Genomic DNA, 72,089 nt, shown 5'->3' with positions numbered 1-72,089 from the left:
TGCACTCTTAAAATATGATGTCAATACCTCATAAATGAGTTGCTGTTATACCATCTACAGATTGTCTTACCTATTTCTTTCTCATTTTATTCAGCTGAGTCTGGCTAACCTTTTTAATTAATATTTATCTCAGTTTTGTTCATACTATTGCTATGTAGTTGGAAAGTTGTATATGTGTTTAAAGATTTCATATTTCCTGAATTTGCAAAGAGAGTGTCCATCTAAGTGAAGTAATTTACTTGAGTATTTTATTTCTGCCTCTCAAATATTCTGTTGCTCACTCATGAAAAGGCTATTTTTCTGAAACTTATATTAACAATAGACTTTGTGGAGATGGTCTGAAACCATCACCTAAAAACAACAAAGGGATACCTATCAATTCATAACAAATTATATCTTGAAATTAATGTTTTTCATATTATTAAATTCACAATTACATTCTTTGAGTGATTATGAGTGCTTTTAAAATTAATTCTTCAATCCTAAAGACAGAGTATTATATATGAAGAATGGGCATCAGGAGAATGGGATATTCTGAGTATCACACATGTATTACAATAAATGATATAATTGATTGTAAACTAGACACGCTTTCTCCAGAGTGTGCATCTTAATTGCTAAGCTATATGCACTCCAGAAACTCAGTTTCCATGTATTTATATCTGTGTAGTTTGTTGGAAATGTTAAAAAGTATTTGTACATAACTTTTAAGTGTTGAGAGTTGCTTGGACACTGAGTTGATGAAATAGAGTAAGATTCTCAACTTCATTACTGCACTAAGTATCAGAGTATTTGTTGTATCAAATTACTCTGTTTTTTACCCACATTAGTTACTTTGTTGACCCTGCAACAAAATACATTCTGAACAAATACAAAACAAAAAGAAATTGTTAGTGTGACCTATGATTTTGAGAGTGTCAATAAAACCGTGGAAGAGTAGTTCATCTTGTGGCAGTTGGATTATGTCATGGAGGCTGTTCACATCATAGTGGATGAGAAAACACAAACTATGACAGGAACTGGGACTAGACTAGGTTATCATGTTAGGATCAAATGGTAGAACCTACTTTGAAAAGAAGAAAGGGAAGATATAGATATGATAAGATAAAAAGGTAATTATTGAATCTACATTTAGAAAGCAACTACTAGTTTTAAATGTTTTACATTGAATTGAACTTTGTATGTTGCATAAAAGTTTTATATAGAGATACAAATTTGAGATTAGTTTTACTGAAACAAACTGTACATACATTCTAATCCTGTTGAAGGTATTGCACGTGTATAGTTCATTTAACAATGTAATGCAAATTTCTAGTCCTTGAAAGTTATTATTACCAACTGGTTATGATAATAAGGAAATGGCAGGTTAGTAATTAGTCACCTATTACAATCAAATTTGTAGTCACATTAGGTATTTTTTCAAGGTCAAATAGAGGTACATTTTAAATAAGCATGCCCTCTTCAGAAATCTACAGAATACAACATTAATAAGATGTTTTAATGACATAGGTTCATTTTTTTATGACAATGAAGCTTGTTTGCTTCTAACAGCATCAATCTGCTTCAAAGCAGCTGATAGGTATGGAAGAAATTCCACATGGAGTTTGCTTTCTTAGTGGATAAAATAAGCCACTGGACATGGGACAAGCAGGACACAAAAGAGAGTGACTGTCGAACCTTGACCAGACAAGGCATGACAGTTCTTCAAAAACCCTGCTTCATGGAAAAAATCTTTTAAAGATGGCTTTAGACCAAAGATGGATGCCCCAACACTGAAGAGAAACTTTGAATGACTGTCCAAGGCATCCAGTTGTTTCTGTCATTTCTCACAATATTCGGATGCCACTTGCTAATACTTCCTACTTACTCAGTTTATATTATTTCCTTCTTGGGTCTCTGAGGGAGTTGAAAACTATATAGCTACAGTTTTCCTTGTTTATCAGACACAGAAAGCAAGTTATGATAAAAAGTAAATTAGTTACAAGACTTTGGACTCACCAAGGTAGGATAGATATGGAGTATTTTCTCTGAATTTGTCAAATGAAAATGGATTAAACATTGTTGATATATTTATTGCCTGTGTATATGGTATATAATCATTTTCCTTACTGTATATAGTTTTTCTTATATTAACTATAGCCTTCTTTTTATTTTAGACCAAAAATGGGGAATATAGTGATATTTTATTTGTATTTTAATAAATAAAGCTTTCTTGAAGATCAGAAAGTAAAACAGTCACACTGGTCAGCCAAACAGACCAGGCAGTGATGGCACACATATTTAATCCTAGTAGCCACACTAGTTAGCTATAAAGGCCAGGTGGTGGTGGTATATACCTTTAATCCCAGCACTAGAGAAGAATATAAAACAGGAGGAGACAGGTCTCAGCTCAGTCTCATTCTGAGGATTCGTCATTTTAAATCTGAGGTAGAGGTAAGAGTCAGTGGCTGGCTGCTTTTCTGATCTTCAGGTTGAATCCCAATATCTGTCTCTGGGTTTTCATTTTTCGTGCTACGCATCATCTTCAAAGACCCACACCTCCTGACCCACTTCCACCAGCTGGGGCTCATCTAGGTTTCACAACTTCCCAATATAGTGCCACCGGCTGGGAAACAATTGTCCAAAACATTAACCAGTAAAGGACACTTCATTTTCAAGCCATAACACATGCCAAACACTAAATAGCTCATTTACTACCAAGGCATTAAAAATAACAATGACAACAACAAGCAGATGGAAAATAAAAATGGCTATATCTGTATTTTGTGGAACAGGTACAGTCTCTGATGTACCAATGCAGGGCTTGCCATTTACATGAAAAGCTAGTAACTGCAAACAAAACTTCAGTGATTCAAACCCATGGGAATTTTGACTCAGTGAGCAAATATAATATCCAATCGAAAGGAAATAATATTTCACTGATGTGGAAAAATCCACTTGCTTCTTGTGTTCTTTATGATGTGTGCCAGTCTGATGGGCTGAATATCAAATATCCAACTGCCACACCATTTGGGGATGAAGAAATGTGCATAAAAGAATTCAGGAGTGTTTGGTAGGTTTCTTAGTTTAGTATGAAAGGTTTCTCCCTAAACCATTACAACATTAATAGCACATGTATATTACTTTAAAGTTGCTGCTTCTGGGTCACCACCACTAGATTTTCATGAGAAAATAAGGGCAAAGATCACATTTTATCTTAACATGGCAACTCGCTAATGGCAAGTAACAACAGTGGTATGCAGTCACCTGCTAAGGTTTTGTATGCTGCTGACTGCATGAATTTTTCTGTCCCAAAGTATATTCATATTATAAATATGAATTATAAATTTAATTATAAATTATATTTATATATTTAATTATAAATTATAAATTTATTTATATCCCAAAGTATATTATACATGAAGTCATAATGATATTTTCTCAATGAACTTCCAAAAAAGTCCAACAGCCTGCAAAACCGATATTTTAAAAGTGAAATCCTTTCAGATTGACAGAAAACCACAGCACTTAAGAAAGCAAGAGTACTACCTGAACTGTTGCTAAAGCAACGGCATTTGCATGATCAGCTCAGGGAAAGTAAGGATGTTTATATTCTTAGTTGAAAACAAGTATTATTGGAAGAGGACACTGTGTTGTTCTACCCTGCAAACCATTAGTTCAGTCATTTTAAAGATGACACAGCCTCTGAGAGTCTAATAAACTTCCTTGTCATTTCCTTTAACGTCAGCTCAGCTTTTAAACTAAAGATCAGTTCCTTTACTGGCCTAGTTTTATTCTTTCTTGGTCCATCTTTAGTCCGTTGCTGTTTTGATTCCCACTGAAAATAACAAACGGCATTTGCGGTGGCATGGTGGAACTTTGAAAAATTCCTTTTATACTGATTAGCATATTTGGTGAACTTTTAAAATTAATGTGATGACATTCTCATATATGTATATAATTAATTTTTTTTTACCATAGTCACCCCTTTAGGTTTCCCCTGTCCCCTCTCACTCCTTCTGAGCCTCTACTAGTCCCCTTCTTATTTCCACATCTCTTCGTGTGTGTGATCCAATTAAGCTAATTAATTTAGTTAAGGCTGTGTATAGGAATATGGATAAGGGGTTGCGTAGAGGAGCATGCAAAACTTAACAGTAGCTACACTACTGAAGAAAATGTCTCTCATGCGCAGAAACTATTATCTGTCTCTAGATCCTCAGAGAAAGGTCTAGTCTAGTAAACCCTGTCCCCACTAGCAACCATTAACTTGACACATGTACTAATCAAAACGACTCTTGGTGTTAGAATTCTTACTATATTAAACACTAATCATCAAATTAATTTAGTGATAAGATGGTATGTCACAGACCCACGAGCTTGAACTGCAGAATCCACTACTCATTCATTCACCATCTAAACGTAACAGTACATTTTCCCCTCTGTGAATGTTTGCACTGAGGAACCCTTACAGTCAAACAGGTGCCTTCTTGGCGTATTCTCAGGATGCTATTTAGAACCAGAAAGAAGTTTAACCTACACTTCTTACCTATGAACTACATGGTCGTATCTAGCCGTTCTCAGTGTGGAGCGGCATCAGCGTCCTGTGGGAACTTGTAAGAAATGCAGAGTCATAGGCCCTGACCTGGTCATCCACAACTCTGGGGACAGAGGTCAGTGCAGCAACCCCAAGACTGTGGCACACACTGAAGTTAGGCGATCAGGTGTAGGACAGAGTACTGACACAGAGCTGTCTTTGGAAACCGGGTCCCTGACAATCAGGCCTCACAGCTCTCAGGTGGAGATGTGGTTAGAGAGAGAAATACAGCCAGCATGTTGGAAATGAAAACTTCTCCAGGGCATTAAGTTCATGGCAAGGATTAAATCTAAATAATTCTTTAAAATTGATTTTATTGTGTACAAGAACAGCAAGACAGTTACCTTTCTTGGATACAGTAGCCTTCTTAGCTTGGGACTGATTGGTAATGTCACTATGTATCTGGATTATCTATGGGCACACTGACTATATTCAAAGTGGTTAGTGTCTGCCATTGAAAAGGAGGCAAACGAAGCTCCTTGATGTGTGCCTTTGTTTTGTGTCCCCACATAGGCACTTTGGGTGGGTGGGGGAGGAAGCATGAGCTAGATATGACCCTTTCCTTTGTCACCTTTACCTCATGGGCTGTTCATGTGATTCTAGATTTTATATTCCAATACTTTGACTCCATAGGCTCATTTCAGTCTCATGGTTTGAATGGCCTGCAATTTATAAACCATAAGTTATATAAATAACTTAAAAGTCCCACTTTTACAAAAAAATTATAAATGTAAATTCAAAAACTCTTATCCAAAAGGGAGTTTAGTCTTGTTTTCCTCCAAACACATGGGAGCTTTATCTTATTTCCTTCTGCAAGCAGTCACTTTGCTTATCTACAACCTTCCTATGTCCAGTAGCAATAGTATTAATTTTATCAGTGTTTTTAGGGGCTATAATAAAACCATTTATCAATAAAATGGTAAAATCAATAATGTTGCTAGATGGAATCTAGAAGCACATGCACACCATAAATAAAAAGCTAATTCATGCTTCTGATTCTTCCTTCTTTTTTCCTTTGGGCTCATCTTGCCACATCGACAAAGGCGAGAACAGTTGTTAAATGCCCGCCATGCATCAGGTTTTGTGCTGAGTCTTAAGGATTATGTTTTGTCATTTATGGGGTCCCTTTGGTGGGCGGTGTTCTATAGCATGAGCTGAGGGGTGGTGAGCTGAATCAACTGACTGCCTATGCTTTGTTGTAGAACTGAGTTGTGTCTACTTTTGGTAATAGTTTTTGATGACCAGAAATAAGAGCAGTTTGTATTTATGCTCTGGTTCTTCAAGTTGTCCCTCCTTGCCATGGCATTGTGTTATTTATTTCTGCACTACTCTAAAGTGATATTTTTGACTTAGGAAAGACAGTGTCCAAATTACTGAAGTGTAAAACGACAGGGTGTTCGTGACTTTGGGAATTCACAACCCTAGGGCATACCATGCAGTAAGTTTAACTTACTTGAAACGAGGGAAAATATTTAGCCATAAACTGGACTCTAACTGCATGTAACAATTCTTTTAAATCTCTGTTTACCAAATCTATGTGTAGATAAAGAGATGGCCGTTTATTACCCCAATATTTATACAGAACACACAGCTCTGAATGTTTTGAAATCTGCAAGTACATTGTACTCAAGACAAAGAAAGAATATGATACCACCGACATGTTAACCCTAGAAACACCTGTTCCTGCCTGTCCCTCTTGGTCTAGTACTAAATTCTGCCCTGGCGCTTTAATGAAAGAGATCGTGAGAGGGACAGGAGTAGAATCCACATCTGCCTGGCCTCCTCTGCCTGGTTCACTGTACCCAAGGAATGCAACTTCCTCCTTTGGAGCATTTAGTCTTCAGACTCTACTCAGAACTTAATCATTTACTTATCTTCCTGTCAAAGTATCTGTGCTGCTGGAACAGGGCAGGCAATCTGGTAAGAACCTGTTTGTTGCTGCTTCTGTCCAAAGGGTACTTGGAGAAAGGCTGATGGTAGTGATTTCATGACTGAATGGGGAAATTGTTCTGAGTTGTTGTTTTTCCCTTTAAAGAAAATTCTACAGGCCTGAAAGCTCTAAGATAAGGAGAAAGTCCACCACTTTTTTTTTTCTCTCAAAGGCCTTCAGTGACTAGGAAAATAGAAATAGATTGTCCTTATTTGGCTGGATACAATTGTACACAAATACTTGAGGAACTAAGGTCAAAAAAATGCTTAGACTTAAATTTTCTCAGGTACTTTTTTTTAATGGTCTGAATTCTGCTTTATAGCCCTATGTACCAACAGTACAGTGTATGCGGTAATTTCAACTCAACTAAAAATTTTTAAATAATTTGTCCTTATTCTTGAGATATGCAAGCCACTCCCAATTTTGCCTCTTCCCCCATATGTCTTTTTGTTTTCTTATTTATTCAGTCACGGCCTCACTACATAGCTCTGGCTGGCCTGGAACATGCTTTGGAGACCATCATGACCTGACAGAGATCTACTTGCCTCTGTCTGCCTAGTGCTAGGATTAAAAGTTTATCCCAAACCTGACCTCACATTTTGTTATTGCTTTTAATAAACCAGCAGTTGCTGCTATACATAGATGTGGGCCAGACTACTGGAACATGTAGAATGGTAAACAAATAAACTCTTCCTCACCTATGTCTGATTTTAGTTTTAGTCAAGGTGTTTTATCACAGCGAGAGCTTTGAAACTAGAACAGGCTTCCACCCGTGAACTTGAGTCAAGGACTGGACTGCCTTCTTACAGAACATCAGTCATGGCAAACTAAAACCCAGTCTGATGAACACATCTTAACCTGAGACCCGAGAACATGCGCAGACTCTCCTAGATCGGGTCATATCAGGCTCAGTTAAAAGCAATTACAACACTTGTAGAGGACCCAGGTTCAGCTCCCAGAGCCCAGATCTTAATCTAACTTCAGTTCATGGGATTCCCACCCTTTCTTCTGGCCTCCAAGGGCACTGCATGAATGTGGTCCACATACATCACATGTGGGCATAACACCTATAAGAACAAATTTTTTTAAAAAAAAATAAATAAATCATGAATAAAGTCATGTTCACAGAAGTAAAGTCTACTGTATAGAAGGTAATTGTAGGTGAGAACACTTCCTCTCCTACTTCTGGCTTTATTTGTTGTTGTTCTCCTCCTCCTCCTCCTCCTCCTCCTCCTCCTCCTCCTCCTCCTCCTTTTTCTTTTTAGAAGGATGGTACTTCTGATTAGGCGTTAATAAGCTGTCTTCATCCTGGTGATAAACAAAATGGAAGGACATGTTCCACAGGGGAAAAGACGAAATAAAAATAGAAAATAAAAGGAACAATTGACCATGTATATAGGGGACATGAAGCTTTCTTATAAATAGTTATCCTCCAAACAGGGATAACATAGTGATTTGGATGTTGATGCAGGAACCCATGACTCAGATTTTCTTCTCAAACTTCCCACGGGTCCCCACAGCCAGCATTATTTAGCTTCCTCAATATTTTCCATCTGCAGCTTAAAGAGAAAAAAACAATAGCAACATTTGCATTTGCTTAATGTTACCCTTCAGAGTGAGCCTCCAGGAGCACTGCATGGAACATCTGACTCAAGCAAGTCTTTTGGACAAGGCTGCTTTCAGGTCCTTGTTTTCACGCAAGCAAAAGCAGGCAGTAAGGGAGTTAGCAGAGATGAGAATATCAACAATATTTCTGTGAGAGATAACATCCACATGGATAACTCTGTAAATCAGAGCAAATTACAGAAGTTGAGAGAACTTGAACTTATAGTCAAAAGTTTATATGGTTTCCCTCACTGATGGGAAAAAAGTGCTGCAAAAGATGAAAATGATCGCTTCCATCCATTGTACAGATTTAGTAGCAAAAAAAAAAAAATGAGCTGGACCAACAGCCATCAGAAATTTGGAAATGGTAAAATAGATTTTCCTGACTTTAGTGATTATAATTCTTCAGTTGAGAGATTTGATGAAGCATGAGTTTGTCATGCCATGCCCATCCACAGGTTTAAAACAATTTGGGGCTCTTGAAAAGCATCATTCTTGAAAGTAACGAAAAACTAGGCAGATTATGTTTTCAATAACAAGGCATGTTGACATGGGAGTGTTTATAGTCCTGAAAAATGGCAGGAACCACTGCTTTCCAAAGACTGCATGGAGGAGCCATAGAAATTGTCCTCAAAATGTCAGAGTCATTGAGCATTGTTGTAATAGATTTCTTAAGATAAGAAAATTGGACTGGAGAGATACCTCGGTGACTAATGTGCTCGCTGCACAAGAACCAAGATCCTCAGGCCAGATCACTAGCATTCATGTAAAAAAAAACAATTCTGTAAGCTCGTGTCTATAACCCGTGAACTGAATGGGCATGATGTGGGATTCCCCTCTGTATGCTGTGAATACCATTGGTTAATAAAGAAACTGTCTTGGGCCTGCACAGGGAATAGAGGTAGGCAGGGAAAACTAAACTGAATGCTGAGAAAAAGAAGGGCAGAGTCAGAGAGAAGCTCAAACCTACACACACACACACACACACACACACACACACACAATGTGAGGAGGGAAAAAAAATCCAGAATCCAGAAGATGTAAATACAATGAAATCCATCAAGCTTCAGTATGTTGGCTAATAGATATTTATATTTCTAAGCAAAAGTTACCTTAAAATAACTGAGTAATTAAATATATTTTTGATTCATATTGCCATGGATGTTTCTGAATAATTAATTCTCTGGTGTTACATGAGTGGAGAGGGCCATTTTAGGGAGAGTGTTTTGTTTAATTAGTGCCCCATTCATTTCATACTTTATTGTTTCATTACTTTGAAAGGATGAGTGTACAAATGGACAGCAGCCAGGTCACACATAGCAATGCAGCTCAAACCCACCCATAACAAACAATCTAAGAAAGTCCAAGGCAGTCTTCCTAGCAATGGTCGATATATGGTTAGACTTAGAACAATGACTCCAAGACCCCCTGTTTTTCACCCAGAACACAGCAGAAACAGAGGTGATGCTCTTAAACTAAGCTCATGGATGTCTGCTCTGCTTCTGATTGGCTTAGATCCAGCTTCTGTGGCCAACAGCCATTGATTAGAAGATACCTGAAGAACTCTCTTTACCCCCTACCATAACGTTTCCCCATACCTCTGTATACCTTTGCATCTTTGCCCAATAAAAGTGATAACTGATTTGGGACAGAGCTGCAGACAAATGTCTCCTACTTGTGATTGGCATGATCTTTGCCTATTTTCACAGTCTTTCATGCTTTCTGCACAGAAATAAATAAATGGAAGATTAACTCTGGCTAAGTAAGAAGATAATTTAGGTCCAACTAGGCAGCAAATGTGGCGTCAATAATTTTAAAGGGCAGATACATGGTTGGAGCTGCTTGACCTTTAGAACAAGATTCTCTTGAACTAGCTGAGATGCATGGTTATTTGGTCAGTTCACTTCCTAGATATCTCAGCAAAACTGCACCTTAGTTTCCTATATATATTATTCTTTGAGAGGCTATTCATTTGTGGAACTACTTAGAAATTATCAAGTCACCTGCAAATAACTTAACTTGACTCTATTTCTATTTTTAATATTTTAATATTTCTACTCTTTGAGAACTTCATACAACCTATCTTGACCATATTCACCCTCTACTCCTTCCTCCAACTCCTCTCAGCTCCACCCTTTCCTCCCTAAGGCTCACCCTCTATTTCATGTCTTTTATTTTATTGTTTTTATTTAGAAGACTATCTTGAAGCAGATATCCTGCTTCTTCCATGTCTTTGGTAAAGGGATTGTGTTGTAAATGTATTGATAGAGGGAGGGCATCCCACGGTCAGTTCATCTCTGCATTTTGACCAGTTGTGGTTTTCTGTAATAATCTCCAACTGCTCAAGAGAAGCCTCTCTGTTGTGGGATGGGTAAGGGATACACTCATCTGTGGACACAGGAATAGATAGTTAGCACGCAATTAGAGTGTACTCTGGTTTGGAATCATGGCAGTATTATCTAGGTTTCATGGCCTTGCCAGTCATGGGTATTTGATGATGTTTACAGTGCCAGGTATTAATTAAGCCCAGTTAGATGGCATTTGTTTACCACCTGGATATAAGGTCCAGTATTGCACATTTTTGTAGTAGGAAGCTGCGGGCTGCTTCTTGCCACCTGGCTCCCGGCTGCCTGGCTAACTTATGCCCCGAAATAATTACATGGAAACTGTATTCTTTTAAACATTGCTTGGTCCATTAGTTCTAGCCTCTTAATAGCTAATTCTCACATCTTGCCTAACCCATATTTAGTAATCTGTGTAGCACCAGTCTTACCGGGAAAGATTCAGCATGTCTGACCTGGCAGCTTGCTTCATCGTGTCTGCCCTGGAGAGGGGCAGCATGGCGTCTGTCTCACTTCCTCTTCCTCCCAGCATTCTGTTCTGTTTATTCCACCCACCTATGTTCTAACCTATCAGGCCAAGCAGTTTCTTTATTAAATAACCAATGAAATCAACAGATTGATATATGACACTCCCACATCACATTTTAGTATCGTACCATGCTGGTCACTGTTGTGGCTCATAGGTGTCACATTTAGGTAGCATTATTGATTTATTTTATCCCTTGATAGTTTGCAGATAACTCCTTACAACACTGAGAAGTCTAGACTTCAGGGAGGAGGAGACCTCACATCTAGAGCAGTCACTCCAAGGTCTGTGTGTGAAGTGTGTGGTACCCTTAGCTGTAAGGCTTGCTTTCTTTTACTCGAAGACATGAGGCAACACCAATGGTCTCTATGGTTTGGGGGTTCTCTTTAAGACTCCTTAATAGAACTCTAAAGGAGATTGGTTCTATTTCTTTAAGAATGTCTTTTTTTTTTCTGATTCTCTGAGAATTGTGTGCATGGCATCTATTGGATGATTTCAATTTAAATAAAAAATTTCTGTTCATTGTGTGGCATTAAAATAACGTATTAACCCACTGAAGCTGCATGTTGTTAATGTAAAAATTGCTATAGTGACCTTGGTACTGAGTGTATGAGGTTTCTTGAGATTTAAAACTTACGTTCTGTAAATCAGTGATCAAACTTCTAATACGCAGGCACTTATTCAAATAAATTATAGCTGTTCCTATTGTCATTACATCAGAATCCACGCTTACATTTCCAAACGACATCTTTTTGAAGTGAATCTTTCAGCATTCCGTGTTAAGACTTGCTAAGGCCTGAAAATTCCCATGAACTGGATAACCTGTCAGATTTTATAAGGCAACAGACAAGCACTGCTGCAAGAAAACCCAGGTATTGAATGCTGTGAAGAGTCACTATGCTGTGCTCACCACTTAGGAGAGGGAGACCCTCCGCTGTACTGTAAATGAAGCATTGGACCCAGCAAGGTTTGATGTTATGCAATTGGGGGTTTGTTTGACTTGTACATTCCCTGTGGTTTCTACTGTTTGAGCAGATCACAGGTAATGTCTTGGCCGAGGTATTTAGGTAGTAGTTTTACTTTTTGGAATGGAGACGAACTTACTTTTGAAATACTCTATTCTGGAAGAATAGACAAGCACAGAGAACCAGAGTCAAGCATGTCCTGATGTACAAAACATTATCTATTGTTTTGTTGAATTCTACAGCAATTTAACACATTATTATAGCACCATGAAATACCCATTTTAGAGTCATGCTGCGTGTGCATTTAAATTCTGAGTCAAACAAAGGAAGCATCTCTGGGCATTTTATTTGCATTTTCTGCAACTGTGATCCCAGATACAATTAGCTGTTCAATCTCAAAAGAGACATGACCTCACCTGGGTAGAGTGGGGGAAGCTTGCTGCTGCTTTACCGAATTACATTTTCTTCACAAAGGACAGCAGCAGTCACAGTGCTTTTGAGCTCACGCCTCTTCCCTGATAGCAGAGGCTTGTGCCTAGGGGTCTGTAGTAGTCATTTTTGGAGCAGATAGTTTGTGGTAACTTCATTGATCTTATCACAAAGGCTAGTTCATAACCAAGTTAGAAACTGAAAACGGAGTGAGTGACTTATTAAAATGTTTATTTAGTCTGGTGGGTTTCCAGAGAAGTGGCAAGGCCAGTGGTGATGGCGAAGGGAGCACCTGGAATAGTTTTTCCAGACTCTTGTATTCTTCCAGAGTCTAAGAAGCCTGACTAAACGCAGACCACCAAAGGAGACTCACAGGACAAACTTTCCAAATTTCCAGCCTTGTCTTCATCAAATATTTTCCATTCTCTTTAAATCTATTGCTCCTCTTGCCTCTACTCAGCACCCTTCCTACGAGAAAATAATGCCATGTATGTCCTTCATGCCACTCAGCCTGTGGCATTTTCTTCCTTTTGGACCATAGACAAACCTATGTTTGAAATATAATATTTCAGAAGTACAGCCAAGTGAAGACAAGGCTAGTTTGGATTTACTAAATGTTTTCTGTTCTCTTTTGAACCCCTCTACATTTCAAGACACTGACTTATGCCTTGAAATGTTGCTGTTGTAGACGTGACACTTCCATGATTAAATTCTCAACCAAGGTCCTTGGAATCATTGGGATTCTCATCACACTTTCTACTGCCTCTGCTCTTCCACTGTCTTTCCCTTCTGCCTCCTTTCCTCATGGACTTCTTATTGCTGTGGATTCCCTAGCTGACTTCTAAGCATTTCCAGAATGTATTCCCTTTCTTTCTTCTCTGGAATTATGTAATACTCTCCTTACGCATGTGTTCATCTCCTGTGTAATTGGTTTAACCACTCTCCTCAGCCCAGAAACTTCAGTGTAGCATCAACACGTTATCTTTGGGACTGGAGAGCTGGCAAACCAGTCTATCACCTGCTGTGAAATCATGAAGACTGGGGTAGGGATTCCTAGGACTTGCATAAAAGGCCAAGCAATGGAAAACAATTGAAGAAAATGCTTAATGTTGATCTCTGGCCTTCATAAACAAGTACACACAACCACAGGAATATATACATAATCCATACATTCCCACACCCTACCCTCCAGTGGATATACACACACATATATGCGCACACACACACACACACACACACACACACACACATATTTTGCTGATATTCTCTTTAGCTTGTCCTAGTCTCCTGATCAAAGGGTTTTCATTCTCCATGGGAATAATGAGAATAATCCCAGCAGTTTAGAATGATTGCCAGTGTCTGTTCACCACCTCAGCTCTTTATAATATTTCACCCATTAACTGATCTAGAGATGAAACCAAGTAAACATGCTCCTTTGACCTGCTGATTCCTATTCAGGGATCATCACACGGTTCATCTCCATCAGTTTCATTCAGTACGAACAGAGGAAGGGTGTGAATTGCACCCTTGGGAAACTGTGACTCAGCAAGTAGCTACTGGAGAGTGAATACACTCAACACCAAAAAAGCAAACACATTCACACTTATAAGAAAAGAGGAGCCTTTTCCAGAGTGGAAAAGACTGGATATAAAAATAAGCTTAGTCATAAGGAGACATCTAAGCTCAGTGTGTATGGATTTTCCTTAACTCCTGATAAGGGCTTGAGCATTAACTGAATTTCATGGAAACATTTTAAGATGTTACCATCAGTCATGACTTTTTGATTTTTTTGGTGGTATCATTTTTCACAAGACAAACTTCATGCAAGTACATGCAAGCACAGATCTTGCTAAATGCCATTTCTTTTTCCTTCCTCTTAAAACAACAACAACAACCAGTCTTTAGTTACAGCCACATGAGACTTGGTAGCCCAATAACTGATCTTCGTGCATATCCCTTTTGTTTGCCTTAGCATTTCCAGCTGCTGAGATTACTGGAATTTGCTGCTGTGCCCAGCTTACATTACACTTTAAGAGGTACCCCAAGAACACATGAAGAGAAACTAAACCCTCAGCTCATAGGCCCTAGTTTTTTCAGATATTTTATCAGCTCCTGCCCTATCCTGAGATCTCATATTTTTTAACTTGAAATCAGCTATGATTGGAATATATACAACACAAAAACTATAAAATTATTTGTGACTGGACATGAATGGAATATTTATACCCCAGAGCTTGGAAATCTTACAAATCAGTCCTTTATGTTTTCTGTAAGAGAGTTGTTAAAATATACCAGAACAAGGCTGGAGTTGTAGCTCAGTGGTAGAATGTAGAAGGAGGCCGCTTGTTCATTCCAGCTGCCAGGACCAAAATAACCACACATAAACTATATTATTTAAAAACATTGTTTGATCCATTAGCTCTACCTTCTTATTGGCTAACTCTTACATCTTAATTTAATCCATTTCTAGTAATCTGTGTAACACCACGTGGCTGTGGCTTACCGGCAAGATTCTAACCAGTGTCTGTCTCTGGCAGGGCTATATGGCTTCTCTCTGACTCTGCCCTTCTCTCTCCCAGCATTCAGTTTAGTTTTCCCTGTCTACCTCTATTAGTTTGCCCTATCAGGCCAAACCAGTTTTCTTTATTAATTAACCAATCATATTCAAAGCAAACAAAAGGGACTCCCACATCAATAGAATATTTGTTTGGTGTGACTAAGGTTTTGAGTTTTACTGCCAGTACTACATGGTCCCAACCACAGCTTATGAACGAATTGACAATATGACCAGCAGTTCTTGTTGGCACACACCTTTCTTTAATGACTTAGAGCTATAACATTTGCCCCATATAATCAAATGACAGGTTAAATGATTACTATGAACACTGGAAATAATGGAAAACTTGTGTATTTTTCATTCCTAGAAGAATTGAAGTCTGTGTTAGAAGGTAAGATGTGACCACAAGATTCTCTTTTTTATTTGACGAAAGAACTGAGAATTGGAAGTGCCGCAAGGCTTGTTTTGCAACAATTTGGGGACAGTGGGAATACAGAAAAGTTTGTGACATCTACAAGAAGGCACACTTCTTTCCGAGTCTGAGGAAGACTTCGTCTTTAATTGTGTAGAGTTGCCATAAAACAAACAGACCACATGGGCAAGACTGAAAATCCTGTCTGTGAGAACTATAGAGATAAGATGCTGAAAGCTATTTGAAAGGGACATTACAGAGGAGGCACAGATGATAGAGTCTTATTTTCATATTCCCATGACTGATGTGATATGCTGAATAATCTCAGGTCATCCCTTGATCAGTCAGTTTGTCCATTCTCAAAAGGTCTTTGCCTGATACTGTGTGAGTTTGGCAGGGAGGAACACCAACCGTTAAAAAAAAATCATCCAAATTCCTAAATAAAAGCTCCACCCAGAAGTGCATGGAGCACTTTGGTGTTCTGTTCTAAAATTAAATGTTTTCGCTCATCTAAGAGGAAGTAAACATTTCGCCGGTGTCTTATGCATGATTTCAGAGGCTAACATTTATCAGGATAATGTACTTCACTTCAGCATTTCCTGGTCACTGGAAGTGAAGTGTATCAGCAAAGTGCAACAGGCGTGAGGATCTTAAGCAGTGGGAAAGACGTTCAAGTGGGACACCCTGTTTACTGATGGGAACCGTAAGTACTTCCTCCACATCCTAGTGTAAACCCTGCAGATAGAATAACAGGAAGTTCTCAGGCCAGCAAAACATGGCACCTGCGCAGTCTGTTTCGGTCAATCAGCAGAGGCTGGGACTGGTGCAACAACTCCAGCATTTTCACTGAGTAATGAAAATCAGGCTAAAGTTAACATTTTGTCCATTATTCATATGGGCATGGTGCTGTGTAAAAATAGTCAGTTTTTCTTTTAAAAATTATCTTATTTAAAATTACTGAAACATGGGCTCGAGGTAGAAGTTGATTGGGAGAATTCATGCTGACTTGATGTGAATGAAGTCCTGTGTTCTATCTATTCCCAGGACTGCAGAAACCCAGAGTTGTGATGGTGGTGGCGGTGCCATGCTCCTGCCATCCTTGCACTAGGGGGGTGGAAGCAGGAGGGTCAGAAGCTCAAGGTCCTCCAAGGTCCCATAGCAAGTTTGAGTCCAGCCTACCATTCATGAGATCCTATCTCAAAGTCAACAGAAATTACTTTCCCTGTCTCAAAACACCAAAAAAAAAGTAGAATTACTATAACAAATTATATAGTTGTCATAGCATTACCAGAAGTATAACTGGCAGAGTTTTTTCATTTTTTCAAAATCAGTGATCAGTGTGTTTTATTTGCATAACTTTATTTATACCTGACACTTGTCTGCTCTATATGGTTTTTTGTTGTTCTTGTTGTTCTTTTTGCAGTTTCCCCATTTCCTGTCAATGCTTAGAGAAAAAAATTAATCCCAACCACTCACCCAGCCACTGGAAGGCATCCTTCTCCCTAGCCTTCCAATTAGAATAATTTCACATTGATCCTAACAGCATTTACTTTGTCTGCTACTGTTTCAACTATTTTTCGAATATTATTTATTTACTTCTACTAAAAGCTACATGAAATAGGTATATACGTACACAGACACACAAACGTGTATGCACATATGTGCACACAGACACACATATTGGTTTAAAATGGTAAACAAATTAAATGTGTAAATATTAAGCTCCTTTAAATTTTATTTTCAAATATAAAAGAACCAGACCACTCTCAAAGAAAATAATTGCAATTGTTGTTCTTTTAAGTGCTTTATTAATTCATGTAATTATTCTGACCTTTGAGAAATAAACATTAAGCAATGACTCTATGCTAATAGATGTTTTAAATGAACATATGGCTTAGTAGAAGGTAATGGTTAATTTGTACATGAATAACAGGATTATCTTAATGATTATGAAAATTGTGAGATTTATATTCTATAGTTCATCTTATTTTACATGTGTCAAAACAATCATTACTTAAGAAACAAAAATAGTATTTTCAGTAAATTGATTAAGATAAAATAGTAGATGAGATAATTCGCTTATTGCAAATCATTTAAACAAGTGGTTAGTAACATCAGATTCACGAGGCTCAATGATGGCTCTAATATTAGCATTGTCTTCACTATCTGTGATTTTTTAAATAAAACCATGGGAATAAAGACACCTTCTCCATATTTACCAAAAGAACCTGGTTTTAAAACAAATGATATACAAGAATCAAGACATCAACTTAATTAAGAAAATTAATCATTTGAAAACATTTTCAGTGACAAATGGTCACCTCTCTCATAGCCCAGGAGTCCCTACCCAACTCTAAGAAGCCATCGGCAGCCAGTGTCTCAGTAGGAAAGTGTTAGCACTGGGTACTTAGGCACACCATGCGCACGCAAACAATCCCAATTAAACTCTGGGTCACACACATGCTCTCAACATAAAATAAAGAGAGGTAATGTTGGAAGAAGAAAGGGCTTAGCTGGTGTGAAACTATAATAGAGAGTGTGCATGTTAAAACAAACTGATATAATTTGCAAAATTACCAAGGACTTAATTAAAGATAAACCAACAAATCTCTCTTTCCCAGAGAAACAAGCCTCTCTTCTTTCCCACATGGTTTTCTAACCATCCCAGTTTTCTACTCCGTTCAAGCGCGGAGCCCTGTGAAAAATTGGTGCCTCCTCTCTCTCTCTCTATAATCTCCCACACCGCTCCTACTTGCTTATCATCTAATGAGGGCTTTGTCTCCAAAATAATAACTTTTTTTTTCACCAGGTCACCTGGGGCATCTCACTGTGAAATACCACCGCTCAATACCAAGGTGTCATGTCATCTTTAGCTATCTTCCATACCTGACAATGATGGCATTCCCTAGCTTCTGCCAACCTTCCTTGGTGTACTATATCTTATTTGTTCTGTGTGGAACAATTCTCTAGTTCTCCTCTTGTGGATCCTCTTCCTCGTTCCAGCTTCACACTGGTGTATTTACCAAGTCTTAGTCATGGAACCCTTCTCTCCTCTAACTAAGTCTGAATTCTTCTGTGCCACTTCCCATGACTGCAGATGCCAAATATATAGCAATGCCTTCTGGTTTTAACTTCTAGTCTGGACTTCTGAACTGTTAGCTCTTGACTTGTCTATTTGGTTGATGAGCATATTCAATTTACTCCACCCAAAAATCACTACTAAACCGGGTCTCTCATATCAAAACTCCTCCTCTCCCTTTTCTGTGAATTGATCAGCGTTCACTTGTTTCTTTAAAACGCCAACATTTTCATGAGTAATTACTTAAAAGGGTAAACCTTCGTAATGAATGAGAGCTGGACAACGAGCAAGTGACTCAACTATATGAAATGAAAGCAGCTTCTCAGAAAACATCTGATGTCCTTGGAATTAATACCAAGGTTGTTGATAATTTTTCTAGGGTCACCTACTACCTTGGAGACCATGTGTAATGATTGGGCAAGAGGCTGTTTGCCTTTGGTATAGGGTTACATCGTCAGACAGGGTGTGTGCTTTCCCAGAAAACTTTACTGTCACAGTAACAGAGAGACTACACTTAAGAAGATCAGACTTGGATGAAGTTGTACCAGCCCAGGGATGTCAGCACGAGACGATTCAGCCTTCTGGGTCAATGTGATGTTTCTGGGGCAGCATGTGGCCACTTGGTAATTTGAGAGATTCTTGTGATCTAACAGGCTCCTAGAGTTGCAATCAAAAGACTGAGTTGTAAATGAGCAGAGAGAAAGGATATTTCCCCTGGCTTCTTGTTTTCTGTCAGTCCCCTTTGGCAAGCTTCTCTACCATGAGTAGGCATGGGAACCAGTTAAAGAAAGTGTCGATTCACTCGAGTAAACGCCGAGAACTCTGGCTTTTGTCTGCGCTGAATGTGTCCGGAAAGGCAAAAAAGAGCGAGATTCTGCTCTGGGGTTTCTCATCCCCATGGCGGTGTGGTAGGTGCTGACAGCCTCAGAGAGTGAACTAGAAGGGCACAGAGAAAAGAGCACGAGATGAGTCCGCTGCAGTCGTGGTGAAGATGAAAAGGTCCCAGGGTTTGGGTCTGTAACTAAGGTAAGAGCTTGCCGTCATATACAAAGTGATCTAAGCCTGAGTTACTCACTCACTCATCTGTTCCTTTAAGCTCATGCTTTCTGCGTTCAGGCTTTTAATGGGCACCTGCATCTTCCATGGTCTATGCAGTCATGTTTTATAATTACAAGGCCAATGACTGGGAATTCCTTTTTTCTTTCCTATCATCTCTAGGGAGTACCAAACCAAACAGACTAAGACTGTAACGTGCAGTTTATAGATATTATTTTTTTTTAAGAAGAGCAACATTCAGACAGAGGGGGACTAAAAGAGGAGTGGCTTCACCGGTGGGATGTTATTTTTGCTGCTTGATGTGGCTTCTGTGGAAGAAGTGAGTCTTTAATTTCCTGTACAAAGAGGCATTCATAAAACAAAGCTATGCTGTACATCTTTGTCACTCTTCCACTGCCTCCAAGTGACAACAAAAGAATAGGAAGAGCTTGAAACTGTGTGATAAGTTCTGCTTATGCAGTGGTTTTGTCACAGTTACTTCTTCACAACTAGAAATATGGGAACGGATTATGATTATTAGAATATGTGCAGAAAGCAACTACTGGTTGTGAAGAGTAACACACCCGACCCCTAAACACGGGAACCTGTTTAGGGACAAATGATCACCAGGCTTTCTAAAATTTAATGTTTACCTTCCATTAATTGCTTCTATTAATTACTTTATTTCAACTGATGCTATCGAGAAAATAATACTCAGGCTATCCCTTGTCTGCAAGCTTTCATTTCACCAGTAGAAAGAAACAGAATCAGAAAGAAAGCAGTTGGACTGTGTGGCGATTCTAAGGCTGTTGTAGGTACAGGATCATGGATTTGGCAGTAAACATCTTATTGGCCACATGAATCTTTGCCTTCCAAAAGCTCCCTTTGATTCCTGTGAGTCTTTGAATCATCCTAAGAACTCAGAGGAGGCTTAGACAGTGTTTGCAGTGCTCCCAAAAAGCTTACCGTCCAGTCAGAATGGACTGCTTAACAAGAGTGACCTTTCCAAGTTTTTCAGTTTCTCCCCACCTCCTTCAGAAAAACCTTTAACAGTATCGGTCCCCAGATAGTATATAATCTCTACTGATACCGTACCTGGCACATAAAGACCACAAACTACATGAAGATAATTTCCATTAGCTCCATTTTCAAGAAGAGGGAAACTCTAGTGCAAAGAGTGACTTAATTTAATAGCTGAACTCAGAGTGATATTCCAACAAATGACTCAGATCCAAGAATCAAGGACATACACTTTGTTCTCAGCTTTGAGAAAAATATCAACTAGTTGTGAATATGCAGTAGGGAAGGTAGACTTTTTCAAAAGGTACTTGTAGCAGCATTATCCACTGGGATGTGTTGCTGCCTTGGCTTTTGCTTCAGTAGCTGTGTTGCACCCCTGGGCCTCATTCTGCTGATGAGCAGTCTCTGTGGTTAGTGATGTAGCTGAGGTCAGAGATGGTATGTTGGGATGGGCTGGCATGAGGAAGAAGCATGATGATTTAGGGCCAGGCACATTCTCTTCTGGTAATGGTGTAATAAAGATTAACCATTTTATATTTTGATCTTTTAAGCTGGTTCATATCAAAGCATCCACTATTGAGGAAATCTGCCCAATAGCTTCATCTCTGATTGACATGTGATTGTTTCAGGTCAGCCCTTGTTTGACTCAACTACTTAACGTTAGTTTACAACTTCTAAACATTGATAGAACTTCTTGTTACTCCACAGGGCTCTCCAATTTAGTTTTTGTAATTACCTATTTTCAAGGAGTAAAGTAACTAGTCTGGGTTACATGAAGTAAGTGGTCATGATGAGGTTCAAATGCGAATCAGTCTGTCCATTACAATCAGTGCTTACTGGCAAAAGTGAAGACTATATTTGGTTTGAGAAATGATGTATCTGCTGTATTAGGTGATTAGAACATGAGAAACCCTTCATAGGACACAGACGGTGTTTGTGTGTGTGTGTGTGTGTGTGTACATTGGTACAGATACAGGTATAGATATAAAAAAAACACCATTTACAAGAGGAAGTACCTCTAGCCTCACAGGGGATCAGGACACCTGGAGCCCAAAAGCTACTGGCCCAGAATAATTTGTGGTTCTTGAGCATTTCCTGTAGCGTGTGTTTGTTTTCCTCTTTTTTAAAAGACAGAGTCTCTTTAAGTACCCGCATCTGAACTAGAACCCATGATGTAGATCACATTGGCCTTAAACTACTAGCAATTCCCCTGCCTCTGTTTCCCAAGCATTGTGTTAATTAGTATGTGCTACCACATATGACTTCCTGCGTTTTTCTTAATGGTTGCTCAGAAAATCCCAAATCACATGGGAACTGTTTCTCATCCTATTGTTGATTTGTTTTTAAGGTTTGAGCTACAGGCAGATTGCAAAATTAAAAAGAAAGAAAGAAAACAAGCCAACTAAACTATAACAGTCAACACTGATCAAAAGCAAAGATAGCAACCAGGCAAGAAAGGAAGTGACATTTCCTGTTGATATGACAGCAAAACTCACAATTCTCCTTTGACATCAGACGATTCCAGTGCTTGGATCCTAATGAGATGATGATGTCTTTGTGACACTTTTAATTTTAATCCTCTTAGACAGCGACTCACAACTGTTCATCTCCTAATACTGCAGTAAATAGTGTGTGCTTGTTGATGAAAACTTCGCCACATGAAACCCTTTAGCATCTTTTTGTTAAAAGAGAACTTCAGAGTTATCTAGCCCAACTCTTGAACAAATGCAGGAAATTCCTCCACAAACCCTTTGATTACACAAATTTGAAACAAATAGTCCCACGATGGTGTCTATTGTTAAAAATATTAGTGACAAAATATTCTTGTTGATAAGGGTATTAAATTTGTAGCTGTATACTTTCAGTAGGCAGTTCTTAGACTAACATCACAAAGCAGGACCTCTGTCTCATATCATGTGCACAAACACACACACACAAACTTATACATATGGTTTCTGCATGCAAGGGTGTCAGCTTCTCAGATCAGAGTCATGTTTTAAGTGTTTGGGAAAATCTACGTCACCAAATAGTTGATGTTTGTTGGGTGATTCTTTTTTCCTGAGAGATCATTACGAATGGACTAACACCCCTAGTTAGATCATCCACATACCAAAGAAATAATTCCATTCAAGTCTAGAAAAGTGAACTTATGAGGTTTCTGTAGTTACTTCTAGTAAGAGGGATGGCTCAAAGGGCAGCTACACCACTGGGAGGTAGCTTGAGCATCTTGATGACCCCACCAAGAAATCCCACCCCAATCAATTGCTTACATTATCAACAGTGATCATTGGAAGGAATCTGAAGGAGACCTGATGAAGGTCTCATGAGCTATGGCCCTTCAGTCTCCTTCTGTGGGGAATGTTAATAACACTGATCTTATGAGCTTCTCATATGGATGGTTACAGCCACTCAGTCCTAGGGCAGTAATAGGCATGTCCAGCCTAGAAAAAAAAACTGTTTCACTATGATAATTGATAAAGATTTTGAATATGTTTTTATATATTTTGAATGTATATCTTAGTTTCTCCTTCATTCATTTTTTTCTCTTGTTTCCAACTGTCATCGTTACCATTACAATGACTGCTTAAAAATGCTTTCAATAGACCCCCAGATCTAAAATATCTCTACACTTCAACAAATTTTATTATTTTCCCCAGAAATTCTTTATGAATTAAAATCTATTTTTTTAATAGTTGCCTTGAATTTTCTGGGAAAGATGTTTTTCATTCTGTTTGCCATTGTTTCTTATATCTCAGTTTGCTTGCTCCATAGCCTGGGCTGAACTCAGATGAGGTTTTAGGGTCCAGCTTCTTTAATATCCCTGCCTGTGACCTCCTCTAAGCCCTACAGTTAAGGTCAATTTATCTCATGTGTAGCCCTTTCAGCTCCAGGTTCTGAGCTGGAAATTTCCTAGGTTCTTGTTATTATAGCTCTGTAGCACATCTGTGGAGACAAAGATCAACAATCCTAGCAGTTAATTCTGTCCTGAACCTGGATCTAAACTATAAGAAGTAAGTGTCCCCTGACACGTCAATAATGATTCTGCTTCCAACCTTTTCTTTGCTCCTAACAGTGCAAAGCTGTCATGACATCCCAGAAGCATGCTTTCATAGAGACAGCATCTTTCCCACTTTGATATGAGGGTTTGATAGCGGTAAAATATCTTTCTAATAACTGGTTCCTTTACTTCTCTGATCTTTCAGAATTTACCTCAATATCTGACTCTGGGATTTTATTATTAAGACCAATTAGAATTTGTGCTACATCTGGTGCCCAATATGGGGCATGAACCCATAACCCTGAGATTAAGAATCTCATGCTCTACTGACTGAGGTAGCCGTGTGAGTGTCTCAGTGGCAAAGCACTTCCTAGCACAAAACCTTAGGGATAGAATGGGACAAGTTTTTCATATTCCTTTTCTCCCAATCGTTCCTGTTGATCCCAGAAAGTCTACCAAGCTAGTCAAACAGCATTGCTGTATCTGAGGGAGGGGATGATATTGATGCCTAGTTTCCAGGGCTGCTGGGAAAAGAATTAAGCATGTTCCTGGACATGAATTGCCTGACAGTTAAGAAGTTCTTCTCCGATTGAGGATTGTATCACATTTTTGTACTGTCTGTATGTGGCGATCCCTAGATTCAACTTTGTATCTGGGACCTGTGATTGGATAAAACTTGCTAACCTGAATCTACTACACATTAAGCATGATCAGTTCTTTAAATTCCTTAACTCTGTGTTCTCCTTTCCTTGTCTTTCCTCTTTTCTTAGCCATTACGCATATTAAAGCCCTGACAGTCTTTGCTCCACATACTGGTAAATAAACCCTGATGCTCTGGAAGAACAAGTGCTCTTAACTGCTGAGGCATCTCTCCAGACACACAAAATTATTTGTTTTTATTTTATGCATATGAGTGTTTTGTTCTGCATGTATGTGCCTGATGACCGAGGAGGTCATAAGAGGGCATCACTTCTCCTGGAACTAAAGGTGCAGATGCCTGCGAGCTGCCATGTAGGTGCTGGAAACCAAACCTGAAGCTGTGAAAAAGCATCTCTGCAGACCTTTCGTAATTTGTTTTGAAAGCAAGGTCTCACCAAATAGTTCAGGCTGGCATCAGACTCACAATTCTCCTTTTGCCTGCTATACCAGATGACAGGTGTGCATCACCACACCCAAGCTTGGGTCTTTGAGACTAGGACTAGTTCATCCACAAGAGCTGAGCATCTGCCTGCAGACAGAATCAGTGTAGAGATAATCCTGTATACTTTGGATGTCTACAAACAAAGCTTTTCCCTTGCTACACACCTCAGGATACTCTATGACATAATCCACGCGGAATTGTATTTCCCATTGTCTTTAAACATTTTGGTTTCATTCCAAAGGACTTTCAAAGACAAGAAGGCTTGTCTCTCATTCAGTCACTGGATGTGTAATCTTACACATGAGAACACTGAACACTGCCCATAAACAGGCATCACTGGATGAGCTGTCAGATCTAACCTCGGCCTCTTGCCATGGGAGACTCTAGATTCATTTTCTTTTCCTTCTTTCTTTCTTTCTTTCTTTCTTTCTCTCTCTCTTTCTTCCTTCCTTCCTTTCTTCCTTTTTCTTCCTTTTTCTTTCTTTCTCCTTCCTTCCTTCCTTCCTTCCTTCCTTCCTCCCTTCTTTTTGAAACAGGTTCTCTGTCTGTAGCCTTGGCTGTTCTGGAACTCCCTCTTTAGGCCAAGCTTGGCTTGTACTCACAGGGATCCTCCTGCCTCTGTTTCCCAAGTGCAGAGTCTTCAGATTCTTAATGCTTTGGTCTGGTCAGGTTTAGTAGGCTGATATTTACTCAATGTTTTGGCTTATCCAGACAAAGTAGATATAGTTCAGGTAAACTGAACTATCTTGCAGCAACCTGGTACAGGGAGACAGAAGATTAGAATTAGATCAGTTTAATTCTAGAAACCAGGCTCAGCATTACACACAAAAGACAGGCAATCCCAGTGTGTGACATTGATCTCTTCGCATTATTTTTGTCTAGTTATAGAGAACTGATTGAAATCCTAGATTTTGGAGCACTCTTTAGTAAATTGCTTCAGTTTCTCTTGTAGCTAGGGAATTGACAAACTATAAAATATATAAATGTAACATAAAATATACTTAGTAGGGTCTGGTTGCACAGACCTTTAACCCCAACACTTGGGAATCAGAGGTAGATGGATCTCTGTGAGTACAAAGCCAGCCTGGCATACACAGTGAGATCTTAAAACAAAAGCAAGAACAATAACAACAAAACATATAAGTGACAGGTGATAGAATCATAAGCAAGGGTCACTAGTGTTAGTCAAACCTCTGTGTAGAACTACAAAGATGGAGTTATAAATTCTGTGCCCACTTCTGGGTAGTCCTCTTAAAGTTGGTCTACAAGTTCTGGTACTGGCTTCACTAGTTGGGTTCTGTCCAATATCAGAGAAAAGAACAGAGAAATAGATAATTGCTGCAGGTGTGCACTATGGAATTTTTGTGGCCATAAAGAAGAGTCCTTTTTGTAGGAAAATGCATACAACTAGAAATATTGAGCAAATTAAGCTAGTCTCAGACTAATATAATGTTTTATATGTGGTTTCTAGATTTTATATAAATACATAAAATCATACACACACACACACACACACATATATACATATAGAGTAAGTGGGAATAAAATTGTCTAGGAGAACAAAAGAGAGTTTATGGGAAAAAGAAATGGGGAGGGAAGGGATGATGGGATAGAATGCCAGGGGATAAAATGGAATGCTCAGTGTATGCTGTAAATGTATAGGAAATTGCTCCTATGCAATACAATATATGGCCAACAAATATGTACAATGAAAAATTTAAATTGTATCATCAAAAACGTTTTTATTACAACCTGCATTATATGATCATCATTAGGAAGCAGGCATTAGTGGTCAGGTATTGCAACCCTGAGAGAAGAGATGAAGCAATGAGTGGGTGATGTCCGAAAAGCAGCCACAGGGAACACATAGATAAATGTTGATTGGCATCGCCAAAGACCTGAAGGTTGTACCACACTGATAAGTTATACACACACTGATCAGATGACTTCCTGGCCATCACTGCTTATGTAGTTGCTGTTTGATTAGTGCTATTATATGTGATTGAGAGTAAGATCTCTTCAGGGAAAGGAGCAGTGCAGCATGTCCACACATAAGCAAGACGAATGGTTCCAATGTGCTGTTTCCATACAGGGTATTCTTTGCCTCAAAACAGAAGAGGTCCGCTTCAGGGAAGGAGGTGGAGACCTGCTTTGCTTGATGGTTAGGCAGACCCAAGCTGTTGCCATGTTTTTGCAGCTCAGGGAAAGAGAGCTGTGATCCAAGTGGAAATCCCAGAGGGTCAGAGAGTCAGCCTTATAATTCTTGGCTTTCAAAAGTTTCTGGTGCCATTTAGCTAAATGTGAATGAATAAAAGCACAAATATTTTCTTAGCTTGATATGTGTCCTTTAAAAAAATGTTTGTGGATACAGGAGCTGGCATGGGAACACTCACAACTGGCTGGAAATCTGCCTCAGAGGGTTGGATTTTAATTGCATGTTTATATGGTCTCACACATGCAAGGCAAGTACCCTAACCTTGAGCTTGGCCTCACCATTACATTTTTCTTTCTTTCTTTCTTTCTTTCTTTCTTTCTTTCTTTCTCTCTCTCTCTCTCTCTCCCTCTCTCTCTCTCCCTCCCTCCCTCTTTTTCCTCCTTCCCTCCTTTTCCTCCCTCTCTTCCCTCCTTCCCTCCCTCCCCCTCTCTCTCCCTCCTTTCTTCATTTCTTCCTTTCTTTTTTTCTTTCTTTTTAAATTTCGGTACCCAGTTTGCCATTACAGAAAAGTTATAAGAGACTCAAGAATCCACGCTGGGAGGTGGTGGCGCACGCCTTTAATCCCAGCACTCGGGAGGCAGAGGCAGGCGAATCTTTGTGAGTTTGAGACCAGCCTGGTCTACAAGAGCTAGTTCCAGGACAGGCTCCATAGCTACAAAGAAACCCTGTCTCGAAAAACACCAAAAAAAAAAAAAACAACAACAAAAAAACCCCAACAACAACAAGAAAAGAATCCAAAATGCCAATGAAGTTTCACACTGTAGAAACAACACCCAAACAGCATTTCTGCCTCTGTTCCTAAGTTCTGTGAATGGAAATAACCACCAACATTCTTAGCATATTCTTCGATTGTATATTAAACCTCAAACAATTCCCAGTGGATGAATTTCTTGCCAATGATATTTATTGTATGGGCATGTTAATGGCATTTTGATGAAGTGATAGCAAAATCAAATTTTATTTCCAAAGAAAGCAATTGACTCATCTCTGTGTCCTTCTCCAGGCATTACAAACCAAAGGGAAGTGGGCACATGATTTATAGTAAAACTTGTTGTAAATAATCTTTATTTTTCTGCAGCATAATATTTTTATTAATTACTTGGGGATTTCATACAGTGCACCCCAATCACATTCGTTTCTGGTTTCAAAATATTTTAGAGTTTGTTCATTGTATTTCTATGTTGTGTAAATCCTTGGTGAATAAAAAGTTTTGATTGGCTTGTTGGAAATGCATTTGTTTGAGTTAAGCATCACTCAAATTTTCATAGGCATACTGCCTGCTGCATGAATTAGACTTAGGTATTAATATTTGAATTCCTAAATGGTTTTTTGCCTGTCAATTATTGTCTTTAACTGATCACATTGTCTTTGTGTTTCAGAGAACACAAAGCCAGAGAGAATAGCATCCCCAGGTACACAGATGGTTGTTCTTTACGAAGCAAGAGCTTATTCCGAGCTAAACACAATCTGATTTTTTATTACTTTACTTTTACAGTTTATCTGTGTATGGCTCTACCTTCCTTCATCAGCTGAGGAAGCAAAGTTAACCAGAGAAGCATATTGTCAGGGTGCCAGCTGGAGTCTTAAATGCTGAGAAGGTCTCAAGCAAAGCCAACTTTCTTTCTCATGAAGCCCTAGCCTCAATCACTCTGATACTACTTTCTCACAGAGGTGTGCTTTTTAAGAGGGCTCTTTGAGAGAACATCTCCGGTAGAACAAGGCTGGCTTTCTTTAACGACAATAAGAACCTTTCCAATCCTTAATCCAGGTCATCACAGACACAGTTGAATACTGATTAAATCGAATACATGAAACCATTTTCATGTTTTTAACATCATTGTAGGCATTAGTACATTTGGTTATGAAACAGAGTCACTTAAGAGAAAGTTTCATCGTTTTACAAGGAGATACAACTCAAAAAGTGCCTCTGCCTATGCTTAGCCTGACAGTCTAGGTCCTGCCAAAATAAATACTGTTGCTTGAGAAACACTGGGACCGAGATACATCTCACTTACCTTTCTGAGGAAAATATTGCTGATTTGGATTGTCACTTTGTGTAGACATTCATGAATAATGAAATTCAAACCTTTCAAGTCAGGTCAGGCTGGGTTAATCTACAGCACCATCACGGAAACAAAAGTATAATGAGAAGAGAAAGCACAGAAAATCAGATTCATGAAAATTCAAGGGTCTATCAAATGGACTTTAGTCTTACTATCTACCTAAATCATCCAAAAACTCACCGGTGGTCGTTCTTCCCATCTAAGGAGCCTTGGGAATGCACACAGAAATAGAAAGCTAATCCCACTTGCTAGCAGCGTGCAGCGTGTAGAATCCTTAAGAGGCTATTTGTCTGGATCTTCCTTAGAGGCTATCTTGTCTTGTATTTTAGGGCCTTCTCAATTTTCTGTATCCACCAGGGAAATGGGAATTGAGCCAACAAGCGATAACAGTTGCTTCATTTTCCTCCCCAATAAAGATGCCCTGAGTTTTCGGTTTGACAACTTAAAACAGATACTGAATCATTTAAAGGTCAGAGAAGTTGTAGACACTATCCAGGGAGTTCCTAGTCTACAAGCATAACACATCTGTGAGTTCACTGATTCCCAGCAGATGCAATAGACTAATAAATAGCCTTCATGTTGCCAGAGAGGACAGTTTGCAGGCCCTCATCCCAAATGAGAAAATCGTAACAGAGACACCGGAGTTAGGTTTCTGTCGGGATACCATTAATGCCGAACTGAGAAGGTCAAAAGTCTTGGCACATATGCTTTCCATAAGTTCCGTTTGTTTGGGAATGCACAGTTAGTTCTAATCAGAGCCACTTTCAAATGAAACTGTCTGGAATCTATTATAGGTCAGTCATAGGCAACCTGGCATGGAACCACAAGGAAGACTGTTTTGTTACCCAAAGTAAGTGCCAGGTATCTCACATGATTTCTATTCTCAGTGATGCTAGGGGTTCTTCTGGGCAGTTCTGTCACATCTTCCTCAAGTACCCTGAAGGTCAAGACAATTAGATGGAAAGCGAACTTTTAAACAAGTCTCGGAAGTTGTGCATCTTCCCTTTCACTGCAGGTATGCCCACACAAAGGTTGCTTAATGCCCTTGTCATAGAAACCTACCCTCAAAGACGGTGACATTCTGCAAAGGCAACCCTAATCCATACTATTTAATTCTCTTTAAGTAATCATAGCTATAAGTCCTGTTGTTAAACCCTCACTAAGAATAGGTTCTGGAACACAGTCTCATTTTATGCCCAGAGCTGTACTTTTCCCACAAATGCCGAGAAGCAGGTACCAGCTTATAAGGGCAACTTTCTCCTTCAAAAACACCAATCCAAATGAACAAACTTACTCAATCGTGGACATTGTAACCTCTTCCAAAAATGCCAACTTTTCCTAGTGAGCCACCAAACATTTGAACTCAAATTCTTATCTTTCCATAGCTAGTCTCAGTAAAATGTTAAAGAAGCAGATTCTGGGGTTGAGGATGTATAAAATCCATGTGGTACTATCGTAGTCCAATGACAGCGCTAAGAAAGTTCCAGAAATTGCTAGTGTCATTTCCTTCTCTGGGATTTTAAAGGCAAGTTGTTAGAGGACCACACATTCAAGCACACTGCAGTGCTGTCCTGAGTATGGGTTTGGACCTCAGTAGGTTGCATTAAGATACACTGTGTATGCAAATGCACATGCTAATAACTGCGTAGAACCTTCATCCACTTCCTATTTCTTTGGGGTTTCAAAATCTGTTCTTATAGACCACAATCCTGCACATAACGGCATGTGTTAATGGTTTCTTTCCAAAGATAAAAGAAAGATTCTGAAAACATATTAGGCTCTTTTGAGCCAAGAAATGGAGGTATTGACAGTTTAATATAGTCTGGAATGGGGAAGGTAGGAAAGGCAGTACTAAAAGGGGCATGTATACTCTGCCTCCTTTGAACCGCTGCTTTATGTAACCCTGATAGAGTACCCGTAGCTTTCACCGTTTTCCCAATTGTTCTCAGTGTCCAGATCTGATCAACTCCCTCTTCCCCCACCACCTCCGTGTTTCAAAGGAGATCTGGTTTTACTTAGAGGAATTAAATGTCACTATATTTGTTTCTGTGAATTGTTCCAGCAAAAATTACCGCATCAATGTCTGACTTTAGATGTCTGTAAGACTGTCTGCTTCTCCAGGCTATTTATAGCTGCCTTTTAAAAGGTCTAATAAATGCTTGTAGATTGCTGTTGGTTTGTTTTCTCTTTAGAGAGCCTCAGAATTGGCAGTTTTCAAATTTTGAACTGAAAATACCTGGATTTCTTTTTTTCAAAAGATGTGTTTACTGTAAAATTTCATTCTCATTCTCATCCTCTCTCTCTCTCTCTCTCTCTCTCTCTCTCTCTCTTGTGTTTGGGTGCAGTATGTGGTATATGTACATACGTGGTAGAGTGGGCCATTGAATGTCTTAATATCTCACTCTCTGCCTTTTTCTTTTGAGACAGCGTCTCTCCCTGAATCTGAATCTAGGCTGGTGGCCAGCAAGTCCCAACCATCCTCCAGTCTCTGATCCTTAACAATGGTGCTGGGGTCAAAGATGGAGTGGAATGTGCCAGTTTGTTTTCATGGGTTCTGGGATCTAAACTCAGATCATCACGCTTGCACAGCAAGCACCGCTACCCACTCAAGCATTTACACAGCCTCCCATTGTAAAATTCAAGATATATAAACATACAAATAATAAATAGAAAAAGGAGAATAAATAATCCTACTAAACTGATAGAATTACAAATTTGTTTTGCATACCTTCCTGCATTTAAGTATATTTAAGTTTTGAAGTTGCAGTGTTCAAACTGTTTGATAATTATGTTTCTATTTGTGCCAAATCATGTTACATGTTTTTCCTGTATCACTTTTAATATTTACAGAGTAAACCTGGCTATGCTAATTTCCTATATATATATATTGATATTTCGTTTATATTTTAATAAAAAGCTTGTCTGAAGTTCAGAGAGTACAACAGCTGCACTGATTAGTCACAGACCAGGTAGTGATGACACACACCTTTAATCCTAGTAGCCACACCAGTTGCCATAGAAAGTGGGCAGTAGGGGTACTCACCTTGATTCCCAACACAAGAGAGGAATATAAGACAGGAGAAAGCAGCTCTCAGACACAGTCTCATTCTGAGATTCCTGGAGGCAGGATCGCCATTTCAGACTAAGGTGGAGGTAAGAGCCAGTGGCTGTCTGTTTGGCTTTTCTGACCTTCAGGTTGAACCCCAGTATCTGTCTCTGGGTTTCTATTTATCTTGCAGCACCTACACAAACCCACGTTTATTAGATGGTCTGGCAAAACTCAAAAATCACCACAAACAGCTTTCTTTTCTCTTTTGGTAGGTTTTTGTGCCCATCCATGATAAAGTTTTAGAATGACATTTTTCAGTAAAAGTGCTATATTAGTTTAAATTTCTGTAATTTAGAATGTGTACTGATTTTTTTTTTAGCTTTTAAAAATCAAAATACAATTACATCATTTTCCTCTTTCCCTTTCTTCCCTCCAGTCTCTCCCACGTGGTTCCCTCCTGCTTGAAATCATGGCCTAATGTTTGTTTAACTCTTACTGTTATGTATAAATACATATATATGCATAATGTGTATGTAGATATGTGTATTTATATACATGAACACATATGTATGTATATATACACATATAAATGCCTAAATATATACATACAATCTGCTAAGCCCATTTGATGTTGCTTGTGTATATGTTTTCAGATCTGGACTCTTGTCATTGGATAGCCAATTAGGCAGGCAGCTTATTTCTGGGGAAGATTATTTCTCTCAGTCACTCACCACTGTGATGCTGAGGATTGAACCCAGGGCCTCTGGCATGCTAGACAAGTATTATCCCATCCGAGCTATGCCCCTAGTCCTAGGAAAATACTTTTTAGTACCAAGTTCAATGTTTTAAAGTTTCATATTTCTAGAGAATTCTGTAGTATGCTTGAACACAACTATTATAGTAAGGCTTATAGTTGTTCCAAAAGACTTTCAAACAGGAGGGTTTTTATTGTTGTTGTTTTGTTTTATTTTTGTTTTTGTTTTTAAATTTTGAATTGGAGGTTATGGAGACAAGAAACAGAATCATTGGGATTTGGAATTTGGAAGTGTGTCAGTATTGATAGGGCGTTGATGATCTTAGGACTATAGGTTCTTTGATAGGAAATATTGTCTTTCCAGTGTTTGCTAATCCATTCCATCAGGTTACAAGTAGTGAATTCCTGAATGCCACCTATTGCATTAGCTACAAGGGATGCAGAAGTGAAAAGATTAGTGTGGTCCTTTCCTTGTGTAGCGTGTAATCTTTTCATGATGCAATCCAGTCGATAATTTAGTCATGTATTAGAGCAGGTTTGGGATACTTCCATAAAGATCCAAAGATTGTGGGCTTTGCAGATCTCATGTCCCTGGTCACAACTACCCAACATTCCGTGATGTAAGGCAGAGAGATTTTCCTTCTCAGAGTGAACTAATAGAGTCTATGAAACACAACAGGCAAATTAACACTAGAAAAAACATGCATGTGTGTTATGTGTACTGGTCACAATGTTTGCTTCAAAAGTATGAGAAACTGAGTTCAGATCCTTGGCATTTAGAAGAGCCAGAGGGGGCCATGGGTACCTCCAACTCCACCACTGGGGAGGAATATACAGAGGTACAGAGAGTTTTCAGAGAGAAGCTCTCTGGCCAGTGTAGCTTAACATCTAAGATGCATGGAATAACTTACCTCAAAACATAAGTGGAGAAGTGTTTAGGAAGCAACCCCATTGTGAATATCTGGCCTCCACCTCCACCTGTACAGTTGAGCACACGTGCATTCACACACACACTCACACACACATACACACACACACACAATGTCACACGTGACACTAAACACACACACATAAAAATTAGAGAAAACTAAAGATGTGGTGAAGGGTTCTTTCTATGGCAGAATAGTCAGAGATGCATAGAGCTCAGATATCACCACTCTGTGTTTAGTAAAGATTATGAAAAACACTCCAATGACAATTGGAAGTCTTCCTTAAGTCAACAATGACCGCTTTGGTGGACAAAAGACAAAAGAAGAACCTGCTAAGGGGCTTTCACTATGGTTCTCTGAAAATATGATTCATTGAAGATATGATAACTTTGACAGGAGGAGAAAACAGCGGGGAAACTAATTCTACTACCTAGGACCTGCTGATAGTTGAAATGTAATCTAGAAAACTGATTAGAATATGTTCTTGCAAATAGAAGATATTTTCTCTTGGCATTAAGTTGATTTTTCCCAATGCTTTGTTGTTCAAACAATGAAAATTGTCACTGGTTGATATAAAGATGAAAAATGATGAAAAAATTCAGTTTGGAGGATAAAAGAATTTTTACAATGTAAAGGAACTCTGGGCAAAGGCAAGTAACAAGAAAAGTTGGAATATCTGAGGCTGTCTCCTAAGAAATGATACCTATGTTCTTCTTGGACATTCAGTATGCAGCCTCTCACCACTGACCTGAGGACCCCCTGGAGTGTCTTTAAATAACAGTACTGAAAAGCCTTTATGTAATTTGTACAGTTCAATTTTGACTGTGAAATTCTGATTGGTCGCCCTCTATATCATCAGATGGCCCTGCTCTAGAAACATAGGGAGAGGAAGCTTCCACTACATTTCCTGATTCTTCTCTCCCAAATCCCCCAAACACACACACACACACACACACACACACACACACACACACACACACAGAGAGAGAGAGAGAGAGAGAGAGAGAGAGAGAGAGAGAGAGAGAGATCATAGAATTTTCTGTGATGGGTTTTCCTTTTCCTGAGATGCAATTGTTTCTTCTTCCTTAGTTAATTCCAATTCATCGCCTGGACATTCATCCCTTTCAGACTAGACAAGTACTCAGTATGATGAGCTATTGGAGGATAGATAATTTTTCCGGTTAAGAAAGTACAATAAAGTTAAAGAACATCCATGGTGCTAGTGAGTTTTCCATTTGTTCCTCATGAAAACCTTTTGCAATACATCAAGTGCTACTCTCAAACTCCATATAAACAGAATCAGCTGAAAAACATTTGTGAAGTGCTGATATCATTTTGCTGACATGTGGCTGAAGCATAGATAGATACAAGTCTCTGATTTTCATTTTCCTGTCCTTTCCACTCTCCTTTGCAGGCTCGGGTTGCTGCTTTGGATAGTACCCACAGCAGCTGGTTTCATTTCATCTTAAAGGGTCCAGGGAAGAGAGAGGCGAGAGCTGTGTTAGGAGGCAGGTGTTATACAAGCTGGGTGAAGTCAGGTGAAAGAAAGCAGAAGCCGAGTTCAATGGTAAAATGCAGATGAGTTCCTGTAATGTTCGGTTCCTGTGAGAACCAGCTCTTAGAATTAGTACAGAACAATCAGCGAAATCACACCTATAAATAATGAGAGCCTTAACAACCAGATAGTGACTAGGTCATAGAAAAACAAAATAGAGTGGAGAGCCAGGTTGGCTTGGAAGCATTTTACCTGGGGCAAGAAGTAATGTGCACTGAACCTGAATGGCAGGTTCTGCGTCAAAGCCCTTCTGGTGGCCTGGGTCACATGGTACCTTCCCTCTTTGCTGTTCTTCCTTCTGCATGCTGACATATATTGTTCCTTTTCCCTAGAAGCTAGTAGCAATGTCGCTTTTTTTAAAACTCCACAAGAATAGGAGGCTGACCTCCAATGTTCAGAAGTGACTAGACCTAGTATATAATAGAAGTCAGCTGAACAGATTCTCAATATAAATTTAGAAATCATTGCTGACAGGTTTTTATAGCACAACAGAGATTGAAATGTGTCTTTTAAAGGGACATTTGATCTAATCCCAACTGGCTTCTGCACCCATCTCAATCCAGCTCAAGCTAAGGTATGAGCAACCCAGGCTAACCTCCAACCAAGGCAGAGGTGGGCTAGCATCCAACAATAGCAAGGGTGGGCTAGCATCCAATCAAGGCAGGGATGGGCAGGCTGGTGATCAAGATAAAAACAAACAAAAAATTATCAAAACTTGTTTTACCCAAGCGAGCACACCTCCTCTAGACAGTAAGCAAGTGTGGGATAACCTTGCGAATTTCTTAGGCTGTTGAATTTGCTAAGTTTGGGAGTTCTTGGTTCTTTTTGGTAGAGTCCTCAGAAAAAGTAACAATAAAATTCTCAAATCAAATTCAATAAGCATGTGTATGTGCATGTGCATATGTGTGTATGTATGGATGTGTGTATGTATGTACGTATGTAGAGAAAAAGAAACCTCCTATATGAGATAGTTCTTATAAAAAGAAATGTCATTTGCTGTCTTGGCTTTGAGAGGCTAGCAGAAGGACCAAGAAACAACTCTGGTGGCTTAGTCACAAGAATGCAAAGCTACCATGAACTGAAGGCTGTCTCAGCACTTAGGGTTTCTCTGTGATAACCCAATAACCCCCTCCCCCCCAAACACACTTTTGCACATTCATGTGGAAGTCATACAAAGATACTGCAGATGTGAGGCACGCTGCTCTACCATTCACTGTCTACATCAAACAAAATGTCTGGGACAACCTGCAGTACCCGTGATCCTCCCATATGTGTTCCATACAGTGCATCAGTGCATACAGTGATGATGTGGGTATAGACATAGGCATGCTCTAGCTTTTTTGTTTGTTTATTTCTTTTTTGTTTTTGAGACAGGATTTCTCTGTAGCTTTGGAGCCTGTCCTGGAACTCAATCTGTAGACCAGGTTGTCCTTGAACTCATAGAGATCTACCTGCCTTTGCCTCCGGAGTGCTGGGATGAAAGGCATGCGCCACCACTGCTGGGATTAAAGGTATGTGCCACCAATGCCCTGTGACATGTTCTACTTTTTATGTGAGTTCTGGCTCCCGAATTCAGGTCTTCATGCTTGAATAGTCAGGACTATTAACTCACTTAACCATCTCTTTAGCATCAAAAATACCTTCTAGACATTTCTTATTAACACAGTTAGATTTTAAAGTTAAATTATTTGCAATTATAAAACATTTGACTTTAATTTTTATTTTAAATACATGTTGTCATTATATAGGACAAACTGATACCTTAACACATGTACAGAATCTGTAAAAATCAAATTGTTTTTGCAGTAATGTTGACATCAAGGAAACTTGGAAACTTATCCTAGTCTCAGACTTTGTACTTGTTTGTAAAGCAGCAAGGCAGCTCTGTGAGTAAGTGAACTCACTGCGCAAGCCTAACAACCTGAGTTCCACCCATGGAACCCATGTCAAAAGAAAGGTGTGGAAACAGCAATGAGAATCCAACACTAAAATAGCAAAATGAAAAATGGAGACAAAAGAATCATGTGAAATTCATGTATCAACTAGCCAGGAGTCAGAAGCACAGTCAAAAGCCAAAGAGAGACCCTGCCTCAAAAAAAAATGGTGGGTAGAGTAGAAAAAGACAAGAACTCCTGAGTAAAGTGGGAGCATGGGGACCTTGGGAGGGGGTTGAAGGGTTTGGGAGAGGCAGGGAGGGGAGCAGAGAAAAATGTAGAGCTCGATAAAAATCAATAAAAAAGAAATAGAAGTAGTTTTCACATGAAAAATATGATCAATTGAAAGAAAATAAAGGCATTAAAGATAAAAATAAATAAAAGAAAAGAAAAGAAAAAGGTAGGTAGAGAGGACAAAGTCTGAAAGTTGTCCTTTGACCTCCAGACCCCATGGCATGTATGTGAATTTAAACTCAGCACACACACACACAAAATAAAGAAGTACATTTAAGAAAAAGTTTAAAAACACATGGCAACATTGGGGGTGAGAAAGGAATTAAATTAGGTTGTGGATATTACTGAAAGACAAACTGGGAAGAAACAGGATCTCAAGTGAATGTCCCCACTGGTCCTGTGATGCTGAGTTCTCCCTGCCCCCACATCCAGTTTACTTGCTTGTTCTTAACTCATTATAGTCCCTTTCTTGTTCTCTAGTTCTTATTGTACATGGTACTAGGTAACTTCAGGACATTTTCATGCAAAGGAAAGCTACAGGTATACTCCCCCAAACTCACACCTTCTCACTCCCACCCTCTCCCTTCCCCCATCCCCTCTCCCACTTCTACCTACTCCAGCCCCTGTAACCACCCTGAGTCTGAGATGAAAGTCTGAGTTGAGAGCCTACTGAGAAGGAAACAGGAGAACTAAACAGATGTATCGTCAAAGAGAAGCTATTTGAGCAAGAAGTTGGTGGGGTCTGGTGAGATAGGGAGAGAGTCTTTTAGGTGAAGCACACATTTAGCTGCTGAATGCGGAGCTCTGTGTGTCCACTCATGCCTTTTACTCTTAAGGAAAGATAAAGGGGAAGCATCATTGCAAAGCAAGGAGTGGAAGAACAGGTTTTGTAGAAAATGCAAACGACCTCATTTATTCTGGGGTCTAGTTCATCATTCCTCTCTGTCCTTCCTCCAACCAGAGCTCAGCCCACCCTCCCTACAACTGCCCCCACCACATCTCTAATTCACTACCCCATTTTCTCCACAAAAGAGGCTATTTTCAAAGCAATGACTTCGAGAGGAATGAAGCCATCCTTTCTCCTCTTTGCCCTAGCAGCTCTCAGATTTCCATCAAAACTTATCTCATTTAATAGCTGCCAGGAGAGTAATTTGATTACTGATGACTTAAGTGTCAACTGCCTCAGATCCTTTATGTGGGGAAAAAAAAAAAAAAAGAACTCGTTAACCTCCAAAGCCACTGGCTTCAATAATTGGATTTCACCAAAAATATTTTAGCTCATTTTTTTTTGTGGTGCATACTGAATTACGCAAGAGCAATAATGAATGTGTTTATGCTAAGTAGGTGGTAGAGGCAAGATTTCATTTTAACATCTATGAGAAATGAGGATGCAAAATCTTGGTCATTGTGCTGTACTCTTAACCTGCTGGGAGAAAGCTTATTTTTGAAGACCTAGTTGCAAGGGTGGTTCACTTGGTAAACAGTTAAATATGGGAGGATGCAGCTGAATGGAAGATAAATTGTTTCAGTTTTATGCATGAAAAAACGAGAACAAGTATGGGAGGGTGTTCATGTTTTTTTTTTTAAATGCCCCCTGTTGTGTCTATGGCCCATTCAAAAGGCACTGAATTAGTAAAAGGTGCACTCAGCTTGAATCCATGCAAAGAAATTATTAAAAGAGAGGTCTGATAGCAGAGCCCAGCAGTCATTTTAAAAGTGGACTTTATATTATTTTTTTAGTGTCTACTCTTAATATAATTAGCAAGATATTAGAAAAATGGCTCTCTGAGAAAGGCATACTTTCTCTAATTCTGTCTTCTTCCAAATGAAATAAGCTACCTCCTAGTAGCTTTCTAAATACCTGTAGATGGATTTATTTTATTTCATGTGTGTGAGTGTATTTCCTGCATATATGCCTGTACACCATATGCCTAGCTGGTAGACATGGAAGTCAGGCGGGGGCATAATCCCCTGGAACTGGAGTTGCAGAGGTTGAGATGTGCCCTGTGTTCCTGGCATTTGAGCCAGGCTCCTCAGAAAGATCAATCAGGGCTCCTTATCTCTGATCCATGTCTCCAGTCACAACGTTTGAAGGTTTTAATAATCGCTGATGATCAGAAGGTTTTATCCTCCAGATTGTGAAGGTTCCATTTGTTTTAACCCGTGTATAGAAAGCACTACCCCACAGCCAGGGAGTCAAAGTGCATCTGGTGCCTTTGCTAATTATCATCTAGCAAAATGGGCTTCTCTTGATTCAACATCTGCCTTTGACCTTTATATTCCATAATTTCATAATTATACCAGCTCTAGTTTTCTTTTTAGAGAGTGAAGTGTGAGATAAATCTTGAAGTTGGGAGTGCGCTTCAGATGCTTTTTTTTTTTTGATGGAATTTGTGATGGTGAAATGACTATGCAAATATCAAAGCATTTCCAAATTATTCACTACATTTATTTGTGTGTTTGTGTGAGTGATGTGGTATGTGGAGGTCAGAGGACAGCTTGCAGAAGTCATTTCTCTCCTTCCAGTGTGTGGATTCCCAGGATCTAGTGAAGTCGTCAGTCCTGGTGGCAAGCACCTTCACTTGCTAAGCTGTCCTCACTGATCAACATTATGGATGTTTTAAAAGCTAGACTTTCATCCGATGAAATGCAGAACCCCCATGAATCTACAAGAACATTTTTCTAATATCTCATAGCAAGCAATTGAAAAAATTCTCAAGTTAACACAACTCACTTACCAGATGAGTATATGTTTATTTTGTTTAAATAAACATATTTAACAAAAGGGTCTTCATGAGCCCTTCATTGATCACGTAGGTGAGGGGCACACTCGGCTATCGGTTATCACTTAGATTGAAGATATTTGTCTCAAAGTATGTCTCATTGACATGGTTGGAGAACCAAAGAATATATAAAGAAAGCATGGGGCTGGGTGGTGGGTGGCACACGCCTTTAATCCCAGCACTTGGGAGGTATAGATGGGGGGATGTCTGTGAGTTCCAGGCCAGTCTGGTCTACAGAGCAACTTCCAGGGCACATTCTAAAGCTACAGAGAAATCCTGTCTAGAAAAACAAAAACAAAATTGAAAAACAAAAGAAGAAAGGAAGGAGGGAAGGAAGGAGGGAGGGAGGGAGGGAGGAAGGGAGAGAGGGAGGGAGGGAGGGAGGGAGGGAGGGAAGAAAAGAAGGAAGGAAGGAAACATGGGATGCTACACAGGATTTGAATGCTTATCTCTGTATAAATTGAAGCAAACTGCATGGTTACAGTGACCAACCTGTTTAGTTGGAAGGCCAACTAGAGTCCATATATACTCCAAAAGACTAGAATGTTTGGAATCCCCAGCTCAGAGGCCCATTCCAGAGCCAGCCCTCTGCACCCCAAGCAGCATCTCCCCTGGAGTGGCCCTCTTCAAACTCTGCCCCTGAGAAAACCACCAAAAGTAACCCCTTCTTGGAGCTGCTCAAGACCACACCTATGGGCTACTTAACACTTGGTAGCCATATTAGCCATGGGATACCCTTTGTACCCTCCCGAGATCACCCAGGAGTGCTTTGTTCAGATTAAACCTGGTTCTATTAATTCGGTTTGTTTGGTGGCGACAGATTCCCTTTAACCAGGGATTCAAATCTCATCACAACCCGATCAGGGACCTGGGGAACTTGGGTCAGAATTCTCAGTCATAACTGCAAACCCTGAAATTATTAGCAGTACAACAATTTCCACATGCCCGAATTTGCTTGCTTATAACTTGTATTAATTGCAAATTAATCCACCGATTGTCCTGTTTTGGAAGGTGTTTCAAAAGTGGCTTGTTTATAATAGCTCCTAGCACCACGGGAATTCGAATAGGATGCCAACCAAAAGCCGTTTCAAATAAAACCCTCTTTCCCCTTTTGGCAGCTGACTAAAACAGACACATACACAGTAGCTCTCGATCTGTGATCTGTGTGTGTGTGTTTATTTCGTTGTTTAGCTCTCAGTCTCCCCTGGTTTGGGGTAGTTCTCCTTAAGGAACTTTCTTGGTTGGAAGCATTTAGCAAAAATACAATTTTACCTCCACATCTGTACTGCGGTTTGAAATTATCTCATTTTTTGTTTGTTTGTTTTTGTATGATTTATCATAGACTCTTGCCTGCTATGGTCAGTATAAAGAGTGAGCAAAACTGCAGTGGCTTCTGCCTCAGGGTAATTTACATTTAATTAAACAGGTGCCTCTGGTATTTAATCAACAGATATTACAGGTAATGTTTGCACCGTAAAACATAGAAGAGATATTTATATTTTATGTCCTGCAATCCTAGAAACATTTTGGTAAACCTAGGTCATTATTTTGCAATTATTCAAATATCTTTCCATATACAAGGACAAAGATTGCCCATTGAGAGGAAGAACTACTCTAGACAAACCTAAAGAATGGACTGTTAGAGAGAGAGAGAAAGACAGAGAGAGGGAGAGAGAGAGAGAGAGAGAGAGAGAGAGAGAGAGAGAAGCCCATGATGCTTTACAGGGATTTTGGCCATAAGCACAGTCTGTCCTTGTAAGTGGTCCCCTTGACAAAGAGTTCTTTGTAAAAAATGGGCCTGCTCCCTGGAGAGAGAGAAAATGATTCTTTCTGGCCAGAGAGCTGTTAACTCTTTCTTCTCTTCTGCAGTCAAGAGTGAGGTAGATCCATAGTGATTAATTCCCAATTGAGTTTTCGGGAGTAGCATTCAGTCATACTGTGTTTCCGTGTGACTGAGTGGATGGTGGGATCTTCTTGCCCATGTCTCTCTAGTCTCCTTTCTTCCATCTGTCCGGCACAGGTGGATCATGTCAAAGGCAGATTCCAATAACTACTGAACCATTAGTGTGCTGATGCTATTATTACACAGAAATAGCTGAAGACTGTTTGGATAATCACATTTTTTCAAGTTTACTTTCAGACTTTGGTGGTTTTAGACATGGATGCCCCCAAAATGAGAAGTATACACTTTCCTTGACAATTAGTTTTGCCTAGGGAATGCTGCACAAGCATCAGCGAAAACACCCAAGAGCTAAGAGAGGGGTCTGTCGAACGGTAGTATGCTCCCTTTAAGAGCAAAATGAGCTTTACAACTTTGGGAAATTTTCTGCTTCTATTCTGAGGGAGAGAGAAGAGCAGTTAGTGTCAAAAACCAGAGAGCTGTAAGGATGGTTACAGGCTGTGAGACAAAAGCAGAGGCAACTTTACACCTTCCCAACAGCTCACCTGGGAGTGGTTTGAACTCCTCTGGGGTTAAGAACGTTTTCTTTTCCAATCAAGGCTAAGGGTGGAGCTAGGAGAAAAAGAATTTAATCAGAAGTAGATGTCAGTATTCATTCTGTTCTGTTCTGGGAAGTAGACGAGAAGAAAAACCCAAGTGGGGCAGAGAAGAAGCCACCGCGAGGGGCTGCCTTCTCCAGGAACGGGAGCAGCCATTTCATTACAAAGTAAAGGTAGAAACTCTTCATTGCTCTGGCATTAGTGATTGGAAATCTTGAAACTGAATCTTACTTCATCTCTGTATATTATAGATTGCTTTCATGCAATAAAATGTGTTAGTATAAAATCACTGTTCTCTCATCAGGTGAGAAAGGGTTGTGAGGTATCATTTGGGGTCATCATAGTGTTTACTCGAACACTGTATACATAAAAAAAAATCTGATTTTCTCTAATTGCACACTTTGTTCCTATAATAACTGAGTTGCTTTCTATACCAGAATGTTGAATCAATACTGAATGTCTCCATAGTTCAGATGAAGTATTTGCTACTTTAGATGGAACAAAATTGCTCCCAATATGTCAAACTGCTGTCAAGATGGAAATTGGAATCTAAGGCTAATAAGATGTTTAATTTTTTGTTCTCTATTTTATTTTAGATTCTAACTGAAAATTAAGGAAAAAGGAAAACACAAAAATTAGCAATTCACCTGGAACTTTGAACTGATATAAAACTCCCTTGGATGTGCTAAAGGACGAAGAAAGAATGAGCTATTACGGAAGTAGTTACCGAATTGTAAATGTGAATTCCAAATATCCAGGCTATCCCCCAGAGCATGCTATGGCTGAGAAGAGAAGGGCAAGAAGGCGCCTGCTCCATAAAGATGGCAGTTGCAACGTGTACTTTAAACACATTTTTGGAGAATGGGGGAGCTACATGGTTGACATTTTTACCACTCTTGTGGATACCAAGTGGCGTCACATGTTCGTGATATTTTCTCTGTCTTATATTCTCTCCTGGTTGGTATTTGGCTCCATATTTTGGCTCATAGCCTTTCATCATGGAGACCTGTTAAATGATCCAGACATCACGCCTTGTGTTGACAACGTGCATTCGTTCACCGCAGCATTTCTTTTCTCGCTCGAGACCCAGACCACAATAGGGTACGGTTACCGGTGTGTCACAGAAGAATGCTCTGTGGCCGTGCTGACGGTCATCCTTCAGTCCATCTTAAGTTGCATCATAAACACCTTCATCATTGGAGCAGCCTTGGCAAAAATGGCCACCGCCCGGAAGAGAGCCCAGACCATCCGCTTCAGCTATTTTGCACTCATTGGTATGAGAGACGGGAAGCTTTGCCTCATGTGGCGCATAGGTGATTTCCGACCAAACCACGTGGTAGAGGGTACAGTGAGAGCCCAGCTTCTCCGATACTCAGAAGACAGTGAAGGGCGGATGACTATGACCTTTAAAGATCTCAAACTCGTCAATGACCAGATCATTCTGGTAACCCCAGTTACCATCGTCCATGAAATTGACCACGAGAGTCCTCTGTATGCCCTTGATCGCAAAGCAGTGGCCAAAGATAATTTCGAGATTTTAGTGACTTTTATCTATACTGGGGATTCCACTGGGACATCCCATCAGTCTAGAAGTTCCTACGTCCCCAGAGAAATTCTCTGGGGCCATCGGTTTAATGATGTATTGGAAGTGAAGAGAAAGTACTACAAAGTGAACTGCTTGCAGTTTGAAGGAAGTGTGGAAGTCTATGCCCCCTTTTGCAGTGCCAAACAACTGGACTGGAAAGATCAACAACTCACCAACTTGGAGAAAACATCCCCTGCCCGAGGATCCTGCACCTCTGATAGCAATGTCAGGAGGCGGTCCTTCAGTGCTGTTGCCATTGTGAGCAACTGCGAGAACCTTGAGGAGACCGGCACCTCCCCACCAGATGAGTGTAAGGAAGTCCCTTACCAAAAAGCTCTCCTGACTTTAAATAGAATCTCCATGGAATCCCAGATGTAGCCCTCCTCCTTCAGCCCCTTCCCCAAAGGCACAACATTGTTAGTGTGATTTTTAACAAAATGTTACACCTGTCCTTTGCAGCAGCAATAGAAAGCACAGCAGGTTAAACCTGGTAAGTGATCATCTAAAAATACCACAGCTTTCCAGCATTAAAATTTGGCACTGGTAGCAAATTTTGTATTGGGAAAACTATTAAGAAGCTTAATTGATTACACTTAATCTCATTATGGCACACCCTTGTATCCTCTCTTGAATGTGAAATATTTAGGAGTGGGAGAAAAGAGGCTGCTGGAATAGATAAAGATAGAGACAGGTGAGCTAAATATTTACATTGATAAAATAATTATGGAACGAGATCTTATAATAATATCTCATAACCTAAGCAAAACAAATAAGACATATCTCAGCACAGAAACGCGAGACATGGAAGTAAAATGAAGTGTGGTTTGAGGTCCCGTATTTGCCTGTCATGGTGTCTTGGTAGCAGCAGACAGATGTGGCTCTAAGAAATTGACAGTGACATCAAGTCACAGACTCCTTTTAGTGAGACTTGCCTAAAGTGTTATCAGTGAATGCTAGAAGCTAACCATGTGACAGAGGAAGCAGAGGCATCATTATTTGGAGAACTATTTCTCTCTTAAATACCTTGGTTCAACCAGACGAATGGGGAACAGAAGTGAGGGAGTGGCCCTTCCCTGTGCTCCCCAGAGAAGTCCTCTGTGTTCATACACCTACTGTTCTCAAGCATTTGGGTGGGATCCCAGAGATGGGTGCAGCAGTGAGAGGCAGCTGAGATCTGAGAATAAATGCTGTTCACTGCTGATCCTGAGAGGCTACATGTAGGCTGAGAGGAATTAAAAGAGCTAGAATCTTCTCTAAAGGCAGTGAGGTCTTGCGTATGGTGACTTGGCTACAAGCATGATCCATTTTGTGAAATAGAGCAATGAAGTTAATTTGAATGTGTATTAGAGGGATAAACTGAATAATTTAGGAAATGCTTAAATTTTAGGACAAAAATAAATGCACGTTCTGTTATCGTGTTAAAGGATTAAGTTAATTCCTGACTCCTTTTAGCATGAACCCAGTCTCAGATACTACTGTAAGCTTTATAAACTGAAGAATTATTAGCTATGGCTTGGCATGATTTGTGTATTTTTTCCACTGTTTCTGAGCTAGGAATGAGTATATGATACAGCTGCTGTTTAATTTAAACACACATACATTTTCCTTTTTTTCCAGCGATCTCTCTTTTTCTACACATACACACACACACACACACACACACACACACACACACACACACCACAGTTACTCAGATTTGATCTCATAAGTAGAATGAACTGAATCACACAGTCAAAGATTACCAACTGCAGCGAAACAAAGAGGTATTGAAGGACTCTCCTTTCTTTTGTAATTTTCCTTTTTTCTCCCTCTTCCATTTTTCTTTGCTTCTTCCTGTAATGTAGGATCAATACAGAATACCATGTACTTTGCAAATGCACATGTATAAGTAAATCTTTCAACCCTGATATCTTATAAGAAATCTGCTCAAGGGGCAAGTTAAAAACTGCCCTGAAACTTAATATCTGTGACCAAAGTCACGTTTAACCTGCGCTGCTTAGGAATGGAAAATCCATTAGCTAAATCAAACAATATACTCATGTGTTACACACACACACACACACACACAGACAGAGAGAGAGAGAGAGAGACAGAGAGAGAGACAGAGAGAGACAGAGAGAGAGAAAGAGAGAGAGAGACAGAGAGAGAGAGATACACACACTTGGAGACAGAGAGACAGACACAGAGAATTAGGCTTTTTAAAATAGCAATGGCTTCTCTAAATTAGAATATTTACCATTTCCAAGCCTAGAAATCATAACCACCATAACAATGCCTTCCCCACCAGTTTGAATTTGTTTCTCTAGAAGGCAGGTACATTCCATTGCACTGTATTTCCTTTGCTCTGTCTTCCCATGATGCCTGCCATTGAAACGGGGGTGGGGGGTGGGGATCATTGATGTTTGATTAAATCTATTCTGTTGCACTATGTGTTCACACACAGGATGGAATGAATGGTTGGCATTCCCACGTCCCGTGCATCTCTAATCGCCTGTGCAGATGTATAGCATGCTTAAACATCCCCCAATGGCTTACTTAACAATAAAGGTCTTAGAGTGATGCAAAACAATGTGTATTTCCCTCTGATTCCTGTAGCATCAACTGTATGGCTTGAAAACAAGAATCTTGTTTCATACAGTTCATGAAACACCGTTATGGGCTTTTACAAACTTGTGGAGCAGCTACGTCGGAAGTGACAGTTGCTTCTATACACATCACAGTTCGGCTCGGTTCAAAATGCATTTCCGGTTTTGAATGCACTGTTGTTGAAGATAAATGATTCAAGCTGAATATTTTCCTTATGCCGTATATCTCTCCCTAAACATGAAATTATGCATCAGAGTTTATTAGATAGAAAACAAATTGTGGTATCACGCCTCTGCCCATTGGGAACGGTGGTCTGTGTGCAAGCAGAACGAATGAACGAAAAAAGAGAGTTGGGGGGAGAGGAAGAGGGAGCAGGAGATGCCTCTACTTCACAACTTCATTAAGCTCTGTAGATAGCAACACACAGATGTTCGCAGTCTCCACGACCAAGTGGTGAGGTGGGTATTTAACAAATGCTCAGTTCTGTTTCTTCCTCACTAACCCATTTGTGGTCAGGGCAGCAGCATACTCAGGTGAGAACACACAGCAGTGCTTCTCAGTTTCCCTCTCCTCGGGGGCTGGAGTGTGGGGCAGGGATGGGATTAAGTAGCGTCATTCTGGGCCAGGCGTTATCAGTGCAGGTCTCTGGGGCGATTTCTATAAAAGCGCTTTTGTAGAGGCGGACTTGGCAGGCGTATATCCTTTCATTCTCCCTTGTCACCCTCTGTCTCATATGGACTTCAGACTTGATAGCTGCTGGGATTGTAGCCATGTTGGACAAAGACAAATGAAGCACAACTCCTGCAAGACAGGATGAAGGCGTAAGAGGGAATGTACCCTCCTATGCACATATGTCTCCAGCACATCCCTGCGAAGTTCATGCTCTCTCGGCTCTTTTAGCCATTGAGTCCAGGTACTCCTGCCTGTGTATGACTGGGTGTGTGGCCATTCAACGGAGAATGGGCACCCACCGGAGGCCTCAATGTCTGAAGAAAATGGGCTCTCCCTGTAGCCGCCAGCTATCAGAATTAGCTCCTCTGCTTTCTCTTTGCAAGAGCAGAAATAAACACTCTCTAACCATTACAGGGAGTACTACATCTCAAAGGAATTGCTTTGAAAACAAGGCTAGAAATAGGGGGAAAAAGACATACAGTTTAAGTCCAGTTTGTACTTGTACCTGACATTTGATGGAGCTGGTCAGTGTGGAAATTACATATTTTCTCGGGAACTGAGGAAATGCCGTTATTATTGTAAAGCAAACACAAAGGAATTGCTTCTGACCTAGAAATCCCTTTGGGCCACTGGTGGCTGAGTGATCTTGATAACAGGATTGACCAGGCCTCCTATGATGGCTGCCTTGATGGTCTCCCTTCCCCACAGCCCAATTGCCTGAGTTCTGTGACTTTGTGGGACTTTTGATGGTACTAATGACCCGAGAGAAATACAGGCTTAGCAAACCCTGTAGTGACAACAGCCAAACAAGACAAAATGACACTCCCCAGCCCTGCTTAAATGCTCAGCAGACCTTAACAACACCAAATGTTTAAGCTTAGAACATTCAAAGGTATTTTAAAGATACTCCAAGGAACAGTCCTAAACATTTTTACTTTCCGGGATTGGGGGTGGGGGCTGAGTATGTAGCTCAGTTGATGAAGTACTTGCTTGCTTAGCATGCACAAAGACAGCTCTATCTCCAGCAAACAAACAAAACAGGACATTGGGGTATACATGTGCAGTTGAGAGATAGAAGCATGAGGATCAGAAATTTAAATTCATATTTATCTATATATAGCCTGTTCCATGCCTGTTTGAACTATGTAGAAGGCTTTCTTATAGGAGAAAAGTAGTTGGTTGGGGAGGTGCCTCCTTGATTTAGAGCACTGGTTGCTCTGCCAGAGGACCCAAGTTTGATTCCACACACCAGCTCAGACCCATGTGTAATTATTTTTAGTGGAGTCAATGCCCTCTTCTGACCTGCACAGATATCAGGTAAGCACATAGCACACAGACTTACAGGCAAAACACCCATATGCATATGTTTAACATACTTACAAAAATTAATTTCTTATGTCTGAGTTGATCACAGACTACAGCAGGTTCTAAAATCTACCATTAAATCCCTGGGGAGCAAATTCTACTCAGTTGGAGATGTTCTCTGCCTTCTCTCTGACAAGCTGACCTGTTTACAGCTGTCCCAAAGGCCTTGTAGGGCCATCCCATTGCTCTGTGACTTTTAATATCAGCTTAGCTGACAATTTCTAGAAGTCATGTCTGCACACCCACCGTCACCTGGTCACCCCTCAGCCCTGCCACTATTCTAAAGCTAGTACATCTTCCTTCTCTCCCACTCCTGCTTTCAAGGAGCTACGTATACCCACCTTCACTCAGGAAACCATCTAGATACATGCACAAAATTCTAGTGGGATTCACACAGAGAACATGAACAGAGCACCCATCAAGGGGGAACATCAGCACATCCTCTGCTAAAAAGTCTCCTGGATGCTGGAAGATGGAAACTAGCAATTTCGACTTGGTTTGAATAAATCTGTGGGCAGAGAGGAAACAGGGTCCCCAGCATGGCCTTTTCCTGAAAAGACACAATCATCGCGTTGATCACCTCTCTATACTGCCATGGGGATTTTCATTCCAAATGCTTAATTCACTGTTTTTTGTATCACTAAAGTACTTTACTGGGGCTCTTTTAGGACTCTGTGATTGGTTTCTGAGGTTTCACTGGGGTGGAGATGCTTCTTGCTCTGTCATACCCTTGTGTACATCTTTCCTTGGGAAGGTTCAGGACTGTAGTTTGGGGTGCTTTATGCAGTATCAAACAATTGAGTGCAAAACTTCTAATGTTAATTTTATTTGAATACACCCTTTAAGGTTCAGCAGTTCTTTTGGTAGAAGAACACCTAACATGGAAAGCAAAGTAAAAAAAAAATAAAAAAATATGAATAAAATAACCCTTGTTCTTTCGATTTTAAGTCTTACTATTTTATTCTTTTATATAAATACTGTAGAGTTGGGGCTGGAGAGATAGTTCAGCAGTTTAAGAGCAGTTGGCTGTTCTTGAGGAGGACCTGGGTTCAATTCCAGTATCTACATGGTGACACACCATAGTCTGAAATTGCAGTTCTAAGGGCACTAGGCATGTAGGTGGTGCAACACACAAGCAAAACACTCACATATTTAAAATCAGAAATAAATACATCTTTAAAATAATATTGTAACGATATTTAAGCCAATGTTGGTACCTCATGTCTTTAATGCCAGCACTTGGGAAACAGAGGCAGGCAGATCTCTGTGAGTTCAAGGCCAGCCTGTTCCATGGAGTGAGTTCCAGGACAGCCAGTGGTATACAGAGAAAGCCTGTCTGGTAAAACAGATACAAAAGCAACAAGCAAATAAATAATACTGTAAAGAAGTGTCATAACTGGAGTGTGCCTCTTGTCTCAAGGAGAAACAGGTAGCTGTTGGAGAGATTGCACAGTTGGTAAGATATTTGCCTTTGCAAGCTCCAGGACCCAAGTTAGTCCCTCAGAACTCAATTACAAAGCTGTGGGCATAGTAAGGCGGCATCTGTAATTCCAGTGCTCATCAAGCTGAGATAGGCTGATCTCTGGGATTCACTGGCCACAAGTTCTAGGAGGATGGGAGATACTGTCTCTAGACACAACGTGGACAACACCAATGAGCATTTAGAACTCAAAGTAGTTCTTTGGCCTCCGTGTGGATCTATGCATGTGTGCATGCACAAACTATAGGTGTATGCCTACACGCCCACACCAAAAGGGGATGTGTGTGACGATAAAACAGGCAGGCAGAGGTTACCAGACTTTTTAATAAATCTGTGATGTTGATTTGTCTGATCTCAGATGGAAACTTAGAAAACTCCCCAGACTCCAGAGAAAATGGTTATTTCAAGCTTTTCAGTAATTCCAATGGGTGAAAACCAAACAGCTTCTCTTGCTGAATTACATAACCATGGAATGCTTTTGTTTCGACTGCAATTTTGACCCGAGGGAGCAAAGAAAACATTCTTAAACACTATCGAAGAAACTTGAACTTGATACAGAAAGAGATTCAACTCAAAGCTAGTCTCTGTGAAGTCGTCTTTAGAAAAAAATTTATCAGAAGTCTTCACATTTCCACATGAAAGACTTTGTCACATGTAATCCTCACTGTGACTACACATGCTTCATTTTAATCGGAAGCACATGTTGGAGATCGATTATTTATTATACTTCTGGTGGAGACTTCTGACATTAGTTTGCCTGGAGAAGAGAAGCTGGTCCTCAGAGTTTATGGCAGAGTTCAACCCTGCCAGCTGCTAATTCACACCCAAAGATGCTTATGATAGTGGCCCCTTTTATCAGATACCTTTGTATTATAGATAAGGGACTCTTCTCTGCAGAGACAGACAGAGAAGAGCAGAAGACGCTCGATACCCAATCATCAATTACCTGAGATGAGTCACCCCAGGAGACTTATGTGGCTTAAGGATGAAATGTTAGCACCTTTATAGGATAATTATTAAATGAAATATACGGTCATGTCAATATCCTTTGTGAACCTGAGGACATAATTTTCTTTTTTCTACTTATATTTATTTTATTTTATTGAGAAGTTCCTACACAAGAACCATAGATACATCATGTATAATGAGTTGCAGGGTTTTGTTTGTTTGTGGTCATATTTTGTTTCATGTTAAGTTTTGAACCCAGGGCTTTAAGCATGGAGAGGGCAAAAGATTGTTTGAATGATTGACTGAAGCATTTGCCAAAAGATGGCCTGCTAAAAAAGGAGTTGGAGATGTCTGATATTCTTTGGCTTAGTATTGATGAAAGGATTTTAAGACTCAGGTAAATTGCAATGCTACAGTGGGTATGCTGTGTAAAACCTAATCCTCCACAGTGAGAAATCCCAGAAGACATGCCCTTCACTAATTTTATAAGACAAGATGGAAAATGGTAAGAGAGGCACCAGTGTAATTGAAGAGCTTTGCTGGTGCCCTTTTTCTTGTGCTAGACCTTAGAGATGGAGATGCTACTGCTCAGTGAATGAATTAAATGCAATGGGTTTAACTGGACCCTGAAGTTGCAGGAGTCAAGGGCAGCATTGAATTATCAAAAACAAGGTGGCCATAGTTACTGAAATATGCAGTAAAGACAAATACATATAACAATACCCATATATATGTAGTGATAAGAACACCTAAGTCATACAGAACAGACTGGCCACAATTGCATATCTTAGTAAGAATGCAACTTGGAGCAATATAGCTAATGATGCTGATCTTCCTTCTTCATTTTAAGCTATTGTTGCTGTACGATGCTAAAACTGAGAGTGTGGAATTAAGCACCAATTGCCTAAGTCTGAATGCTATAATTTCAATTTTTTTTTAACTGAATAGCTTTGGGAAATTTATTCCACCTTTCTGTAAACAAATTTCCTCACTGTGAAAAAAAGAAAACTAATTTCACCTACTTCATAATGCTGTGAGACTAAGTGAGAAAATACTTCTAAAGGGTTAAAACATTGCTTTGGTGCATGATGGTGCTCAGAAAATGCAGACCACTAGTGGCATCGCCACTAGAAAACTCTTCATCGCTTTTAGTGTTTCAAGAACTTTTACTCATCAAATTTTAACAATGATCGGAGCCAAAACAACACAAAATGAAATTTAAAAACTTTAAGGAGGAAGTGACATGCAAACATATGTAGAAAATTCCAGTATTTGGTGCCATCCACAGGAAGTGATTCATGAACAGTGTGGCCAAGATCACTTTGGACATTCTATATTATGTGTCGTTCTTCCTTTTAGCATCAGGGAGCTGCAAACATGGTGTTTTGCTAGCAAAAAGTCTACTCTACTTGGATGCAAAACCAGAGAATTGTGTTAAACCAATTTTCATAAGACAACACTCCTGCATGAAACACCAAATGAACATTAGGTTAGAGCCATTGCCAGCTCAACTATTTTATATTTTACATGGGTTACTTTCAAACTGTCTAGTATTTTCCCATACATTTGAAAAGTGTTGCGAAAGCAAGGTTATGATCCCAAACTACCCATCACAACCCCAATACTTAATTCAGTTAGTCACTGAATTAAGTCCATCCTCATTGTCTGACATGTCCAGGTGATCTTCAAAGGTCTACCACTCACCCTGGGGTCTTTCAGTCACACCCACTGCACAAGGTAAGAAAAGAAGTGTGGGGTTCATGACAGGTAAAAACCAGTTTCATTTCAATGCTCAATATAGCCGTCAGTATCATATGTCTCCCCAAGGAGCTGCCCATCTTGTTTTTGTCATAGTCTCTTATTGTCCTGGTGCTCTCCAAACAAGGTAGGTTGGCTGGCCAGTGAGGCCGAGTGATTCCTCTGTTTTCACTTCCATAGCATTGGGGTTATAAGTACAGGTCACCAGTCCTCTTTCCTGCATTGTTTCTGGAAATCAAACTCAAGTCTAATGATTGTGTGGCAAGCACTTCATAGACTGAGCCCCTGTTTTAGGAATTTTCTTGCTGTGAAGAGACAACATGATTACAGCAACTCTTGTAAAGTAAACATTTAATTGAGGGGGCTTGCTTACAGTTTCAGAGGTTTGGTCTGTTTCCATGGCGGGGAGCATGGCAGTGTGCAGACAGACATGATGCTGGAGGAATAGCTGAGCATCCTACATCTTGAAGGCAAGAGGAAGTTGACTGACTGTCATGCTGAAGGAAGCTTGAGCAAAAGAGATCTCAAAGCCTGTCCCTATAGTGACACACTTCCTCCTACAAGGCCACACCTCCGAATTGTGCCACTTTCCCTTTGCGGGCATTTTTCTTTCAAACCACCATAGCTACCTTCCCAGCTTGTGGCTGATAAATTTGTAATGTTGGTTCTTAAAACGACGAAGACAGATCAAGGGGTTGCCATCTAGCAAAAGTTCCCTTTATTGTACCTTCCTGTGGCAGGAGAGTGAGAAAAGGGGAGACAAAGTGGGACAAAGTTACCCTTTGTAATTAATCACTTCCACATTAACAGCATGAATGAATTCATGAAGATCAAGACTCCATGGGATAATTTTGTGAAGAGTATATTGAAATATCTTCACATACACACCACACACGTGTGTGTGTATGTGTGTGTGTGTGTGTGTGTGTGTGTGTGTGTGTATGTGTGTGTGTGTGTGTGTGTGTGTGAGAGAGAGAGAGAGAGAGAGAGAGAGAGAGAGAGAGGGGTGTTCATTAAATCAGCTTTCTCTGTTACTCAAAAATATGTCATTAATAGTGTTGTATTTTACAGACATTTGAAAGCAAAAATTATGAGCTACTGAAGAATAATGTATTGGGTGGAGAAAGGGTTCACAAAATCTCACCCCTAGCAAAGACTTTATCCACAATAGATGCTACTGAGAGAGGAAGAGTCAATTTTCTTAAAGGATTAAGCCTCTGAGATGGTATTCATGCTCTAATTGATGGTCCTATGCTTATGTACATAAAAAACAGCACTAAATGGACTCAACAAATACACACACACACACACACACACAGGAGCACATGAAGATGGGAGGGAAAAGCATTCTGAGGACATACGGAAGGAACAAAAGGGCCCAGGTGATCAAAGCACATGACATATATGTATGAAAGGATCAAAAGATGAAAAGCCAACCTAAATTTAAAAATAGTAATATTTATCAGAAATTGTTAAATATTCATGATTTCCCCTTGATGCAGTGGTGGGTGTCTCAGGCCACTCTTCACCATGGATTTCAATAGTTTTGCTTCCAGTATGAATAGTTTAACATCTCAGTGCTACCAATGAGGAATTATCAATCTGAGAAAAATGGCCTAATTTCCCTGCCACGCTGTTTTGGAATATTCATAAAACAGTTTAAAAAATTTCTGGGCCCCCTGTAGCCATCAGTTGTCATGGTTTTTCTTCATTCTACTTCTGATTTTAACCCGTTGGTTTTTTTGGACTTCCTTCTTGACGTTATACTTGTTGTTGCTGGCATATCACTGTGGTTTAACAGGTCTATGTAGCCCTGAAATTCACATGGTTCACATGGTGAGATCTCAATGCCCAAATGGATAGCAATGATGAAAAGTAAGTCCTTGGAGCAAAGTTAAGTCAAGAAACTTTATCAGAGGCATTATGGAGAAGAGACCCGGGACTCCTCATCCTTCCCACTATGAGAAGTTCCAAGAGAAGGTATTTTTCTGTGGACCAGACTCACTCTGGCTTGATCTTGGATGTCTAGAGATGTAGAAAGATCTCTAGAAATAAATTTTTACTTTTGATTAGTCAAGTACTTTATAAGACAGTGTTAGAATAGGCCCCAAGGAGGACATATGTAGTTCAAACATTCATTGCTCAGGATTCTGGTACAATATGGATTTACCTGGAGATTTCCAGTGTCCAGTTCCTCTCTGTACCTTTGATAATCTTCCTTTAATGAGTAACTAATCATGATGTACTCTGTAATTTATATGTAAGAGTTTGACAATTTAATTAATGTAATGATTGTTGTCTTTGTTTTTGCAAATCTGCTTTTATTGTCCTTTTATATTACTGTACCTATTTTTAACAACAGAATGAAGAATATATAAGTAACGAAAGTCTGGTGGTGGAAAATCAGAATATTGCTTTTCCATTGCAAAGGTAGGGAAATGATGTAATGAAAAAAATGTAACTAAAACAGAGCACTAAAGATGTGATGAAGATGACTTATGTGCATGACATAAATCAAGGGAGGCCATTGTTCAGGCTACTGTTTGTGATGTTCCCCAATTTCATTTTTATTGTTTGAGAATTTCACCCATGCATGTAATATGCCTTGATCAAATCCACCCACCACCTGCTCTCTAATTTCTCCTCCATCACTTCTTATTTTTCCTTGCCAACTTCACGTGATTTTTTTTAAAAAAAAACGTGTTAAGTGCACTTAGTATTGCTTGTATTTGTATGAATGTATAACCATCTACTGGAGCATGGGTACTCTCTCAGGAACCTCATCCCTTAAGAAAACTGATTTTCCTTCTTGTAGTACCCACCAGTAGCTTCTCAGCTAGGGGTGGGACTTCATCAGCTGTTCCCACATCCATGGTGGCAAAATAGAAGTATTAATAATTATTATGGAAATGTCTCTGGTAATTGCTTTTCCATTAGAGGTTGAGCATTCTTGGTCCCTATTGTGCCACCTTGTGGTCGCAAGACAACACAAGTTTTCCCATGAAGTAAATCTGGTACGGTTATTGTTTCGCTTCATGCCTATGGGATATTTGGAGTATATGTTATCAGTAATTACTATAATCAAAATGCAACCATTCAACTCAGAAAGTAGTGTACACTAAAGGCAAGTGGCACTCATCTAAGTATGAATTTCTTGTACTTTATTTTTCCCTCTGCTATCTCAACCTAGATTACATATTTATTAAAAGAAAAATTGGAATTCACACAGGCTATTGTTCTGGATCTACAAATACAGCCATGGAAGTCTGGATAGTATCCATTGAGACTCCAGTAAATGATTCATCAATCTACTTATTTCAGGAAAAGTAGTCAGAATTTATGTCACCGATACAGAAAGATCATGCAAATACAAAGAAGGGGAAATAGCTTACAACACACATTTTTCATGACTGAGTGAATTTGCTTTGCAAGAGTGTGTGGGAATTACACTCTAGTGAATTTTATGGACCTCCAAAGTCTGTGATATTTGCATGCAGGATATTTTTTGCTTTGTTTTGTCTTGTAAATTCTCACTTTGTCCGTATCTGGATATTAAGACTAGAGAAAGATAGGACTGTTCATCCTGTACAGAGTGATATTTGCTAGGAACTAAATATTGTATTTTAAAATCCAGAAATAAAACAGTTATGTTCTTATATCATCAAAGCCTGTTTTCCTTGGCATACACAGTCAAGAATCAAAGTATTAGACAATAGTGAAGCTCAAAGTCTCTCTCACTTTTTGGAGGATAGAGAGAGAGATCCTAGGTGTATTACTCTGTTAATATTGGTTTTAAGTCTCATCCATCCATCCATCCATCCATCCATCCATCCATCCTTCAGTTTCTGATCCTCTACCTGTTTCTTTGACATTCTCTACTGAGATGGTACTAGCTATCAACTTAATAGAGTCTAGAATCACCTTGGAGACTGACTTCTTGGAATGCCTGTGGGAGATTATCTTTATAGAGTTAAATGAGATAGAGAAAATCCATTCACGGTGGATGATGACCACTCCCTGACTAGAATCCTAGAGCGTATAAATGAAAAAAAGGCATTGAGCACCAGGATGCACTTTTCTGTTTCCTGACTATGAATGCCATATGACCAGCTAATTCAAGTACCCAGCACCTTCAACCCTTAATACAGTACACTGTATCTTCAAATGGGAGCCAGAATAACCCTTTTCTCCCTTAAATTGCATTTGTTAAAGTTTTTTTTAAATCAGAGCTACAGATATAAGAAATGAATTGATGAATCTTCTTTATTTCCTATATACCATAGTTTCCCTGCATATTTTAGTTTCTCAGTCTCTTCCTCTCTTGTTCTTACCATCTATCTTCAAATAAAATCTATGATTATATCAGTAAACTTGATGTGAATTCAAACTCTTTGGATTCCTCCATGTGGCTTTAGGACTATAAACATAAACATTTAAGCCCTTTTCTTACCCACCGAATTGGGATTAAAGTGCTTCCCATACAAAATTATGACAATTAAAATGACATGTAAACTGTTAAAAATGGGAAATGATGCAATTCTATTTTACTTAAAAGTGTAAGAAAATAATTAATAGTAAAAATATAACAGAAAACTAAAAATAAAATAAAAATAAAATTTTGACGGTGGAAAAAAATCTTCTAAAAAGCAGGGAAATTGACCAATATATTGTACTATTTTTATTTTTTTCTATGAAAAAAGTGAAGCGTTTTTAATACTCCAACCATGATCTTAAGAGGCATTAACAGCCTTCTTTATAAGTCTAATGTAATCATAAACTAGAGCTGTTTCCAAAGAATTTTAATATAGACTCTTGCATGTACCTCTTTGTGCAGATGCCTTATTAACACAACACACTAAAGAAGGGTGTCCTGGCTAAACTCACAGGTTATTAAGTGGCAAAACTCATTAAAACATCCATGCTTTCTCTTTGTCTTATTAGGAGTGCAGGGCAATGAATACAAAGTGGAATCCTGAGCCAAAATTATTTCTCCTCCTCCACTCCTCTCCTTCTTTGCCTCCAGTCCCTTATCTCCTCCCCTTCTCCCTCCCTTCTTTCCATCTTTCCATTGCTCCTTTGTTACTCCCTTCATCTCTCCTAATTCACACCTTCTCTTTTTTAACCTTTGTGTTCTAAACTAGATCTAACATAGCTGATAAGAAATATTAGCTGTTACTAGTCAGTTAATGATTTTTAAAAACAATAAAAAGCTCGTGTTTCCTATTTTAAGAGACTATAATATGTTGAATCATTCACAGACATTATAAAACAATAATAAACTAAATAGGAACAAATCTTGTCATTATGCAGCCCAAAGTACATAAAGCAAAGGAACATTAAGCAAAGGAACAATATACATATTTATATCTGAGACATTTGCTTAAAGGAATTTGTTTGTTCTTGGTACAATGGGCTCAGACACCCAGGCAAGAGACAGTTAAGCATGCAGAGACCTGGAGGAAGAGTTCCAAATAGCTATCAGTGCCTGAAGCAGAATCTGAGAATCTGGAACAGGAGCAAAAGTTGTTTTGACTGGGATGTGTTTCAGTGTCTAGTTGATACCAAATGGGAGCTAAAAGTAGAAAGAGTATGTGTGAACTTGGGATTGTGGGAGATGGTCAGACCTGAAGTTATAAATTGAAAAGCTATTTGCATAAGTACTTGTTTAGTGATGCAAGTCTGGCTTGGATCTCCTAAGGATCAAAAAGCAAAAGAGAATTACAGAACACTAAAGAGCCAGTACCCATCAACACTGTGCCGTTTAGACACAAAATAATGTATTAAAGAACAAATTGAAAGAGGCACAGCAGAAAAGGAGTTGCCTAAAACCCAGATGAAGAATACAATCCAAAATAGAGACTAATGGGCTGCTGTGATACAACTACAATGCCTGTGAAATAAAATGTCTGAGGTGTCTGACTGAACAGTTCTGCTAGCAGAGTAGTGAAAATGTAGAGATAATGTTTGGAAAGTACGAACATCAAAACAGAAGTCATGCAGAGTAACAATGAGTTTGAGATAGAAGGGCAAAGGAAGCATACACTATCTTTTTTAAATTTGTAAATTTATTCTTTTGTTAGTTGGAGATAGTTTATAATAATGATAAACAGATGATGGCTTGCTAGTGCAATATAGGCAATATAGGAGAAAACTGATGTGGGATTCCCCTCTGTATACTGTAAGTACCATTGGTTAACAAAAAAAAAAAACTGCTTTGAGCCTATAGGAGAGCAGGGCAGAACTTAGCTATGCAGGAAAAACTAAACTGAATGCTGGGAGAAAGAGGGAGAAGTTGGAAAAGTTGTCTAGCCCCACTAGAGACAGACACTGGAACTTTACCTGGTAAGCCACAGCCTAGTGTCAATACACAGATTAATAGAGATGGGTTAAATTAAGATATGAGTTAGCCAGAAATATATTTAAGCTATTGGCCAAACAATATTGCAAATAATATGGTTTCTGAGTGATTTTTTTCAGGGCTGATTAGTCAGGAACAAACAAGAAGCCTCCTACAACAGAAAACCAAGGAAGAGATTAAAATTCTTGAACACAGGAGAAGGGGTGCTACCTACTTTAGGAGTAGCCCATGGTAGCATGTCACCTTAGCTACAGATACCACAAGGGAATAGCATCAGCAGGTAGATGCTTTCATTTCTTAAAAATTCAATGAATCATAGGAAAATGAAAAGTATTGTCAGAAATTTGAGGTGGGGAGGGAATATTCAAATACTCATTACTCATCCTAAAGGTTAGGAGATTGAGTGGGTTTTGGGGTAAAGTACAGATTTGGCTTGGAGTGAAAAGACAACTTTAATCCTAGTACTCTAAGTCTGGGATGGGAGGACTGGCCACTAAACAACTGACCAGATGAAGGGAAGGGTTGATGAGTGTGAGTCCTATCCACCAACCACCATGTTGATTGCCCAGCATGTGGTGAAGAAGTGCAGAGTCGAACTTGACTTCCCTGTCTATCAAACTCTGGTATAAAAGAGGAAAAAAGATCAAGAGACCCTAGTCTGGTCTCAGTCACCCTTCACATGTCTTGATCTCTCTGAGATTAAGATAGGACACTTTGAGGGTTTACTTGTATCCCCTCTAACAGCAGGAAGAATGCTGACCTAGTCATTCTCTGAACCACACTTCTCATTCTTTGTTAATAAATTACATTCATGTAATAGAAAAACAATAAATAAGGCAATTTCTTGGCATTGCTGGTAATCTCATCTCTTGCGAGGTTTGGGATCACTCCCCTCTTCTCAATTTTTTGTATTGCTGATGATTGAAACCAGGGCTTCCAAACACAATAGACAAATGCTATACCACTGAGGTACAGTCCATCTTGGGGGGATCAGTGTTTATTTTCTTTATGAATGAATTTAGTGCAATTTTGTTTGCTTGGAAGTATAGTTCCTAAGAGCTTATCATTTGATAAGTGGCAGGAACTGAACTTTCTATATGCTCGTGTTTCCTTTTCATAAGTGACATGTATTATGGCTTCAGTGGGTGAGAATTAATTATATCTGTGATCAAAAATCAATTGCAAGGATCTAGTAATAAGTGGCTAGGCCACCATGTGGCCTAAGACCACCATTCCATGACTTTAGTAGCTGAGTGAGCAAGAAGTTCTCCCTTTATTGGGTCAGTTATTATAATCCATCGTTGAAGGGAAATTTGCAAAATACGTTTGAATTCTATCAGAGATACTTACCTCAGGCCACAACTCTGTCTACCATTGCATAAGCTTTTATATATTATTTAAAAACAATAAAAAAGTCTCAATTGTGAATACAAGAACTGCATAAAAATGATTCAGTTTAAGTCAAACTGTAAATGAGTGGTAGGCAATGGGTAAAATGGATTGGTACTAGGGATAAACGGCAATGAACTGGTAAAGGAAACATCAATCAAATATTTGCATTTCTTCTTGATATTTTAACATATTTTCCATCTACGAATATGATTTTTTCTTACACATTGCTGTGTAAGTTCAACTTGATTCTTCAATTAAAATCTCATTCCTATTTTAAATCCTATTAATGATTACATTCTGATCAATTGATTCTTTCCCCTGCTGACTTGTGGAAGGCTGGAGAGGGGTTAATGGAACAGATATGATTGAATTTAGTGCAGTTTCCTTGGCTTCAAATCCCTTTAGTACAAAGCTCTTTTAAATTGGGCTTTTAAAATTCACTGCTACAGAACACTTAGTAATGTTAAAATCCTTCTCAGGGCATCTACCAGAATATGAGACAAAAGGGACTCCCTTTTCATTTGCAAAGCCATCAAAAGGGAGAGTGGTGGTTGCCAGTCTTATGGAAGCCTTTTCATGTTGGAGGAGGTGGGCTTGTTTGGTTACCACCGCCCAGCTAGATTATACCTGAAATAATCACACAGAAACTATATTATTTAAAACACTGCTTGGCCTATCTAACTTCTTATTGGCCAGCTCTTACATTTTAATTTAACCTATCTCCATTAATCTGTGTATTGCCATGTGGCAGAGGTTTACCAGCAAAGTTTTGTCATGTCTGGCTCTGGCAGTGGCTCCATGGCATCTCTTTGACTCCACCCTCTTTTTCCTAGCATACAGCCTAGCTTTTCCTACCTAGTTCTGTTCTGCCCTTGCCATAGGCTGAAGTTCTTTATTCATTAACCAATAAAAGCATAGACAATAAACACATAGAAGGACTTCCCACACCATTTTCATAACACAGAATTGCTTGAGTATATATATTAGGGTATGCACTGCAGCTATGTGATGGATGAATAAAGTTCCATGTGTGACTTAAACTAGTTATGATGTAAACAAAAACTAGAATGTTCTTGCTGTGCTTACCATATCACAATTCAATATTTGGTTTCCAACAAAGATACTATGGGGTAGCTATGACATATCCTTGATTTTTGTTAAATCCTTTGACAGCTAACCTTGATTGTTTTCATAATTTTTGTTAACTTGACACAAACCTAGACATATTTGGGAAGAGGGAATCCTAATTGAGGAGTTACTTTTCTCAGTAAATCCTGTGTGCTTGTCTGAGAGGGCATTTTTGTGACTGATGATTGATATGGCTGAGCCTAGTCCACTGTGGGTGCACCATCCCTAGATGAGTCGTCCAGGGATGAATAAGAAAAGGTATCTCAGTAATACAGAGAAAGGACAACAAGCAGCAACATTCCACTGTGGTCTCTGTGTCAGTTCCTGCTTTGAATTTCATCCATGAGTTGTTGAAATCTATAAGCCCAATAAACCATTTCCTGTCCTGATTGGTTTTGGTCAATGTTTATCACAGGAATGGAAAACAGGATAGCAAAGTAGTCAACTTGATCATACCTCGAATCAACTAAGAGACATACCTCTTGGAGGGTCTATAGAGCATTTCTGGATAGTATTAACTGAAGGAGGAAGACCCTTCCTGAGAATAGAAGACCATTCTGGACATAGTCTAGACATAAAGAGAGCAGAGGAAAAACAGTATTGCTTTTGAGTGTGACCATGCTATTGCTGCAGCTAATGCTGCTGCCATCTTACAGTGATATCACAACCCACTTTCTTGGGCTTTCCAATGAGTACTAAAGACCAGAAGCTCTCCAGCAATCCTACAAGTCTTCAGCACCAGATTGGGACTTCTGAAGCACCCAGCCTCATGGTCTGAACAGCTACTGAGTTCTAAGCCCTTCGGGTGTGCAGGTACCCTTAGCTAGACTATGCAGCCTGTTATCAGTTAAGCTAATTTAATAAATCCTTATGTACTTACTGTATATATTCATTCTACTTGTTCTGTTTATTTAGAACATCTTAATATGAGCCATTACATGAAAATGATAGAGCCTTACAGACAATTGTTCTTATGCTTATTGATAAATATTTACAGTGGGTCATTCTCAAAAGTGCCAAGCTCATTGTATCATTGATTGTTAATTACTGTCAATCATATCCAATAACCGCTTTTCCCCAGGTTTCTACATGTGTGTTGAAAAGACAAAACACAAATGCCTTTGAATTCTTACACAATTTGGAGTCATGAAAAAAGATGATCTTTAGTATAGCATAATTTGTTCTCAATATTACAGTGTCAATAATGTTGGTAACAGTAGCTATGATGGTGTCTTCAGATCCAAGTGAAGAAAAAACAGAGTTGAACATCCCATGGATGAAACCTCCAGATCATATAGAACAAAAAGAATGACTATTAACTAGCTTCATATAATCCTTACTTAAAGAATATGATCTCAGAAATATTGTATTCAGTTAGAACTTTTTTTGAACTGAGTCAAACAATTTTGTTTCTAGTAGATAAAATTCTTCAGAGGATTGAATCGCATCTGCGAAAATTTCTGAACTTTTGGTTGTGCCAAAGAGATCATAGAACAAATAACTCTGAAGTGAGCCATAAGGAGATCCTTGATCCACACACTCTGCCCTGCTCACAGGATGGAAAAAGTATAAGATAAACAAACAAATTTGTTCAGGGATTTTTTGAGGTACATTTAATGAAAACAAAAACAACAAACAAACAAAAACTAACCTCACTAATTTTTGGGAGCTTGAAAAATGACCCAGTAGTTAAGAACTCCTGCTACTCTTGCCGAAGACTTTGGCTCAGTCTCCTGTGTCTACATAGCAATTCATAACTGCCTATAACTTTATTTTGAAGGGATTCAATGCCATCTTCTAGAAGCTACAGGCTCCTGCTTGCAGTTGGTGCACATATATTCATACAGGGTCGTACACACACACACACACACACACACACACACACACACACATATTCTTATTTCTTTTTAAAAAAAAATATTTATTTATTATGTATACAATATTCTGTGTGTATGCTTGCAGGACAGAAGAGGGCACCAGACCCCTCTACAAATGGTTGTGAGCCACCATGTGGTTGCTGGGAATTGAACACAGGACCTTTGGAAGAGCAGGCAATGCTCTTAACCTCTGAGCCATCTCTCCAGCCCCTATTCTTATTTCTTAAACAAAATGTTTAATACTAAATGCAGAGTTTAGAGGGATCCTATATTGTTTAAAGAAATTAGCATTTTGTTTACTTAAAACTTGTGTGTGTGTGTGTGTGTGTGTATGTGTGTGTGTATGTATGAGTCTCTCTCTCTCTGTGTGTGTGTATGATGTATCCATATGTGTGGAGAGTAGGGTATTAGCCTTTTCATGAGTGTGTGGAGATCAGATGTTAATATTGGGTGTCTTCATCTATTGCCATTCACTGTATTTTAATGAAAGACTGGGTCTCTCACTAAATCTGTACCAGCCACTGTGGGTAGATTGACTGAGTGTCCACCAATACCTTTGGATTGATTTGATATGAGGTTGCTCCATACTGGGCTTTTACATGGGTTGTATTTGTCTGATCAAAGGGTCTCAGACTTTCTTATAAAGTATTTTACCAATTTATCCATCTCCACAGTCCCTCTTTTGATTTTACTGGAGTATTTTTTGAAACTCAAGATTCCATCAACATTATTGAGTGGGTGTTAATTTCTACTGTGATGAATATTCCTTCAAAATTTTCTCATGGATTTCCATAATTCATTGTCTTTTAAAAGTCCATTTTATTTTTATCCTCTCGTTTGTGTTTCTCATAAAAGCAGTTGTAAATTTTTACATGCTGCATGATTTGTTTGGCTAATTATTCTCTGTGGAAGCAGACTAATCATGCTATCTAATTGTTCTTGAAAGCCTTTTTCTTTTTTTAAAGATCACTTTTGGGTATATGGTCTGACCTAAATCAATATTTTTCTGAAGATATTTTACATATATCAGTATTCATCTGTGATAAGCAAAACTAGTTCAGGAGAGTTACTAATAGGATGTACCCTTAACTCACTTTCTTCTCAAAAAATATGTTAATGAGAGTTTGAAAATGCCTCATGCATTTGATACTGGTGTTTGTTCATTATATATAATATTAATTTACATAAAGTTTAATACAACTATGCAATATCCTTTGACTATATTTTCACCCATACCCCTTGTATTAGTTACTTTTATGTTGCTCCAAGAAAATAACATGACCAAAAGGAGAGTCTAGTTTGTATTACAGTTCCAGAGGTAGAGTAGTGGAGCGAGGTTGTATCAAAGGCCACCCTATTAATATTCTGCTTACAGTAAAACTGTACCTTCTAAGGGTTCCATAATTCTCTCTAAACAGAGCCACCTAACTGATGTGAGAGTCCCCTCTGTATGCTGTGATTACTATTAATGAATAAAGAAACTGCTTTGGGGGCTGGAGAGATGGCTCAGTTGTTAAGAGCATTGGACCTGAGTTCAATTTCCAGCAACCACATGGTGGCTCCCAACCATATGTAATGAGATCAGGCACCCTCTTCTGGCCTGCAGACATACGTGGAGGCAGAATGTTGTATACGTAATAAATAAATAAATAAAATCTTTTTAAAAATTTAATGCAAATATTTGTAAAGTCCAAATTCCAAATGGAGTAAAAGACTCCCAAACTAATAGATATTATAAAAAAGAAAAAAAAAAGAAACTGCTTTGGACCTATAGCAGGGCAGAACTTTGCTAGGTGGGAAAAACTAAACTGAATGTTGGGAGAAAGAAAGGCAGAGTTAGAGAGATGCCATGGAGCTGCCACCAGAGACAGACACTGGGAACTTTACCCAGTAAGCCACTGCCACGTGACAATACACAGATTGATGGAAATGGGTTAAATTAAGATGTAAGTGTTAGTCAATAAAAAGTTAGAGTCATGGGCCAAGCAGTGTTTTAAATAATGTAGTTTCTATGTGATTATTTTGGGGCTGAGCAACCAGGAACTAACTAGTGGTCTCCTTACAGCACCCAGTGGGGAGGGGGGGCAAAGTATTTCAATATGTGAGCCTATGTGGACATTCCTCTTCAAACTACAATGTACAATGTTCCTTATTCTCCTCTCTACTCCATTCCTGTTGGTCCTCTTTATTCTTTCTACTTTCACAACACATGGTTTTATATATCTATAAATAAGAGAAATGTGATATTTGTCTTTCTGAGTCTTCCCTTACTTACTTCATATTATAATCTCCAGTTGTATCCATTTTCTCCAAATGGCCTCTTTTCATTCTTTCTGTTTGTTTAATGATTTTGCTTCTTTGAGAACTTCTCAGGTGAGCATTGAATCTACAACACTCCTGCCACTCCCCTCCCCAACTCCTGTCATTTCCCCGCCTCTCAAGATCATAATTCTCATTTAACTGTTATTGCTACATGTGCATACATATGTACAAATAACTCACTGAATCCATTTAGCTTTGGTTGTATGTGCACATGTGAAGACAAGTCTTATAGTCTACTGAGTAAAATCCTGGATTTCAAGTCCTCCCTGAAAGGCTTGGAATTTCACTTGTTACAAGTCCAGTAATATAATCATCAAGTTACATTTTTTTTTACATTTACATCTTTTGTAAGTCACACATCTCTGCTCTTTTTCTTTTTCTTGGCAAAGATACAGTTATCCCATCCCCGGTGCTCACTCTTGTATTGTTTGTCATAAACAAAGAAAAGAGCATGCTAGTGGTGAACTTTAAAAGTTCTTCCAATGATCCTCTTGCTCCACCTTTCATTATGATTTTCTGTCTTGGCAACTACTTCTATTTTAATTCAACCCTACACTAGCATCTCTAATAGAATCAACAGTCTTCAAACATTCAAAAACACAGCTCTTCTGAATAGCCACTGTTCTGGAAACTTGAACCTTGGAAGTAGTCTTGGGAGAGTTTGCATGTAGATAAAAAGGGAAAAGGGCAGAAGACCACAAGCAACCACTGATAGGATATTGCTGCAGCACTCCTGTGACTCCCTGGCTTCTGTGGGCTCCACATTCAAATTCTTTGCTCCTTGAATGCACCCAAGACCAAAGGCAAGGGTAGAGTTCACCCTGCTGTAACAATGGATGAAAACATTCTGGAGAAGAATAGAAGCTAAAACACATTAAAAAAAAAGTACTGCTGTGTGAAGATGGGTTCTGAGAAGTAGGAGGAGAAAAGCTGCAGCCTGTCCCTGCCCACACTCCTGGCAACCTCGTAATGAGAGCTCATTTGCAGCCAGCTTCATCATCTGGGTAAGTTTCTCCTGCATGGCTAGGGTAGCAGACTTAAGCATTGACTTTGCTTACTCTTTGCTTTGTTTGCCAGACACAGCTTCTTTATTTGCCCCCAACTACTTATCACTTGTTTAGGCAATACTCATCCTGTACATTGCAGAAAACGTAGCAGAGTATTTGGTCTGATGAAAGAGTATAATATCAGGGTCATTGTCCTGGTTAGCTTTATGTCAACTGATACAAGCTGGTGTCATTTGGGAAGAAGGTCTCTCAACTGAGAAAGAAATCTCCTTAAGATTGGCCTGTAGGCAAGTCTGTAGTAAATTTTCTTAATTAGTGATCCAGGGTGGAAGCCCAGCCCATTGTGGGTAGTAGCACCCCTGAGTAGGTGGGCCTAGAAGTGTAAGAAAGCAGGATGAGTGACCCAGCAAGAACACTCCTCTCCGGATTCTGCTTTAGTTCCTGTCTCCAGCTTCCTTCTTGTTCGAGTTCCTGCTCTGATTTCCATGGAAGATGTACTGGAAAGTATAAGATTAATTAAACACTTTACTCCCAAAGTTGAATTTGATCCTGGTTAGTTATCTCAGCAGTAGAAAACTGGGTTTTCCCTTTGCTTTACCAAAATATGTTCAGTAGCTTGCATATATGACTCCTAATCCAAGCCTTCCAATTGAGATTGAGACAAAATACTTACAGTGCTAGCACTTGTCAGCCAGACTCAAACCACAGAATGCTGCTACTTGCAACTCAGCTCTTGAGGCTATTTTTCCATGACGTAATAGCCCTTTTAGGTTCCTTTGAAAGAAAACTCACTAGCAGATCTGTCCCAATTGGAGCATTGCTGACATCTGCACAGGCTGAAAACGTGTCCTGCAGAGACAAGGTCTTTGATACCAGAGGCATTAGTTATGGGGCTGTCACTGTTGTTGTCCCTTGCAAGGAGGAGAATTAAAGTGTATTCACACTAGGTCATGTGTAAATTTATGCTGTTTTTACTGGCTCTTGACCTTTTTCCTTCCAGGAATTGTTAAATTCCTCTGAAGTCATATATTAGCCCTTGGTTCTGTTCTCACCAAGGGTGACTGTTTGACGGTAAGGTCTCTCAGTAGCTCAACAGAATAGAAGTCAGCTCATGCAACTGGTTCCCTGGAAATTACGTAAGAGAAATAAATACCTTGGTATTTCAGAAAGGAAATTATGAAACTCTCAGCAAACATGGATTCATAGACTCTCTTAAGCTCTCTTGTGAGAAAAAAAAAAGGGCTCTTGAGCATCATGGATAAAGTCTTTTGCATGAGAGACCTCCAGGTCTTAACTTCTAGAAATAGGACCTAGAAGGAGGTTCAGATGCATTAGAAAGAAGGAGCATCTGTCCATTCCTAGAAGTTTTTCTTTATTCTATCCTGCTCCTTTCAATCTTCCTCTTCCTCTTTCTTCTCTTATTTTCTTCCCCCTCATTTATTATACTCATCTCCATCTTCCTCCTGCTATCCTCCTTATCCCTCCTCCTCTTCCCTCCTTTTCCCCCTTCTTATCAACAAGTCAACTCATCAAGAATTGCTTTCCCATTATGATGAAATATTCCTACACTGATCTATTTTCCTTCCAGACTGAATTGTTTCATCCTGTGAGTCTGGCTAGGCTTACTTTGTCAGATGTGCCTGCTGCTTTTCTGGCATGTTCCTTTGACATGTGATGCTTTTTGGATGAAGCTAGAATCATGCAAATCTTGATCTTCATTTAAAGAGATGAACTGAAAGCAAAAATATAGTAACAGTTGTACATAAGACTTACCTGGATCACTGCTACATTTGTGTTTTAATTTTTTGGGGGTAGATCTTGAAATAACATAGGGGCCATGGAGAGGAGAAATCAATGATATGGGACAACAAACATACAAGGAAAGAGGAGCAGTGAACATACAAAGAAAGAAGATAGACCATTGCAACTGCTGAGCTAATTTCTGTGCACACATCACTTCGGGAGGAACAGAGATTTATTCTGAGTCCAGGATTAAGGCGACTTTTATAAATCTCTGTCCTGTTGCCTGGATTTCGCAACTATGGATACAGCATTGGTGACTAAGATCAAGCCCACTGTGCTAATCAACACTGTGACCAGGCGGATATTTTTATTGCTCCTAGAAAGAATTATAAAGAAGATTGTCATTCTGTTCTTCTCTGCTGTTCAACTCCTCCTTAGCTTGTATTGTTACTGGAAGGTTGAAAATGTTTAGCTTCAGATCTTTGTTGGTGAGCCAGCCTTCCAAAGCTTTCTGAGGGAGGTGTCAGTATCTATTTAGGATTTTTCTCACTTCCAATGTAGAAAAAAATGTGTGTGCCGTGGGTGCAGTGGGTTAGTAGGCGACTTTTAAAGATGCAAATTGTGAAATGTAACTGGACTTAGAGCATCATGAAATCAGATTCATCGAAGGGTGTTTGAAATGACCACTGATTTTTCTGCCAAAACATATCATTGCAAACCAAAGTCTGGCCCTCTCCTTTCTCCTTTCTTTATAGGGTTTGCATATGTCTAGATCTCTCTCTCTCTCTCTCTCTCTCTCTCTCTCTCTCTCTCTCTCTCTTTTCCTCTCTCTTAACACATTCAGTATAACCTTTCCTTAACACATAACGTTTATATATAAAATGATGCACAGGAAGAGCAATAGATTTTCCCAAGTGGGAAATCAATTTTTTTCAAGGAGCTATTTGGAAGCATTGCATGTGTTAACACATAAACAACATTTAATCTCAACAAATGTGAAAGCTAGTTCTCCTGAGTCCTATTGACCAAGGTGCCTTAAAAGCCACTGTGTGTCTGCATGGCTTCAGCAGGCAGGCTGAGAAATGGCCACCAGGCTGCAGAAAAGGCATTATTTATGGTGTCAGTTACTGCTTTATTAAAACTTGATGAGTCAGTTAGGCAAACCACACCAAAGAATAAACTGCTGTCTAAATGAAAGCTTTAAAATGAGATCCTTACTGATAAAGATGATCCAAAGCTGAGGCCCTGGTGATAGAATATTAGTCTGTAAGGAATTTAGAGTCCATCGCTAACCTCAAAAACAATTTCTTATGTGTGGAACTCATTTAAATGTTGTGGATACTTAAAATAGAAAGACTGCAGCTCAAGCCTCAGCACAAGGGAAGAAATACCTGGATCTGATCTTCACAGGTCCGTTAAAATATCAAAACACTTGCAAAATGAGCAATGATATTATTTGAATTTTTAAAAATAATATCATACTTTACAGCTACCTTGTTACTGCTACTGTTACTGGTGATACTTGAGTATGCCTCTTTGATTTTTTTTTATGATTTTAATGCCAGTTTTAATGATTTGTAACCTATAAAGAATTACTTTGACTCTGGGAGGGAGGATGTATGTTTAGGGATTCAGTGCTAGAGAAAACCCACAGATACTGATCAGATCTATTTTAAAAATAGGAAGCATGAAATCTGAGCCAAACAATTAGAGCTGGGTACTGTACAAAGAACAAAAAGTCAAAGTTTATGTATTTCAGAGTCATGGAAATGATTTAGGGAGAAGTAGTATGTGACTCTCTATATAAGTCCTTCTTTGTTTGCTGAATAACGCTTGTAGGGAAACCATGAGAGTTATATCCTGCACAATGAAGTGCAGGGGATGGGAAATGTTAGATTTGGCTTAGAGTTTGTGTCATCACACTGCAAACTTGTGAGCAGGTTTACCAGAACATAATTTTTATGTCTCTATTTCTTTCTGAACTTAAAATGAGGATTTGGGGAATGATAGTTACAAAAAAGAAAGAAAGAAAAAAAGAAAAAAAATGACAACAACTAAAACAAGACTCACAAAAAGGAAGGTAAGATGGTATGAGTATAGCCAGGGGCCATAGATGAAGAAATGCCAGTTTGATTAATGTCCCATTCTCCCTGCACCCACCCTTATTCTTGTGAGGGATTTGTAGAGTTTGTGCTCTGTGAAGAATTAACTGCTGATTGGTTGTTCTTCACATCTAAAAATCTACCCAGATTTTATGTTTCTGTGAGTACTTCTTTAAAAAAATTCATGAGTGTGTGTGTGTGTGCGTGTGTGTACACATTTAGGTGGGAAGTGTGTGTGTATATGTGTGCATGCATGTCAGAGGTCAATATCCACTCTTTTTCCTCATCATTTCCTTATCTTCTTTTGATTTGAGACAGCATCTTTCACTGAACCTGGAGCTCACCTATTGAGTAGACTGACTAAACAGCAATCCCAGTGATTTTCAAGTCTCTGCAATGCCAGAGCTGAGATTTTATGCATGTGCTACCATGCCCTCTCCTGCTTTTTACATGATCACCAAGGATCTGAACACAGGTGCTAGTGCTTGCATGACAAGCACCTCCCTACTGGGTTGACTTCCTAGCCATCATGAAAATTTTCAAATGTGGACCGTCAACCAAAAAGTGCATTTGCTTTCTGCCTTTGATTTTTTGCTAGCTTGCATCTTCAGCCTTGCCCAGGACGCACTCCCTTTCCCTCATTTGCTTGCATTTCATTTATCACTGTGGTGTTTAGTCAGACACTGCAAAAGATTTATAGGTTATTTAAAAGATTGTTGTACACATGGTTTAGTCCTCCAAAACTACATCCATTGACTCTGAAATTTTCAGTATCATTAGATACAGCTGTAGTGTAAATAACTACCATTGTTTAGAAAATCAATAGGTCTCATGAATTTCAAATATATGATTTCCAATACCAGTGACATTTTTCTTTTCATAGATACTAAGTGGCAGCCTCAAGTTTCAAAGTCATACCGGAGGCAAGAAGTATGACCCTCTTCTCAAAACATTCCTCCTGAAGTATACCTCTCTTCAAAATCCAAAGTTTAGAACTTAAAACTCAACACCTTGGAATTCAAAGTAATGAGAATTGAAATTAAGGTGGCTGGGAAGTCTTTGACCTAGTCATTTCACACCTAGAAATCTATCCAAAGAAAATGGAAACGATGAAGATAAACACTAATTTTCATAGATAA

The 72,089-nt window shown here is 39.2% G+C and overlaps 1 protein-coding gene across 2 annotated transcripts; it reads left to right on the top strand.

Annotated features, from left to right (window-relative positions):
- Positions 1–19,143: 19,143 nt before the first annotated feature.
- Positions 19,144–46,866, top strand: Kcnj16 (potassium inwardly rectifying channel subfamily J member 16). 2 transcript variants are annotated; one of them, XR_005972676.1, is made up of 3 exons: positions 19,144–19,444; positions 43,224–44,702; positions 46,656–46,866. XR_005972676.1 is itself a non-coding variant. In XM_041636155.1 (2 exons), the coding sequence occupies exon 2, from the start codon at positions 43,331–43,333 to the stop codon at positions 44,588–44,590; it is 1,260 nt and encodes a 419-aa protein (XP_041492089.1). In that variant the 5' UTR covers positions 19,145–19,444; positions 43,224–43,330; the 3' UTR covers positions 44,591–46,857. The 2 variants fall into 2 exon arrangements, 1 of the variants encoding a protein (XP_041492089.1); XM_041636155.1 differs by having other exon boundaries at positions 19,145–19,444; positions 43,224–46,857.
- Positions 46,867–72,089: the final 25,223 nt, after the last annotated feature.

This window comes from Microtus oregoni, unplaced genomic scaffold (genome assembly GCF_018167655.1).
Source record: "Microtus oregoni isolate MIOR12 unplaced genomic scaffold, Mior012 000048F_ref0000485, whole genome shotgun sequence".
Lineage (NCBI taxonomy): Eukaryota > Metazoa > Chordata > Mammalia > Rodentia > Cricetidae > Microtus > Microtus oregoni.
Note: the sequence above shows the minus strand (reverse complement) of the source record. Positions and strands in the feature narration are given on the sequence as shown.

Excerpts from the sequence above, each read along its gene's own strand:
- Kcnj16 (XM_041636155.1), top strand. The coding sequence starts at position 43,331 with ATGAGCTATTACGGAAGTAGTTACCGAATTGTAAATGTGAATTCCAAA.